Source organism: Falco punctatus, assembly GCF_963210335.1.
Source record: "Falco punctatus genome assembly, chromosome: 1".
NCBI classification, from domain to species: Eukaryota; Metazoa; Chordata; class Aves; order Falconiformes; family Falconidae; genus Falco; species Falco punctatus.
In genome coordinates this window covers 113,719,083-113,769,638 of record NC_137580.1, presented here as the reverse complement: position 1 = coordinate 113,769,638, position 50,556 = coordinate 113,719,083, and the positions used below count along the sequence as shown (strand labels likewise).

The window sequence follows — 50,556 nt, the reverse complement described above, 5'->3', positions numbered from 1 at the left end:
TGCTGGCTGGTAACCTCCTTGAGTTACAAGGGAGGCTGCTTGTCAAAAGCTGACTTGAGCTGGATTTAATTGAAAGCCAGTCACTGGCAGTGGGAGCAAGATGCAAAAGGGCACCTTGGGGATGCTCCGCAGGGAGCAGCCAGGGCAGGAGCATCGGGAGTGGTGCAAGCAGAGCGCACCCTCTGCAGCTGTGCCGAGGAGAGCCAAACCCTGGCTTTGGAGCGTGGGTTCTTCAGGTTTGGGTTCCAGAGCCCTGGGCTCCTGCCCGTTAAATCACATCCAGGCTGTTTGCTTTGCACTGTGCACCAAGCCTTCCGCAGGGGACATCGGAGGGACAAGTGCCACTCGCATACAGACCCCGCGCTGGGACCCAGTGCCAAGGCAGCAGGAACAGAAGGTCTGGCTCACGGCCCCTGCACGCAGAAGCCCATTTCAAGGTGTTTCTCCGCAGAGGTTTTCCCACAGCGCTGCCAAACACTGAGCAGATCCAGCGCATTTCTCTCTGCTCCCCCAAGCCGCACAGCTTCCTCTGCTCGGGCTGAATGCCCACCCTTTTCTTTCCATCAACAGTCAGGCCAGCAAAACCAGGATGAGCCAGGGGTGGACGAGCCCGTGTCTCCCCCAGGATCTGCTGCTGCAGGTCCTCGAACAGCTTCACACAGCAGGGAGTTCCTCAAGTGCTCACAGCCCGCCTCTCTTCATCATCCTCCCGCCTCCCCACCCTCAGACAGGAAAGCTTGTGTTAAATTTTTGGACAGTATTTTAGATCTGGGGGCCTGGAAGAGCTGTTTACAGCTGCCGGCATCTCCCCGAGCGGCAGTGGTGCCTGGGCATCTGCAAACTGGATTAGCTGGGAGCAACCAGCTGCTAATCCCAGCTCCACCCCTGAGGATACCTGTTGCCCTGGGCATACCACTTGATTTTCACTTGAAACTCACACAAGGAGAGTTTCAAAATTCTCCTGTTTTGCAATATTTATCTCCTGCATGAAGTTTCTGGGGCAAGGAATTTATTAATAGAGGAAAAACAAATCGAGTATTCACAGCAACACTTCACAGTAGAAAATACTGAGCAGTCTCCACATCTAAATATTATCGATATCCGAAGCCTTTAATTCCACCAGAGACAAACTGAGTTCATTTGAGAGTTTCAGTCAGTGACCCAGGAACATTATAATTTCTGCTAAATATAGCCTCTCATGAAAATATTGATCATCAAACTGCACTTTCAGCTGCTTAGAACTTACCAGGGTATTCCCGCTCCTTTTCTCTGCACCCGCCACCTTATGACTTCATCACCATCTGAAAAGAAGTTTAATTTTTAATGGTGTAACATGACCCTTCATTCCCGTCAAAACCAAGTGACACATGGACACACACAGAGAGTAAAGTCAAGCCACACCATGGCAAGCTGCAAATCAAAAAGCCTGTGCAGAGGGACACAGAGCAGGCTTTCTGTGCTCTGCCCCAGCCTGGCTTCTAACGGACAGGCAGAACCTGTGCTTTGCTGATCCCTTGTTATCACTATTTACCCACACATCACCATTTTATAACTCCTGGTTGCTTAAATGTGAAAAATAATCCTCTTGTTTTCCTTCTATGTATTTAAGCAGTCACCTCTGCTTTTTCTTTTACCTGTCCTGTTACCGACCTCGCCTGGCCATGTGGAGCTGCAACAGCCTTCGGCTCCCACACAAACTGAAATCTTTTGCTTTGATCCTGCAGTGAATCCAGACTCACAGTGTGGGTGAAATGGTGCTGGAAAGCAGATTGAGGCCCATATTTTTTTTTCTTTTTTCCAGAGTTTCAACTGGAGTGTGTGAAACTGTCCAAGCAGAACCAGCTTAAGCCCTAGGAACCCTTTCCCAGCCTGATCATGAATGCCAAGCATACTTCACTTGTCTGGTGAAAAAATTGCTCGTGGTGGGTAAAAGCAAGGTCGGATTGTCCATAGCCTTGGGACACCTCCAGGAACGCACCCATCAGCCCCGGGCTCCATCCACAGCAGAGCCACCAGGTTCCCTGAGCACACACAGTTATCAGGGCAGGTTGAGCTGCTCAGCACCCCAGAGCAGCAGAAGTGACAGCTTTGCAAGGCAAGCCAGGAGACGGCCACCACCAGCAAGGGCACAGGCCCACCGCACCCAAACAAGAAGCAGCAACGGCAGCCCCAGCCAGCAATCCACAGACAAGGCAGGGCTGAACAAGTCACACCAGTAAGACCTGGTCAGGATCAACACAGTAGAAGGCCAGGCATGGGCATGCACCTACTTTATATCTCAAACAAGGATGACAGCAAGGACCTGAGCTCAGACACAGCGGAGCAAGAGGTTGGAGCAAAGTGGCCAGGTGGGCTGTGGAGCCAGGGGAATGGCCACGTGCAACTATTCATAGCTGGCCCGCAGCAGGGGGAGTCCCAGTGGGCATCTTGGGGCTATCCACAGCTGCTGGCCCTCCACTGGAGTCCAGCAGGCGCTTTCCTCAACTAACAGCATTACACAACATGCCTGGATTCCCCTCAGTACAAAGGCTCTTATCTAGGAAGCATGTCTTGAACAAAAAGCCATGAAGCTGCCAGTGTTGCAGCATTCCAAGTCATCCTCCCCTCCCAATCCCAGTTTGGGATAAACCAACCAGGGACCAGAGGTTTATTTGTTTGCTGCAGAACATCATAAATATTTTCACCAACAACCAAACTTTTAAATCCAATTGCTTCTGCACGAAATGAAACCCAGTGTGCATAATGCCCTTTCCTTCCCCTACAGTCATTTTTTATGTGTATATCAAATCACAGCGGTGCTAGCATGAAAGCACAAAGCGTAGGCAAGTGCCGTGCCAGGCTGATCCTGACAAACACCCGCAGGGGTGCTGAGCACTGCCCTCTGCCACTGACTGTGAAAGGGCAGCACTCCATGTCTTACCGACACGTCTGAAAATTTGCAGAATTCAGTTTTTATGAAGCATAATTATTATAATTATTCATAAATGTCATTGAGATCTGCCTGTGATTGCTGCTCAGTTTCACTCTGCAAGGAGGGGAGCGAGGCCTGTGAATGTGATCCCTGTGACACTCGTTTTCCAGACAGTCTCACACCCTGTTCTCTCCAGTTCGTAATTCTCTCCAGTCACAGCACCAGTTTCCCCAGTGACTTCAGCACTGCCTGGTGTCTGCCTGCTGCGTGCCCCAACACACCCAGGGAGAGCACCAGCCCCCTGCCAGCACCGTTTGCCTGCTGCCTCTGAAGGCGGAGAAGTCATCCTGGCCCTGCGGGGAGGAAAAGCAACTCCTTTTAGCTGCAGTGGGTCACCTAACAGAGAAAACACCTAAATGGAAGTGGCAGCTGATGAACGAGTTGGTTTTACCCCGTGTCAAGCTTGGAAGTGGCAGCTGATGGACTCGTCGGTTTTACCCCCCGTCAAGCTGAGCACAGGAGTACCTGACAGATGTCATTTGTATCCTTATAGCTAATAGGAATATGTATAACAGGAAGGAAGGTAGCTTAGAAATGTAGCCTGCAAATTTTAGATGAGCATTTAGAGAAATTTCAGCAAGGGAAAAGGATGAGTACTCACCACTATCCTCCACCTGTGCTTTCCTCCATCAGTCACGCTGCCTGAACAGGACAGAGGCACTCTGGCAGCTTGCAATTCTTCACGCTGCCTTTCACCACCAGCCACTCCATCCCATGGCAAAGGGGCCCAGCACGCAGCCCGGAGCATCCTCCGCTGTCCTGCTGCCACAGAGGAAACACTTCACCTCCTTAACACGATCATTCAGCACCGGAGCTGTTAAAACAAATGCTCTGTACTACAGTTATACTTTTGCAAGCATTAAAAAAAAAATGATGTATGGTGGCGAGGCTCTTTTAAACAGGTTATTATCTATGTAATTGGCTAGTTGTTCTGTTTGCTTTTTTTTTTTTTTTTTTTACAAAGATTAATAATCATAAACTCTGCAGGTCAGGCATTATCACAAGATGAGAGGCTCTGACAATAAGCAGTCACCACTGCATTTAGTAAGGATGCTTAATTGAAGCTAATTTCACTAAGTGACCTTAACAAATAGCAATTTCCCTTTAATATGACAGAATGAATGTTTTTTTTTCATTTAAGGCACAAAGTTTCTCAGGGTTTTTTTACCCCTTCATGATCTAGCTTTGAAGTGCAAACTCCTAAATGTCCTTTTATCCAAAGATTCAAAGGGCTGCACACAGCAAAAGCTAACCTGCAAGGTTCTTTTCTACTTGTTCACATAAAGAATTTTACAGTCAGCTATTGAATACAGATTCCTTCTCTCAGAAATCAGAATACCAAGGCCATCCAAAGACCACACTAGTGGAACCACAGTGGATTTTGATGAATGCGCAAATGACTGAATCTTGAAGGAAAAATGCAACAAGCAAAATTTGTCTGTACTGGCCTCCTTGCCTAAGGCACTTCTTACCTTCCCTCAGCATCTTCATCTCTGCAATTGTATTTTTTCACATACAACCCAGCCAAACAACAGCCAGCAAAGCTGTTTCCAGTTGCTCCCCCTGTGCCTGCTAACTCCAGGACTGACTCCTGCCTTTTAGCTGAGCAGTTTCTGACTGGAGAACAGCCCTCCACATCTGCATTTAATTTTAGATAAAGAGAACCCAAATACTCCACAATCCTGATGAATTTTGTGGAGTCTTTCAGACATACAACACTTGAGTTAGGAGAACAACATCTGAAGTCGTCGGAAAGCATACCGGGAAGAGGAACCCACAAAACCCCCACAACATTAGACATGTTCTCATCTCAATAATGGCATCAGTTTTCTTAAGATGGGCTCTCAAACAGGACAGGGAAAGAAAATGGGAGGCCAGGACTGACGCAGCCACCCTGCTTTCCCCAAGACATTTCACTAGTCTACACTACGACTAGAACGAAGCGGTTCAAAGCTTGGCAGCACTAAACCAAGCATTTTCATTTTCCTAAGCAGGCCCTCACAGGTGCCACAAAGCACTTCTGAGACCCGTCAGCTAAGACTGCATCCCCCTTTTCCAAAGCCCGCGGCACAACTGTTTAGTGACACAAGAAATTCTGACAACCAGCATATTAACAAAAACATTGTCTGTAATTCACTTTTATTTACGTGGCTGTGTCCATGAAAAGAAATACACGAAGGGTAAGTACACTCGAAATCAGCATTTTCATTAGGATAAATCACTGTGTGAGCCTGTTCCCAATTATCATCAGTTCTAACCCAAAGACACCTTTTATTAAGGTAAAAAGGTTTCAATCATTCAAACTTCTGCACAGTGTCAAAATGTAAACAAAAGAGAGGCGCCAGCTTGGAGAAGGACATGTCAACAGCTGAAATAACTAAGATAAGAGAGAAAGTATGAAACTAATAGAGCCAATGCCAGCAGCAGCTAAATGCCCAAACTCCACTGAACAAAGCACCCCCTTCATGTGCCCACTGAGAATTCTTCTCAGTTCCAGCTTTGATCACTCTTGCACTCTAAGGGTGTTTCCTCCACTCTCACATTACTTCTCTGTGGTACTAGCACAACCTCTAAAATTAAGCTTATCAAAGCATAGTTTTGAATTTATCCATGAAAACAACAACAGTCTCAATCAACCTTGCTTCTGAACCAGTGTGGTTGTATCAGCATGGCAAGTATCTTGCTAAGCAGCTAACTTCTTAACTTCATCTCTATCTAAATTCCCCCATTTATTAATATTTCTGCCAGCATGTTAGAAGACCCAGCAGGGAACAAGGAAAATACGGTATTAACTACTGCTGCTATTCAATCAGCATAAGTGGGGCTACAAAACTTGCAAGGAAAACAGTGATATGGATAAAGGTTTTGAAAATGCATTTCACTAGAAAAATGAATGATTGTGATTGTAAAGCCCTGTCATAACTAACATACTTGCAAAATTCCAGTTAAAGTTGAGTACTGTGTCTAGTAGCACGATGTTGAACATAGTGGTTCCTAATTATACTGACAGCAAAGAATTAATCAGTGCCTTAAAAGAATCCTTGGGGTTCTCTGCATACACGCCCACTCTTCAGAGGCACGCTGCTAGGCCACCTCCGTAGTGTTAATCACTGGCACTAAGGCTGGTGTCCAGGGAATCACATTCCCCAGCCGAAGTAAACTTGTGGAATTCAATTAAAGTCAAGTGGAACTTTGTCTGGTTCACTGACACACAGTCCTGAATTTATGGTTTTCCACACTTAACCTCCTGCTGGAATTTGCTGGTATAACGTTATAGAAAAATAATTTCTTTCCAGTATAAAGTGGTCACAAAAATTGACAGAACTATACCAGTAGAACACTTCTTGTTTTTAGTAACTATACCACAGGAGAGACCTTGGAAAATGTTATGAGGTTTCCTAGTGGGTTTTGGTTTAGTTTCATGGTTTTTTGTTGTTTTGGGGTGGGGTTTTTTACTTTTTTTGTATCATTTATGAGTCTAACTGTATTTCCAGCAATTTATAGATTAGAATTATTTATAAAGAACATTTTATAAATGGTTATTTTCCTTATCTCTAACACAGATTGCACCTAATGAAATTAACACAACAGAAGTAAAATCACACGACTTAATTATGAACAAGGTCAACAGTTGTAGAAGTTTTCTTTTTCCATACATTCATGTATCAAAAGGCAAACCAAATGGCAAGACAAAAATATAGATATGCTTATATGATATGCATTAACCACTAATTTGTAGCAGTTTCTTTGGCACTCAAATGTCACGAATATCAGGTTTTACTTTCTCTTTAGCATTTGTTTGAAAACCAGATGGGGACGTGATATGTCAAGATATTAAACTTTAGGGTAAGAGACACCTTGAAAGGATTAAAAAAAAACACCCACAAATGAAAGAAAGACTTCTTTTCAATAAACTCAAGCAACTTAATGTGTATTTCACTTACAAAGATAAAACCCCTGATATAAAATAAAGCCACAGTACCACAAATACAGCAAAAGCTTTTTCTCAAATCCCACTTAATTTAACAGCAATCTCCCAATTCAGATTAACACAAAATTGTTCAAAGGCCAAGGAGGCAAAATGAATGGGGGGCTGGTAAATGCTGATAAAAAGATCAAGAGATGGAATCATAAATGGATGTCAGCATTAACTATTCTTAATATTGCTGTACAAAAAAAATTGACCAAACTAACAATTGTCTGTAGCTGGGTAGATTTTTCCACCTCCTGACAAATCAAAGACAAATAAACAGGTGAAAACCAATCACATCATGATCAGCTTGACTAACTGAGAACTGCCTCTTCAGATCAAGTGTCAAAATCAATAATTACATAGTTAATAGTTAAAAAAATGGCTATTCATGATGCAGTTTTGAGAATTTCATGAGTTCTTGTAAAACTTGTCACAGAGCAGTAATACTTTGCTTTAATGACCCCATAAATAGCTCTGAACAGCCTTCTAACATTATCTGATACTGAGTCAGACCAAGCAGAACAGAGAAAAAAGGAGAAAAAAAAAAGCATCAAGATTCACAGAGGTACTGAAAATCCCCAAGTCCTAGTTCATCAGTATCCCTGAAAGTCAGTCTCAAAATGCTTTTGAAACTACATAAACTTAGCAATTTTCTTTAATTTCTAATAAAATAGTTCATATAACTCTTGTATGGCAGATGAACATCACAGAAGTTCATCACTAAAAAGGGGTCAATTTAAGAAGTAACCTCTTGAGAGCCGTAATCTAGCTACAATTAAATGGCATTACTTTAAAAGCATTTATAACTTACTTCATCATCACAAGACCTGAGAATAATTTTTTTTTTGCCCCATAAGGGGAGGGACTGTAAGACAAAAATTATTCCTCGTGAACTTTCAAGTCTTCCTTCTCTCGTTGATATGTAGGGGAAAACAGGTTCCAGGAAAAGTTCGGAGACAAAAGTCAGTAATTCCCCATCTTAAAAAAATCTTTTTATCCCTTTTGGTACTTGGTAGAAAATACAAATGTGTAGCAACAAAAGAATTCTAATCACTAACAGCATCCTATCGTTTATACTTTTTATGGTGCTCAGTATATAAAAATAGTATGCTTCAACTTACAAGATAACAGGAGTGCATAAGAGAGAGGCATTAGAGCTGCTAGTCACATTAATCATACATATTGATTGAATACTGAATGCTTTTTCAGTTTGTCTGACAAATTGGAATGGCTTCAGTAGCCCCTCACTCAAGTGTGTGTTATATCTGATTCTCTTTTACATCATTCATTAAATCTCCTGGGAATACATAAAGGCTTTCTCTCCTGTCTGTCCTCATGGATTTCTTTGCTTGCCAAATGTTCAGGTGCCCTCTCATCCTCCCATTAACACTTCACTGATCTCACAGCAAAAACCTGCAGTGAATTTCAAAATCTCTTTCTATATGCCTTTAAAATAATCCCTCTCTGCTGTTTCCCTGTGCATGAAGAGGGCTGTGCTTCGTGGGAATTGTGTTACATGTCCTTTGAGAGCCAAAGTGACAGCATCTGTCACAGAAGATCCCATAGTCCCTTCACCAAGTTTAACCTTGGGTACACCTGTGTAGTTACAATGTGCAGGAGCTACTAACACATACTGAGGTGACTTTTTTTTAATTGTCTTTAAAGATAGACATTTAACATTCTGACTGTGCATAAAGAAAGGTTGGTGAATGGTACTTTACTAAAAATAGCTACACGGAGTGTCTAGAAACACCTTCTCAGCGTTCTATACCTACTCTCGGTTGCATCTTGTTTGCCTGCTAGACAGAAATACAACTGCAAGTACTACGGAGTCATGTAGACAGATAAAATCAAGGTGAGTTGCACTCACTGCCTGTATTCTATCATCTATAACAGTTTTTGCATTAAAACACAGTTACTATGCTAGTAACCTCAGGTTTATATTTGGCAGAATAAGATTACAGTACAGTTTTCCCAAAACATACTGAAGGAACAGCTTAAGTCAAGCATTTCAGGTATTTTTACACTATGCAGTAGAAGAAACACCGCAGGATTATTCTTAGAGTTCACATTCTGAGTCTATTTGTACTTAGTTGTCTTAGACAATGCTTCCATCACAGAATATGATGAAAATGTCATCAAACTCAAAAGAACTATTTGGGAGTCTGGGAGGGAAGTCATGTTTTATGGTCCTTCACATAGCGTTACCCTGAGAAAGTTTCAGCAGCTATCCCAACACAGTTGGATTCTGAGATGCTGAACCAAGAGACTGTTTTCAATTAACAATACTTCACAGATTTCAGGATCACATCCTGAAGATGGCTAAGGGTAACTTGTAAAAATCTTTCGTGTCACACTACAACCTGATCCACTTTCTTAAAAACAAACAAACGAACAAACAAACCCACCCATAGATCCGATAAAATTTAAGCACATGAAATAGATTAATAAACAAATGACTTGGAAGCAAGGATCTGTGTGATACAGAATAAGAAGGCAACACTTCCCACAGAAATACTTCTGCGTATCTAACTGATGAACAAGTCAATAACAAATTGATTTCAGTTGTGCAGGCACATTCTGCAATATAATGTACCTTATAAAAATATCACTCATTCAAGACTAGAATTCAACTGTCTGTAGAACTAGAACAGAAGAAAAATAATGTAATAGAAAAGGGAAAAAGCAAAACTGTAATTCTGTAGTGCATGGTAGAGTGAAATTAGGCAATTACATTCTGAAAGGTACATCTCAGAACAGACTTGTTCAATACACAGATCTCTACATTTCCTTCCATTTCTAATACTGGATTTTTAAGAACACGCACAGCACACTCAGTTGATTAAAGCATGAAAAAAAGCCTTTCAAATTTGGCATTTTTTTTCTCCCATGTTTCACATTCAATTAGACTGATGGTGATTTAGTAGTAGCTTCCTCCATCTTAACCTCCACAGCAACCTGATCTTTTCACCTTCTCACATCACTTCACTATAAATGTGCCTGTGTTTTTCCTTACGTTGGACTAGGCATGGTATCCAGATCAAATGCTGCTGTAGTCTGAGCCACGGGCAACAAGAGCTGCTGCTGCTTTCCACTCCACTGTAAAGAAGGTCATTGTTCCAAAGAAGCCTACAATCACCATGATCAGGAGTTGCCACTGCAGAAGGAAGTAGTTGCTGTAGAAATATGCAACTGCAGCACAGATAGACTGAGAGAAAAAACACAATGTAAAAAGATTATCAGTGGAGATACCCAGGTTAGTATTTGCAACTCTCAGCAGTATGCTTCTGTAGAAGACTTCATTATATCTCAACATATGTCTTGATGATATACAACAGATTTAGTTTTGACTTGTTATTTAAAGAGTGTTCACTGTAGAAAACGAACACCAAATCCAAAAGTGTTTGTAACATTACAAGTGCAGTTCTCCAGTATTTCAAAACAGTTCGTCTAGAAACAACACAGCCCAAGGCTTCAAGATAACAGTCTAGAAAACTATTTCCAGTTTTACAGCATCACAAACTATACCAAAAGCCAGACGAAATTCTCTGCAAAAACAACATTTTTCTCAGCTCATTAAAATACTCAACCCAGTATTTCAATAACATTCTAACAGTCATACTTCCAAAAGGCTGTGTTATGTAATACCTGAACAAACTTAAAGATGGCAAAGGCAGGAGCACTGTCTTCTGAATACAGGAATCCTAAAATGCTGAGGAGCTGGGTGTTAAAGCAGCTGTCCCCCAGGCCCAACAGAAAGCTGCAGAATATGGCCACCTCTTTGCTGAAGGAGAAAGTGAATCAAATTTAAAAGCCATTCATTCAGGAGCTTACACATCTATAAATTATTTTTGGCAGACTTATTTGGAAACTGAGAATGGAAGAAATTTATCAAACTTTAAATTTCCCTGGAAAAAGAACTGGAAATAACCTGGCTTGGCAAAAAGAATAGTTTCATCAGATTTTAATTGCTTGAATGCTAAGACTTCTGTTACTGTTACCTGCAGTCAATTCTACACTGAATTAGCACCACTAAAAGAACTCACATTGGTGCTTGGAGCCACACAACTGCCAAGGCTGTGATTAAAAGCTGTGACACACACACGGTGAGTTCATAAAAGCTGCAAGAATATTAGAGAAATACTAATTCATCTTACAGAAAAATACTCCAGTTAAATATATAATACTCACCTGTGCAGGCACAAATGCTGAGAATTGCAAGTAGCAGCTGTGTCTGTACAAACTGACAACGCTGCATTTTCAAACAAACTGGCAAAAATGCAACCCCAAAAGAAAGTTGCAGTGATGAGGTAAGAAAGCTCCCTATATTCCTCCTCTAACACTGAGCAGTCTAAGAGACAGGCATAGCAAGGCTCCAGCTACACCAAGTGGACCCTGACAATGAGCACTGAAAGACTTTGGAAACCAGCGCAAGGCTGGTGCTGCCTACTGTAGCAAAACTGAGCCCAACACTGTTTTAAAATAAACTGAATTCCTAATATCTAGTACAATAGCTGTTGGTCTTGCTATTGTACTAGATGTCAGGAATGTCAGTTCTCAAGTGACAGAATTGCTACCAAACACCCTCATGCTTTTTATTCTCATACCATTTAAGTTCCAAAATTGGGTGCACGCTGGTAGAATATCTACCTTTAATAAAAATAGAATTCCTGAAAGCTTTTTCTACGGAGTTAGCCACTATGCAGAAAAGAGGTTTCAAGGAATTGTCTGTTAGAGGAACAAGCTGTTTATACACATCTTGAGTTATACTAGCCAAAGGAGGAAGTTTACATACCTTGGAATCATATAAGCAACATCATTTGTTCCTTCCATAGGAGCAATAGGGGCATCATTTGGCATGTTGAAAAAAATTAAATAAAAGGCTATGAAATGAACAACAATCCCTAGCATCACAACAGGGTTCCTGCCGAAGCGATTATTCTTGCTCAGTAAACCAAAGATTCCTCCACCTGTAGCAGTGGAAAAAACTGGATAATTAGAACTGAAGACGTAAAGAACAGAACCAAATTTAAATACTGAAAAAAAATACTTTAAACTTCCCCATATTGGTTAACTGAAAAATCAACAGACATGAAAACAGCCCCAAGGAGTTTGCCAGATCTGCCAGCCCCATTTGCCAGATGACACAAAACTCTGGGTTGCGAGAAGTGTCTGATAAATGAGGGCAGATTTATCAGATGATTGCCAATGAAGACACTTAACCTTTTTGCAAGTATTTTGCCAGCAGCCACTGTTTCCTCCAGTACTGCAATAGCATTAAGTGAAAGTGGATGGCCTTGTGCTTAGCTCTTAATTGCAAAAGCATGCATCTCTCTATGGATCCAAGTTGCTAGTGAACAAAGGCTATGCTTTTTTGTTAAACACTGTAAAATTTGAGTTTAAGCAAACAAATATATTTACTTAATGAATATTACCCCAATTTAATCTTACCCAAATATCAGATCTCACTTAACACAAACTATCTTTTTAAAAGAAATCTTTAGGGTACCAATTTATTAAAATATTTAAAATAGTTACAGTACCACTTAAGAAATAATACAATGTAAATATAATACTATTTTAAAAGAGAATATCAAAATGCTGGTAATTCCCTAATAACATTGTAGCCTAAATGTTTCTCTCATTCCAAGTCTTATGTATTTCTTTGCACTAATCCAAAAAGAATGCAAAATCTTAGAATTCATAGTCATCAGTATTTCACATACTAGTCCATATCCACTTTATGCAGTATAACTCACAGTGCAGTAAGGAACCACATTGCCAATTTTATTTCCAGTATTTCTTTTATTGTTCACATAATCATTCCTGTAAGCTTGACAGATACTATTCAGTTAAACCGAAATAGAATTTTTATTAACTGTATCATCTTAATCTTTTTTTTCGTCTACAAGATAGTAAATCTAGACTCACCCAAAATTTCTCCAACACCAATAAAAATACCAGAGAGACCAATAAGGCTTTTCTCTTCACTGCCAAACCTATTCACAGCACCAATACATGTTCCATATACTCCAGAAAAGAATGTTAATTCCAAACCTTTGAAGGAAACCAAACAAAATTGATAGATGAACCATTATGAAAGTTATGAAAAAAATCTTCATGTCTAAAGGCTGTTTCCCCCTAAGGTATCTTTCAAATACATATATTTAAATGCTCTATGTGTAACAGAAGCAAACAGGGAATTTAAAACTATGTGATTATAATATTGTGCTATGCCAAGTTACAAAAACTGTATTAGAAAAAACAGTGTCACTAAGCGTGCACTTAGGTTCAGTACTGCTGCTGTTGCCACAATCCCTATATATTGTTTATACTTCTACTTCTCAAGAACTTTGGAATTTCATCCAAATGAAAACTGTCATGTGAAATAATACTTACAGTAATTGAAGAAATAAAACACCACTGCAGTGTAATATTTTTCTCCACAAGTTATGGCATTCCTAAGAAAGTCCCTGCATCCCCAAATACCAATAAGGAACCAAGACTCCTAAAATGGACTGCTACTTTTCTATACATACATAATGAATTAAAACTGAGAAAGAATGATTGCTATTTAAAACACTTCTTTCTTTCTATTGCCATTACTGTGAAGAAAGGTGACATAGCTGAGTCCAACTAGCATGACTATAAGCAGCCATCAGTATAAAAATAATAGCTCCTTAACAGAAAGTATATTTAAAACTATGCAAAGTGATACGCCTAAACAAAGAAAAACAGTTCAAAAATAAAACTGTTTCTAATTTACCTCCTTTACCTTTTGTTACTGCAAAAATACAGTACACCATATCCTGGTGTACATGTAGCAGGCTACCTAACATGGTATATGAACTGCATAGCTTCAAAAAGGGATAAACTTTGAGCAGTCTTAATAATCTGACCATCAATTTTGAAAATAAAATCTTTCCTTGGCCTTAGAGGATTTTGTATTTTCCTACATAAAGAGGCAATATTGACCAAGAGCCACCAGATGGCAGCAGCTATTTTTTCAAAGCTGGCCTCATTTTTTTTCTACTACCTGTAAAACTAAATTTCAGATTAATCAGGCAAAACCTGATTGACTCCCTTCCCTTGTTCTCTTGCTTCATATTCCCATTGCACTAAACATCTACGAAGAATTCAAGTTAGTTAATCGGGGTTAACACAACACTGGAGATACTGTGAGGTAAGTTGTAACTCAGACTAGTGGCTGGTGCAAGCTGACTGCATAGCTACTATTGAGATTTCTCTACCAGCAGCTGACTGTACCCTTCGGTAGATGCTATGGCACTCCCTATAGTTTGTTCACATGTAAGTTTTTCTTTTCACCTACAAGAGCTAACAACAATTTTTCATAACGGTGACTCAGAGCTGAGGTACTGAAAATGCATCTGTTCTTCCTAAAACTTAATTTGATCATAAGCAGAACTAAGGACCAAAAATCCCCTTTAAATCCATTAAAGGCTCCTGCCACAGCAAATACTAATGAGAAAAAGTTGGAACATTCCTAAACTTTTTCCCAATAGAACAAAGACTAAAATGAGGACTGTTAGAAATCTCCCACACGTTAATCAAGATGACATTGCAAATGTAATGTACAAAGCTTTTTTTTTTTTATTATTTTTATTTTTATTTTATTTATTATTTTATATATATATATAAATTTAAATATAAAAATATATTTAGTATTTTAATTCAAATGCAATGAAATTGCATTAAACATGATCTAAAACCTATTGATAGTGTCATGCCAAATCACATAAAAGCCAGCTATATAAGTTTTGCCTCCCTCAATTTGGGACCCAGAAGTATACTAAACCATTAGTACATCTGTCAGTACTTGCAAATTTAGGTGCACCCTTCCTCCCATACAGAAATGCTTTCCAGCACACAGAAATGTCATAAGTGAGTAATCAAAGTTAATTAAAATATTCAAGTAATGTTTGCAGAGATACGGGATTGCAATTCTGCTCTGGGGTTAAAATTCAATGTCCTGACACTGCTACATGATTTTACAGTCTGCTTGCTTCATACCTGTGTAGGCTGTTGTAACACTGAGAAGCATGATCTCTTTGGTGAAGCTCAGCTTTATAGATTTCTCTGTAAAGACATAATAATGCAAATTAATATAACTTCTGACAACACTACTAAGATAACTTGCACTTTCTTTTGCTCTCAGCTTAAGGCAAAAATAGGCTAAAACGATGCAAACTGTGATTTTATTATAGTAAACAGTGCTAAACAAACCCACCCTGACCTGCCATTTAAATGAAATGCAGTGATCTGAAATTCTTTTTTGTAAGAAATGCAAGTGGGCACTATTAAAGAGGGTATACACAGTTTTCAATTAGCAGATAATTTTCTGCTCATTGTATTTTTGTATTCTCTCTCAGTTCATTGCAGTTGTCTCCTAAAAGGATAAATGAATTCTCAGTGAAGATCCCTGTGTTCTCAAAACACACTTAACAGTCACAAGCAGACCACATCAAAACTGCAAAGGAAACTGCAGATGCCACAATTCAAAGTTGTTGCTAACTGATATAATTTAGTGACAAAATAAAACAGTATGAGTGAATTTTGTAATTTAAAAAAAAAAACAAAACCAAACAACTTTCATGCACTAGCTTTCCCAAACAGTGACCTGCTCTTTTTGTGCTTCTCTATATAAGGATGCTGATGTAAAATAGCTTGGATTTGAAACTACATCAAGCAACTAACCTTCCACACCTCTCCTAGTCTACACTAGTATGTAATGAAGTCTACTTCACTTACTTTACCTGCAGTCAAGCTTTGTTTGTATTACAGTGTCACCTGAAAGGAGCACTTCTGAAATGCAAATAGCCAGCTCACACCAATCACACATCAACAGTAATTTGCCCACACTTTAGTTCAGGGGTTCCCAAGCTTTTCCAATTGAAAGCCCCATTTTGGCTAGGATCAAAACTGCAAATTCTCACACAGACAACTGAATTCCTGTTCAGGCTCAAAACTCATTCATCTCTGGTCTGAAAACCACTGTCATCTGGCAGTCATTTTTCTAAGCAGGCCACCCCTAAAGTGGAATAACTGAAATGCATTTTAAAACCTTATTTGTTCAGAAGTTTTTGTTCCAAGTGATTTGTACATAAACACATTTTCAGCAGAACCATGGAGAGCTGCAAAGGCTATGTCAGTATTTTTTGAAGCAACTCTTAGGTGACACAGTACTTACTGAAGGCAGCCACTGCTCTCGTCACTTTGTTTCGTGCAGACCTGGGAAAATAAATTACTTGGTCAAAATGGAAAAAGAATAATCACACTGTATTGCTGTGCTGGAAGGCAGCTTAATTTCTCAAATTTTCTGTACATTTTCTAGCCCATCACTATATGCTAGAATATGCTAGTGTATTATTAAAAGTTTCTGAGAATCTGAACTACCAACTACAAAATTTATTTGCCTTCTGCAGTAGTGAATGCCATTCAAAAATTAACCTGCTTAACTGAACCTTTCTTCTGAGCATTTTTAGCTTTAAATATTTTTTCATGGGCATACTTACTGACATTTTTCTAATATTTTCATTGTTCTTTAAACAAAGCAAAAATATATGAACTGATGTCTCAGGCAAAACTGCACTGACTATCTGTGTACCTAAGGAATTGTGATGTAAATATCAGGGTGGCATATATGTATTTAGAGATGATATGAAAAACATGTTTCAGTACGTAAAAGTTAACCTATAGAAAGGAATTTATTTCTGCTTATTCCAGCCTTTAAACTGGTCTGATGAAGGCAAGTCAGACTATGAAAGGCAGACACCTGTTTAATAATAATCAGTGGAGAACAGAGGTAAAAGATATCTCTCCAAAGGCACTTACTTGAAGTGGATAAAATGGGCAGTACTACACTCCACTCTTGAGAATGTCATATAAAGAACATCAATTCGCACTTTAGTTAAAGTACAGACACTTTTCTACTAAATCTATAAATTGTACAGGTGGTTCATAACATTCATGTTTCCAGAGTAGAGAGGAAAGTAAATGCACGATGTTCAGTTGAGGAACAGGAGCACAAATGAGTGTATGTGACAACATGTTATTGCCAGGAGCACTTACAAGCTGTCCCCCAGGATTTCGTTAGTAGAATTTTCCTCCCCTGGGGCTTTTGTGTCTTCTTGTTTCCTAATCAGAAAGAACAGAACTGTGCCCACAAGACTGATAACAGTCAGAGCAATGAAGACAGTTCTGCGATCACTCTCTGTGGAAAAACAAACAAGAGTCATAACTAGATGTGCAAAAGCAGTTCAAACCAACTCAGCCACCTTCAAAGAACTAATACAAACGTACTACATATCGGTATTTAAAATGCATACTAATTTTATAACTTACCTTCCACATGGAGTAAAAGGTACCCGGCTGCTGGCAAATTCCTGTCTCAGTTTTATGATGCTAATAAAATATCAGCATATTAAAGACTGCCACTCACATTTTCTGCCATGCAAAGGCTATGACCAAGGAGGAACCAATTAACAAAGAAAGTGCCTAGCTTATTAGCAAAAGAAAACACATCTTTCAAGGCTTACATAATTCAGAGCGGACATAGCAAGCTACCCCAAACCCCTTCAGATTTCTAAGAAAAGCCTTTACCAGCACCAGAAATACTAGCACTGTATCATCATCAACTGGTAAGCTTGTAAAATACAAAGGCCTTAAAACCACTGAAACCTCAGTAACCGACACAGCACACAATGTGCACCTGGAGAAAGGTAACCACTGCCCTACGCGCACCAGCTCTGCTGCACCAACCAACTTGTTTAGCATGGACAAGTCTAACACAGAAGTCACACTCATTTACAAATATTAAGCAGGGGGTGGGGGGGAAGCCAAGAAACAGCTAAGAGTTCTGATTGAACTAGCACATGATTCTGAAGATATTGCCTATGCTCGTATTTATTTCCACTTTAACTTAAAGGTAAACCTAAAATTGTTCTAAAAATAACCCATGTATAATGATTACAGATCAAAACCAGAATATGTGCTTCACCTTGAAATACCTGTACTATTTTTATATAGGTAGTAAAAGGAAGCAGGAACTGATTTTTAAATACTGCTAAATTTTCTGATAACAACATTTTTTATAAAGTGCAGTTTCAAGCCAGGTTGGATGAGCTTTGAGCAACCTGGTCTAGTGGAAAGCGTCCCTGCCCATGGCAGCAGGGTTGGAACTAGATGATCTTTAAGGTCCCTTCCAACTCAAACCATTCTATGATTCTATGAAGACATTTAAAGATGGAGGAAAATATAACAGCAGAACTCCCTCACCGTTAATTGCTCTATTCTGTGATTAGCAAGAGCAATGAAATTTAAAATGCACAAAAATTCAGGCCCACCAGGTTCTAAGTGTCTCCAATACTTTCAATAACATTTAAACCCTTGTATTAAAGGTGAGGTAATGTGGAAGATGATCTTTAAAAATTAACCTATGCTGTGCTACCAAGCCTGTGTTTGTGGAGAACCTGAAAAGAGAGATCTAACAGAAGCATGAAGTGGACTATTCACCTCAACAGGGCAGTATTTCTGAAGCCTGATACTTACCATTTAAAAGTCAACATCTTATTCCGACTTGACTAAAGCAGAAGTATGCTTATCTTTTAAATGTTAAAAGAATTGACCATGCTAGTAGATACTTTACTTTAAGACTACTACAATAAGAAAAACTCTCACAGTCACTATAGAACAGGACGATCAAACCTATTTGTTTACAAAACGTTGTTTTTTCCAGCAATGCTCAGTTTTTATAATCAAATCTTTGATTTTGTTCTATTTTCACCATTGCAGTTTTCTTAGTTCACTCTCCCCACCTACCTTTCCTTGCTTAAAGTTGCCAGAAATCTCTGCCTTAAAACCACTGAGTTTTAACCACTATGCAGCTTCTTAAGAATATTAGCAAAGACTACTGTTCTTTAATTCCTGCTCTTTACCAGTGTAGCATGATGTCAAACGAAAAAACTACAGTATTAATTACAATGCCATCAGGAAATTAGTCTTCATAAACTATGCCAAGAATGGAAGACTGAGTTCTTTACACAGCCTGCCAGCAATGCTGCCAGTTCAAGCAGCAGCAGCAGCCTGCTCTCAGTCCAGCTGCACGTCTCAACCTCTGTCTTCCTGCACTACTTTATGCCAGCGCAATGATTAGTGCAGCCATGAAGTGAACAGATATGGTTTTCTTTTTCTTTATTTTATAAGTTAATCTCCATTCTGATCCAAAAGGACAGTCTACAACACAAACTTCCTTTGGAACGGGATAGTGGTATATTAAAGGTACAGCCATTCCAGAATATCTTTTCCCCAAAATATGTGTAATTTTGGCATAAGCGTGTCTGCACAGAGAAAAATCCCAGAATAACTATTGAGGAAAACCTTATCCTAAACTAGCATTCTGAAGGATTTCATAGACAATGTCCTAAAGGAAGGTACTCAAAGTGCATTGCATGCTGGAAAACACCACACATAATACAGGGGCTGTGAGTACCATGGAACACTGAGTCAAAAACATACTCCAAAAATTGTCTAACAATAAATTGAGAAAAAATTGTCTGTTATTGTGTAAGTTTCTTGCCACTTTCCCATTCGTTACTTCATATGTTTTTTCATGCTACATATTTTAAAGAATGGCTTCACATATAAAGAAGCAATACCCACCTGATATGTAAGTTTTTCCTTGCCAAGCAAAGTATATATAGAGGTTTCCAAAAAACAAGCTGTAAAAAAAAAAAAAGACAACAAAAGTGAACAGCACTTTTTGAAGTAAGATTAATGTTGTAGCACCACAGTAATACTAATCTATGCACAAAAAAGTACTGTACCATTGTGAAAGAAATAAAAGACACTAGTCACTCCCCATGCAAACTGTATAAAACTTCAAACACAGTAGAGGATTCTTCCCCATAATTCTGGCTATTCATTTTCAGCAATCAAGACACAAGGTAGTACTAAAATGAGGCAATCTGCACCTAAGTTACCTCTAATTTTGGAATGGTGTAGGTTAGAAACCCAACATATTTATGGAGATGATTTTGTAATAGTTAGACGAGTCATGTGTCTTGTCTGAAGTATTGCTCCAGCAATGCTGAATTGGTTAACAGGTGAAGGAAAATTCTGCGTTCCTGCCTACAGTTTCCTGAAATACAGTAATTCTGAATAGTGATTCAAAACAGCATTGAAGTCAACTTTCCTCATACAAAGCCATTCATTTTACTTACTATAAAACACACATTAGTTGGGTTTGTGGAAATTGTTACTCCAATAACATATTGATATGTTAATCTGGAACCTGAAACTTAAGAAACACAAGAAGTAGCCACTGGTTCAGACTGATGTTCTGCTAATCCAGGTTTCTGTCCCCACAACAGCATTAGCAATGCCATCTAGTGCAAGCTCACCAGCTTAAACACTTTCTTCAATTCATTCCCTTCACCATCTCCCAATATCCAGAACTGCAGTATTAGGGATGGTAAAACGCATCTCTCTTCAGGAACCATTTGTGGACCCTGTTGCCAACAAATTTGTTTGATCCCTTCCTGATCTTGCAGAAACTGTCCAACCCCATACCCTCCAGTGGCAGCAAGCTTCAAAAATTTATCGCCTAATGTATAAAAAACCACTTCATCTGTTTCAAACCAATCCTCTTCCAGTCCCACCAAGTGACCTAAGTTCTAGTAAAGCAGCATTTGGTGAGCAACAGTTCTAAATTCAGCTCTCCTGTGGGCTTCATGTTTTGGTAACTCACCAGTATAATCCTCCTCACCTGATTTTTCTCCAAAGAAAAGAGTCCCAACCTTTTTAGTCTCTCCAAGTCAGCAGCTCCATCTTCTTGCATAATTTCATTATTTTCCCCTATAATCTAATTACATTACATTCTCCTGAGAGGCATAACTGTATCTGCACAAAATACTCAATGGCAACAACCACATCCACTACCTTTCTCGATGCCAAGCATTTTCTTGACTTCTTTGGTTGATGCGGCACTCAAACCTTAATATCAGAGAATGATTAACAGCAAGCACAAGAGTGCTCTTCTTACTTTTGACTGCCAGGCCCAGCTCCATCACCTTCACTTCAGTTTGTCAGTGAGCAGCAAGGTCTGGCTGCTCCCTTAGGGAAGGGGGGCTACGAGTGAAGGGGGAATAACACATCCAGCAGAGGAGATGCCTCATCAGCTAAAGCCCAGCCCTGCAGTACTCAAGCAGGGCAGATCCAAACATTGTAGGCAGGGTCAACCAAGAGTCCAGACCACCATACAAGTTTGTGTTGACAAGGCAGGTCTGAGATCAAGCCAGGAAGCCATCCCACAGGCCAGACTCAGTCCAAGATAAGAAATCAGTCTGTGGACTTGTAGACTGGGATTTAGACCATCAGGATCCATAGCTAAACACGTGTACGGCTGTGGCTGAGCTGGAGACCCATACTCCTCCAATGCAGCACTAGAAGAACTGAAGCTCCACGGCTGGGTTTAAACGGGGCTCCTGAGCCCGTGGGCAGATGGGAAGGGTGTGGTGGAGGTGCTAGGTGAGGTTGTTCACGACCATTAGGGCTTGTTAGTGCACTCAACATCCTGACACAAATCAGCACAGCCCTCAACAATCAGCAAAATTTTTGTTGTATATCAAACACTCCCCTAACAAAAATGTATCTTTCTAGCATGTTGAGAGCAGAGGCTTGCAGTATGTAACTTTTGTTCTTTAATGCACAATAGCAATAAAAATGTTGCTTCCAGCTCTCCCTCCCACTCCATTGACTGCAAGGTACCAGTGAAGTATTTCTTGATGCAGTCTCCCACTTCTCAAAAAATGTAAAAAGTAGAATGTGTACACAACCAAAGAAAAGATTAACAGATAAAGCTTACCTGGACTGTAAAAGTGCCCAAAATACTCCACTGTTCCTTCCAATGGTGTTTTCATCAGAATTTACAGTCAAGCAATTTCCCTGTGCTGTCCAGAGTACTGAAATATACCAAATATATTGCTCAGGAAATAAAAATGTTTTAGAGGTATATTCAAATATAGCAAAGAATAATAAGCAAGGTAAGAACAATGCTTACCAGCAGCTGCAATGCCAATAAACACAGAAGCAGTGTAGAAAGCCCATGTAGTAGGTTGGATAAAAACTGCAATGTACAGGCTAGAATAGAACACATCAGTTTATTGAATATAGACTTAAAGTGGACAATGCTCTTTAACAATCGGATAGCTCACTTAGCTTCTTCTAAATCAGCTACTCCCTCCTAAGTAACATGGAAAAAGTTCAGGTCATAAGTCATATGTGAAATAAGGTAATCTTTTTACTCCACTAAGTATGTAATTTTTTCTTAATATATATAATCATTAATCTGAGACCACAACCTGAACTCCACAGTCAGCAAAGTCTGGAAATGTTGTGGAAAAAATACACTGTTTCCAGTAGGCTGAAGTACTCTGCAGTTACACATCTACTGATACACACAGTATCTCTGCAAGATGCCTGCTTAGCTAGTACAATTTCATGCATGACATGGTAGCCTTAAGTATGAAAAAATGAAAGATAGATTTCAAAGGAAGCAGACAAAAATTCAGAATTAATACTTACCTATAAAATATGCCACTAACAACCATGGCGAGCTGAGGTTCTACTATTGCAACCACTGAAGGTGATACAAGATTTGATGCAGAGAATACTCCATAAATAATAGACATGCTACATAAATAAACAACAAAAATGATTAAGTACTTAAAATAAAATATCAGTTGTAAGTGCAGCTGATTTAAGAACGTTCAGTTGATTCCAAAATAATTAAGTTAAGTACATACATAACTTAAGTAACTGCGTAACTTTCATGGTCAAACATTTCCTTCCTTTCTTCTGCTACCTTCACTTACTGCACTCCATATGGGAATACAGGACTGTACAAGTGGGTTTCTTGGACTGCTGAATAGTCCCAAACTACTGCAGGCAAGCACATCTTGTAAATTATAACACGCATTTGTCAAACTGTGCCACAACAATAGTTAATTGTATTTTGTGTCTCATACTTCTAGAGAATGTTCCAGAGCCTCATTTGTCTATCAGTGAGGTATTCATTTTCTGCCAATACACCACTGAAATTTTATAGGTATGTATTGTGCCAGTTGTATTTTTAGTTTAAATTAAGACAGTAAACCTTTCAAAGCAGCAACCAGGTTTTCCTATATGACAGATTAATTGGCATACAAAAGGTCCCTGATCATGCCTGGCGAGTTCAGCTACACCAGTGCAATAAACAAACAGAACGGCTTTTTGTGGCTTTGCTTCTCATCTTTCTGACTGCTCCTTTCACACTTATGTTGCAGTATTTCCTGGAAGCTGATCCACACCACCCATCCTATGCATACACACAGAAGGGCAAACAACCAACAGCTTAGTTAGCAGTTTTATTTATTTTAAAACTTCCACATTTGCCATCTCCTAAGATAAAATGCTGAGGATGTGCTGACTATGTATGTATGGTGGGTTTTCTCCCTACAAAGAAAACATACAAAACAGATAATGTAGTTCAACTAGAAAGAATTCAGAGTAAAACTAGAGAGAAGTGAGAAGCCAATGTTTTAAACTGCTTTTAAGTACATTATTAAATTGTGAAGTCAGCAGAACACTACAATCTCGTGAGAGTGTATCTCTATCAGATGGAATTAGAACTAGCTTCACCCTGCAATGAGCAAAGTAATAAGATCTGTGTAAATTACCTTGTGTAGCCACTGCCATGAAAATCCGTGTTGTTTAAATTTGTGATAACAGTTTGCTGTGAGGAGAAAATCATACATTGTAATACATTAGAATGTATCTTGTAGTTTGAGAACACTTGCATCGGTTTGAAGTCAGTATCAAACGTTAGAACTAATCATTAATAGACTCTACAAAGTACTTAAAATAAAGTGTTAATTACAACTCACAACACCTCCACAATGAAAGTGAAGGAGACATTTGGCAGGGAAACATCTGTGTTTGAAGCAGTAATTAGTACTTTAGGATTATATCATGATTTCATCAGAGACCTTAAAATATTTCACAAAACTTTTGCTTCACTAAAAACCTCTCTTAGGTAGGTATGTATGATCATCTTAATTTAAAATGTAGGGGGGAAAGGAGAAGTTTCAAAATACTCTTAATTTGACCTAACTATGAGCTTCTGGTAAGAGTTTCCATCCTTTTTGTCTTCCCGTTATTCCCTTGTTCCTTTTTTTCCCCCTTGAATCAGCTTCAGTGATCATGAGACCATGTAATTAGTTGGACTGGAGGGCAGATCTGATTGAAAGCCACTTCTAATGACTTTAATGACAATAAATTACATGATTGCATGATTACTAGGTTCAATTCAGTGAGGTGCTGTGAATCATTGCAGAACTCTAAGATCACTGGGCTGTACTTATGTACTCATGTACAATATCACGCTGCACTATGACTTTTACAAAAACTATCCTAAGTAGTTATTTCTATAATGCAGTGAAGAACATTTGTCTGTCTGAACCCAGAAAGGATTCTTGCATGCAAGAAAAGAAAAGCTGCAAGACCTGTAGGCTCAAGAGGTATGTTGAAATCCATGCTTCAGGCGTGTAACTAATACTGAAAGCAATGTCAACAACCCAGTAAGTTAGAGGATCTGGGCTAAGTCTGCCAGTAGCAGGATTCTAAGAATTTAAGTAGTAAGAGGGTAATCTTCTTTTAAAAATAAATTTGGTTTATGTTATGCTCAGTTTTGCTTCAGCACTCGAATAGATACATGATACTAAAGCAGTAAATTACGTATTCAGATGGAAGGTGACTTGGCAGTTTTGGCAATTGTGGAAGTCTGAGTGCTTCTCAGACTTCCCCCTCAATGCCTAGTTAGTTAGAACAGAAAATTATGTTAGATTAAGAAAAACACTCTAGGAAAAACTAGGTTCATGGTTAATAATAACAACATAGGCAAGTGTTTTGAAAGGGACTATACAGAATAATTACAAATGTGGAAGGTCCAATGTAATTCAACTGTTAAATATTGCAAGTGTCAAAACAGACACTATTTTAGAGTGCAAACATTTTATAAGATTAATTTCCTACTTTCTAAGCAATCAGGCACAGTTACAGGTGTAGCTATGCTATCTTAAACAAAATAAACTGCTTAATTATCCAGTTAATGAACTTAATCTAGTTAACACTAAACCAAAAGCAAGAAGACAAAATGTCAAGGTGTCTTGCACATTAAAAAGATCCCAAATAAAACAATTCTTACATTAGAGTACACAAAAGACAAGAAAGGATTCATAACTGTGATACAAATGCGGCATGTTTTAAAATTCACACCTACCGCAATATTTCCACATGTTTGGAAAGCAGTGAATATAAACATAAATGAGACTCCCAAAATAATTATGTTGAAAAGTTTTTTTGATTCAGGAGACATTTTATGGGGTTTTGCCAAGTCCTCAGCTTCAGTTTGGAAAAATTCTTATTTTCTTCTAAAAAGTTCCTCTTAACCTCTGTCAAAAACAAACAAGCAAAAAGAATAAAACAAAAAAAAAAAAGCAAGCTTCAAGAATGAGTTATTTAGGGCTACTGATTAGCTGCTAGGACATAACCATCAACTAATCAAGAAATCTGGTAACTCTTAAACAACATACAGTAAAATCAGTAACTCAAAAACAAACTCAAAACAACAAAGAAAGGTTTGGTACAAAAGGTACAGACCAAGATTCTCTCTACCTTTTCCCATGAAGTTAACAGAGCAGACTGCAGTAGGTTACTTCATGACATCACTTTCACAAACGAAGCAGTTTTCCAAATATCAAGCTAGTTCATCGGCTCAGTTTCCTGCCATTGTTCTAAATCAGAATTCTGGTCCACAGCCTCTAAATCACCTGACGAAGGAAAGATGAGACATTTGTACACACAAGTCATTTCCATGCACGTTGGACAGGAAATAAGGACCATTTCACAATCTAAATCAGCTGACCCAGCCTAGAAAGCCCTTGTGCACTATGGGAAATGAAGTTTTAGGAAAGTACACTTTTTTCTACTTAAAAAGGTAGAAATCTCCTAATCCTTAAAATAAAAAGAGCTGTACTAGTTCTTAAGAACTATAATCTCTATCCACTAAATAACACCTGGCAAGATAAAAAAAAAAAAAAAAAAAAGTCTTAGAAAGTCATCTAAGTTAACTGCTTAATTAGCTGAATTCAAACACACAGAGTCATTCCAAAGAGAAAATCATTCCCACCACAGAAAAACTACGTATCTCGGTGCCACCACTGAGGCTCTGCGCAGTGCTTCTGCCTTTCATTGTTTCAGTGACTCAGGAAAGGGTCTTCATTATCTTTCACTGCTTAGTCTCGAGGAGCAACATTAGTTTTTAGCAACTACCTACCCTTAATATTTTATTTCACAGTACTTCTAAATAATACATTTAAGACAACTGATCTATAACTTGTGACGGTCTCTGTTAAAACGTCAGCAAAACTAAACATCAGCTGAACGGCTGGGTTTTACTGTTACTGTCTTCTGTCTGTTCTATTGGGCCTCCAAGTCAGGATTAGAGCATTCAGCTAAACCATCTCCACTTAACTGCCGCCAAAGAGGAAAGGAAGGAAATCCAGAACTGATTGAAGTAAACGATAAACCACCAAATTTTACTATCTACATTAGAGGACTTCAGTAAAATCTGCATCGCAACTGTTGTTACATATTTAATATTCTTTTGATTCCCAAGCTGTATTTTCTAAAAAATGTAGTAGAATATCAAGGTGTGTTTTTTAACACAAGCAAAGCTCTCTTCTTCCTTTTTTATATTATGAATTTGTAGTAAGAGATTTTTAAGATCCCCTAGGCACTGTGTCTCACTCATACCTTCTTCCTGTGGTGCCAGCACAAGCATTCATCTCGCTGCATGGCAAACTGGGCTGATGCGCTGGACCAATTCTTTTGGCAAGAGCAGCAGCTTGTATTGAAGTGACTGACATTTGGGAGGAAGGGACACAGTCAGGTCTTTTAGGGAACTCATTGTAAAGATAAACTTCACGTTCCTCCTTAAAGCATTTCAGCAGACAAATCACAAAATTTTGAATCAAAATACTGAGGGGGAAAAGAATAAACCATACAGCATAAAGAAATACAAACTAAATAAAAATAAAATAAAAGTAAATAAAAATAAAATTTAAAAAAATTAAAAAAAAGATAAGAACTAGCACTAGTTTATTTGATTTCTTATGTCTTTTGTGGCAGGAAACAAACTGTTGCTTCTGAGTTTATATTGATGTCACTGTTTATTTTCAGACTTCTTCAGTGAAAAAAATATTAAATACAATTACAGTAAGAATAAGGATTTAAATTCTAATAGCGAATTTTCTTCTCATATTGATACTGTCCCTGCATTAAAATGATCAGTTGAGAATTGTCTCTTCACTTCTACTTTCTTTTTTCAACATAGCCTTGGGAAACAAGATGGCTAGAAACATTTGTGGCTTATGAGAACTAGGTACTGTAGTTCACCACCGGGACTTTGGGCACTTTATTCAGGACCTGAAGCGACAAGGCCACAACTTTTGGGGCTGGGCGAGCAGCTTTCACTGAATTCCCTAGGCAAAACTCCGGGAATCTGCCGCTCGTCCCGACCCGAGGGCTGTGTTGATCCCCCCCGGTCCCACACCGCCGCGCGTGCTGCCGCGGCACCAACCGGCCGGGCGCGCCCTGCGGAAAATCCGGTTCCGAACGTTCCCCAGCGCGCCCCGCGGCTCCCGCAGGCAGCGGTGCGGCCGGTACCGTAGCCTGCGCCACCACTGCGCGCGTCCCGCCGCGTCCCCGGCGGCTGCGCCGGGCAGCGCCGGCAGCAGCAGCGCCCCCCCCGCCCGCCAGGCCCCTCACAGCAGCGGCTGCAGCGAGAGCGGGCAGCGCACAGCGGGCACGGCAGCCGCCCGAGCGACGGGCCCGGCCCGGCCCACCACCCCTCGCAGCGCTCTCGCCCCCTCGCAGCACTCTTGCCCCCTCGGCCGCCGCCATTTTAAACCGTCACCTCCCTGCCCACGCGAGAGGCGATTCCCTTCGTTAACAGTTGTTGGTTTTTTTTTCACGCGGCGGGGCTTTCCCGCCCCTCCTCCCCCTGCCAGGGGTTGGCCTCGCCTTATTTCCGTTTTTTTACCGTTTTCGGCACACATTGTTCAAAATTTCCCCGCCTCCGCCGAGTCCTTCCGGGTCACGGCGGAGCCCCCTCAACGGTCACCGCTAACGGCGGCTGCGTTATTAATTGAGAGGACGGTTTTCTGCGCGCCCTCCCAAGCCGCTTCCGGGATCCCCGGCCGGTGAGGAGAAAAAAGCCAGCGGCTGCGGAGCGCGAGGCGGGCGGGGCAGAGCGCGCGCCGCGCGGCACTTTCACTTCCGGGTCGCCGTCGGCCATTTTGTGGCGTTAAGTAGGCGCGCGCGGGCGGCGCCCCGCTCATTTCCTCGCGGCAGCGGGCAGGGGCGGCTGTTGCTGGCGCTTCGTCTCCGCTCCGGCCTTAGGCCGCTTCCCGCCCGGATCCCAGAGGTGGGTGCCCGCTCCTCCCTCTCCGCTGAGGACCCCGCGGCGCTTCCCCTATGCCCTGCAGCTCTCCTCCTTGCTGGACTCTGCTGGGCCGCCGCTCCGGCGCCCCCCCTCCGGTGTGAGGCGCCACCCCTCAGGGCCGCGCCGTCTCCTGACTCGCCCCCCTTCCCTCGGGTTTCTTCTCCTCAGCCGCCGCCGCCCCTCGGGGGCTGTTGCCCGCCATGAGCTACGGGCGCCCTCCGCCGGACGTGGAGGGCATGACGTCCCTCAAGGTGGACAACCTGACCTACCGTACGTCCCCGGACACGCTCCGGAGGGTCTTCGAGAAGTACGGCCGTGTGGGCGACGTCTACATCCCCCGGGACCGCTACACCAAGGAGAGCCGCGGTTTCGCCTTCGTCCGTTTCCACGACAAACGCGACGCCGAGGACGCGATGGACGCGATGGACGGGGCCGTGCTGGATGGCCGCGAGCTGCGCGTGCAGATGGCCCGCTACGGCCGCCCCCCCGACTCGCACCATAGCCGGCGGGGGCCGCCGCCGCGCCGCTACGGGAGCAGTGGCTACGGCCGCCGCAGCCGCAGGTAAGCGTCGGGCAGGCTGCGAGGGGGAGTGGAGCTTCAGTAATAAAGCAGGGAACACAGGGCTTAGGCACGCACCCGCTCGGCGGGGCCGCTTGGTTTTGTTTCCTTTTCCGAGGGAGTTTAGTGGTGGGGTCGGAGGGGAGAGTAGGCCGTTAGTAGCAAAGGCACGTGGAGTTCCCTCGGAGCGGAAGGGTTTCGCCCTGTAGTACGTTTAGCCCCCGGCCACTCACTCTGAACAATGGCGCCCTCTTAACACTCATATTCTTGCCCACGTGGGTCCCGTTCCGCCTTCTCTGTCCCAAAGTAGTCGTTGAAGTGTTCAACTTCTAACGTCCTTTTTTATTTTACTTCTTCCTGGTGTGTTCTAGCCCTAGAAGACGCCGTCGCAGCCGGTCTAGAAGCAGGAGCCGCTCTAGATCCCGCAGTCGGTCCCGCTACAGTCGATCCAAATCCCGGTCTCGCACACGCTCTCGGTCTCGCTCCACCTCGAAGTCCAGGTCTGCCAGGAGATCCAAGTCAAAGTCCTCATCTGTCTCCAGATCCCGGTCCAGGTCTAGATCCCGGTCCAGATCTAGAAGCCCTCCCCCTGCCTCAAAGAGGGAATCCAACTCTAGATCCAGGTCTAAGAGCCCTCCCAAGTCTCCAGAAGAAGAAGGAGCTGTATCCTCCTAGGAACATGGTAATGTACCTCGGGATCAGCACATGTTGCATGTTACTTTATTATAGCACTTAGATGGGGTGTTGGGTAGTTCTTAGAGTATTAATAGCCTGAAGCAAGTGAATCCTAATGGGGCACATTGTTAGCTGTTTTTTTTTTCTTGAGCAGTGTTTTTTGGTTATTGGTTTAGGGAAATTAATACCGAAGGGCTTTCTACGGAGAAATTTCTTTTTTTTTTACAGAGAAAATGTTTTATTGAAAAATTAATGGCTTGGTTTTAGTAAAATATTGTATGAGACGCAACCTATGATGAAAATGACTATTTCTTACTGTATTTATCCAACATCTGCATTTTCCCCTTTAAAGCTGCGGTCTCCTGTTTGATAAAAGAATATTGGCCAGTATTGCAGATTTTAACTGATTTGGCTGATCCTCCAGGGACCAGTTTCTGTGGGCGTGTATTGGAGCAGGTTTGTCTTTAAATGTTAAAGATACACTATCCTTTTATAATGGAAGATCGGTTCAGTGGCCGTTGTACTGACTGGAGGTAATTGTTCTAGAAAAGTGGCAAATTCCTTGCAACGAGACAACCATGGAAACTAGTTTTTCCTCAAGTCGACACCTTGAAGAGGCATCTAAGGATACACCGGGTGGGGAAAGGATAGTGTGTCTTTAACCCTTCAAACTGTTTGGTCCTATTTTTAAAAGGAAAGGGCCTAAGCTAGGTGTGGAGTTAGATAATTGTAGCAAAATTAGTCACATTTTCTGTTTTGAATGCTAATTAGAGTTTAATTATTTATGAAGTATTAGTTTTAAAACTTTTATATAACTTTTAATAATCTGTTGTTGAACAGGCTGAAGTTAATGGTGGTTTGATCTACAGCCTGATGTTTATTCTTTAAATATTTTGACAGAACCTTGTATTTGGCCTCTGAAGTAAAGCAACACATGGGGGGAGGTGGAACATAATGGAAATTCCTAAAACTTAATTAAATTAGGCAAAGCCAGTTGAAACACAACTAGAATTATACCTGAAGTCATCCACACACCCAAAAGAGACAAGGTAGAAACCTGGCTGAACTTTTTTTTCTTCAAACCTAGATGCATCAGCTAAATGAGAGTCTACATAAAGGACGCCTTTGGGGGGAAAAGATCGCTTGAGTCTTCAGTCCATTGGAGAGACCCCTGGCGAGCAACCAGCTGTTGAAAAGGTTATTTTGTAACATTTTGTCTAACTTTTTACTTGTTTAAGTTGCGCCTCAAGTGGCAGATTTTACATTTTATGTGCCATTTTGTTGCTGTTATTCAAATTTCTTGTAATTTAGTGAAGTGAACGACTACAGATTTCATTATTGGCTTGGATATTTGAGGTAAAACTTCATTTTTGTTTATATAGTGCTGACTTTTATTTGAAATTAAAACTGATGATAACTTGCTGCTTCCAGTTTCATACTGAGGAAACATGCAGCCACTATATGCCGAGTAGCTAACTCTGTCAAAGTATCCTCAATTTTGTTTTCATTCCTTAAATAAAATTTTGCAAAACTTCAATTTGAAACTTAACTGTAAATGCTTTTTTTTACTTTGAATTCAAATAGTATCTTCAAATTCAAATTGGTAGAAATCTTTTCAGGTGACAGTTGATATTTGAAAGGATTGTTTTATCAGACTCAATTCTAATCTCTTCTCTTATGTATTTTTGTGCACTAGGCGCAGTTGTGTAGCAGTTGAGTAATGCTGGTTAGCTGTTAAGGTGGCGTGTTGCAGTGCAGAGTGCTTGGCTGTTTCCTGTTTTCTCCTGATTGCTCCTGTGTAACGATGCCTTGTCGTGCAGAAACAAATGGCTGTCCAGTTAATTAAAATGCCTGACAACTGCACTTCCAGTCACCCGGGCCTTGCGTAAAAATAATGGAGCATACAGTGAGCACATCTAGCTGATGATATACACACCTTATTTTTTCCAGAATGGTAAAACTTACCAACCTACATATATGAACTTACATAGAGAAATGTAATGTTAAGAAAAGAAATGGTTCATTCCTTTGTAAGTACTGATTGGTGTATCTTTTGCTTAAGACATTCTGTACTATACCCACTGTCTCTGTAGTTAAAATTAAACATTTTTCTGTGTTAACTTTTCTCAACTTAATGTCCGAGTCAGCTTATTTTTGGCTTGAAAAGATTTCTGCAATTTTATTGTCAATGTTTAACTTCTGTATAGTAACTGAATGCATTCTACTGCTTATGAATTTTATCCACTGGGGTTGCTTTTAAATTTCTATGGGCAAACTTGTGTTGCGACTAACCCAAATCTTGTATGGAGAGTATTGCACACCAGACTAAACAGATTCAGACAGGTCCGCTGGATGTTATGGAAGATATACACTGAGTAGTATGAATTGTTTGCTGTGTGCTTGCCCTGATTCAACAGGCCTGCTGCTTGATGGTAGCTAATCTTACAGTGATGATTTTTTTTCCTTGATTTGGATACCAAATGAAATGTATACTTCAACCATCATGTGTCAAGGGTTACTGTATTGCTTTGTTAACTTTATGCATGTATGTTAAATGGGAATGGAAACATCTGACTACTTGCAATCTGGCTTGATTGAGGATTAAAAGTACTTTTCTATAAATTGAGAAAACAGTTTGTATGTTCCAGGACTGCATGGTCAGTGGCAGTCTATGCAGATTCCTTCAAAAACGAAGGGGCTGGCTTTTGTATATGAATCTTTGGGAAAGAGCCTCAGTCCTGGGAAACAGATTTTTATGGGGATATTTTTTTATCTTGAAAGAGTGCAGTTAACTTTTCTTCATAGCTGAAGTTGTGTATTTTAAGTTGGATCTTGTGGATTGTCAGGTTCTTAAGCTATGTTGTGTAGTGGCTTACATAATGGAATTGAGTCTTTGAACTACTTACTACATGGTCTTTGGGGAGGAGCACAAATTTCTCAAAAGCCATAGCTGAACAATCAAACAGCTTTATTTTTACAATGCATGTTTCAAGAATTATTGCTAAGGCGATCTGCTTCCCAAAAAATTATGCATGAGGTTTGCTGTAAACAGGATTGTTTTCTGCAGATCCATGCAACAGTAAACAGTTAAGTATCATCTTGTATTGGAACCAACAAGTGGAATAAACTTAAGTACCATCTGATTGTGCCAGTGAGATGATCATCATTTCAATTGTGTGTCTTCCTGGTAGAGAAGAGCTTGCCAAGTGCTCTTTGTCTGCACTGAATGAATGTAAGGGAACGTGGGTGTTCTTCAGTTTCCATTTGCAGAGCAAGGCTTCGATAGACCAGTCAGCACTGGGGGAGGAAATACCAGTGTGTGAACACAAGTTTGTAACTTCTGCAGTAATTACAGGAGATTGTCACCAAACTTAAATGCAACAGTTCACAAGACTGAGTTTGTAACAGTTTTCTAGCCAACAGTAAACTGGTGGTTCTTGGATTATTTTCTGGTCTGGTTGCTTCTGTCTGCTCCCCCTAGGATTTACTCTACTAATCACAATCTGCAATGAATGTTTCTGGAATGCAGTGGTGCCTCCCAAGAAGTTAATGCTCTTTTAAGAGCTAAGATGGGGAGACAGGACTTAAGATTCAGGTCTTAAATATGCAAAAGTTTACCTCCGGACTTGATAAGTAGTCCAGAATTGAGCTTGTGGATTCTTTCCCAGCAAGAAGTAAACTGTAGTTAAAATATCTTCAAAATCTGTAGTTTGGGGGAAATGAAGCAGTCTTGGTTAGTCTCTAGATACCAGGTATAGTTAAATATGCCTGGTGATATGAAACACTAAAAATCAATACAAGACTTGACCGCTTATGAGAGATGTGAGAAGCATGGCCTTCAGGGGTTAGCTGGTTAGTCCATTTTCTACATGTACCCTCTGGTGGTGTTTATAGCTGTTACCCCAAGAATTGCAAGTTCGATAGCACAGTACTGCCACAAAGGCTGTCACCTGGTATCTTGACAGTGTTCCCTGTACTGCTTGGATGTGAAGTCCTTCTAGTTTGTCACAAATCGAAGATAGCTGAGAGTATTAACATACCTTTTGGGTCAAAGAAGACATCCGATCCTAAGATAATGTCTACAGGAGCAAGTGAGAGCAGCTGGGGTGACAGCCGCCCCCACGTGAGCCCTATGACAGGTACGTGGGGCAAGTCGTTCATCAGGCAGCTGCGCCGGCAGCTCTGCAGGCAGCAAGGCAGCTCCTCGTTGTCGGACAGGATCACCTCGGCCCCACACTTGGCAGCCACCACACCGGGGAGGCTCACGCCTGCACCGACCTGAAACCACAGCCCGGTGAAAGGGACCGAAGCGGGGATGCGTCCCCTGCGGCTAGAGACAGGGCGTGCCGCGGGGTACCTCTAGCACTCGCTTGCCGGGCAGGCTCCTCCTGTGGGCCCAGAGGTACTGGGCCAGCACCACGGCGCAGGGCCACACGTACATCCCGTACTGCGAGTCCAGCACCTGAAACACACCGGGCGCCGCGCTGGGAAGGTGGGTCCTGCTCTGCCACTGAGACGGGTGCACCGCCGGCCCGGTGCTCCAGGGATGGGGTGCCCGGGGGATGGGGTGCCCAGGAAAGGCGGTGCCGCGGGGAATCGGGTGCCCCGCAGGATGGGGTGCCCGGGGGAGGCGGTACCTGGGGGATGCGCAGCGCCAGCACCTCCGGCCCCTCCGCGAAGCGGTAGCACCGCACGCTGCCCCGCCGCTGCCGCCGCGCCTCCCCCATGGCCGCGCCGCCGCCCAATCGCTGGCGGCCACGTACCCAACCAGGCCGCGCGGGCCAATCGGCGCCCTGGCCGGCCGTGGCGTCACGCGGCGCGCCGCTGTGGGGGCTGATGGCGGCGGCCCAGAGGCTCACCGCGCGGCCTGGCCCGCCGCTCCCAGCCGTCTCCGCCCAGTGCCGTGGTTAAACCGGGCCCTTCCCGCCCGCGCTGGTGCCCTGGCGAGGCAGTGGCAGTACGGGCGGTTCGGTGCCGTGAGGGGCACCGCGTCAGCCCCGCACGAAAACTGGCTGGCACGCGGTCGGTTCGCCGTCTTCAGGGCAGCGGCGGGGGCGGAGCGCGGGCCCGCTGGGGGAAGGGGAGAAGCGGCGGGGAGTTCCCGGGGCTACTCCAGCAGCGAGCGAGCGCGGGGCAGCGCGGCCGAGGGCGACCAGCACTAGCGCTCCCTCCCTCTCACCCTCAGCACCCTTCCTCCCAACATGGCGGCGCAGCCGCCCCTCTTCCTCGCCTCGACCAATCAGCGCCGGAGGTTGGGCGAGGCGCGGCAGAAGACGGCGGAGCAGCGAGCCAATAGGAGGGCGGCGGGGGCAGAGCCGCGGCGACAGCGGCGGCAAGGGGGTGAAATTTCTCGAAGGTGCGGCGGGTGCGCCGGGGCCGGGCCGGGCGCGGGGCGAGGTCTGGGGAGCGCCGGGGGCAGCGGTGGCGGATGGTGACGGTCCCCAACGCTGCCGCCGACACCGCCGCCATGAATCATAAGAGCAAGAAGCGGATCCGTGAGGCGAAGCGCAGCGCCCGGCCCGAGCTGAAGGACTCGCTGGATTGGACCCGCCACAACTACTGCGAGACCTTCCCCCTCAGCCCTGCCGCCTGCAAGGTGCGCCCCGGGCGCCGCCCCGCCGCGCCTGAGGGGGAGTGGGGGACGGGTGAGGGGCTGAGGGGAGTGGGGCGGACCTGAGGGGAATGGGGGGGGGGTGTGCCTGAGTGGGTCCTGAGGGAAAGGGAGAGGCCTGAGGGGAAGTGGAGGGGAGAGGGGCGACTGAGGGGGTCGTGAGGGGAATGGGGGTGGTGACTGACGGGGACCTGAGGGGAAGAAGGAGGGAGGAGTCTCGAGGGGAATCGGAGGGTGCCTGAGGGGAAGGAGGAGGCTTGAAGGGAATGGAGGTGGTGACTGAGGGGTTTCAGAGGGGAAGGGGGAGGCCTGAGGGGAATCGGGGTGCTGACTAGGGGGTTCCTGAGGGGAAGGGGGAAAAGGCCGCTTTCTTGTGGCCGGGATTGCCGCAGGGCTGGCAGGGCTCCCTGGGGTTGCTGGGGTGGAGACCCCGAAGGAGAGGATTAGGGCGGGGAGGGGGAGGCCAAGCAGCATCCGCGGTTTTTCCTTCTCCGGTGCAGGGCCCCGCCAGGGTGGGATGGGCACCCTCAGTGCCGGAGTGCCCACGTAATTCCCAGGCACCTTCTCCGGGGTTGGCGAGGGGGGTGAGATGCAGTAGGGGGTGTGTAGCCGAAAGGGCAGGGCGGGTGGCCTCGCCGTCTGGAGAATTAACTCGGTGGGGAGTGCCCAGCTGCTGATGTTGATGGTGTGCACAAGGAGCGGGGCATGCGAAATAGAACTGCAGCCTCGGGGAGCTTAAAATAATATGTAGGCTGCTTAATACCCTCGTGGGGTATTGCAAAGTACGAGTGCAAAGCTTCTCCACACAAACTTAGAAAGCACTGTTCTAGGCCGTTAGTCTGTCCTAATATCTGTTCTGTATTCTGCTCTTGGTTTCACAGGATAACGTGGAGAGGGCAGATGCACTCCAGTTAACAGTGGATGAATTTGTTGAGCGTTATGAAAAACCTTACAAGCCTGTAGTCCTGCTGAATGCTCAGGCTGGCTGGTCTGCCCAGGAGAAGTGGACTCTGGAACGGCTGAAGCGCAAGTATAGGAACCAGAAGTTCAAATGTGGGGAGGACAATGACGGTTATTCTGTGAAGATGAAGATGAAATACTACATAGAGTATATGGAAACCACACGTGATGACAGCCCACTCTACATCTTTGACAGCAGTTATGGAGAGCATCCCAAGCGCAGGAAACTCCTGGAGGACTACAAAGTACCCAAATTCTTCACTGATGATCTCTTCCAGTATGCAGGGGAGAAACGAAGGCCACCTTACAGGTACAGTACAGCGACACCAAGATAAGACTAGGTATTTTCCATCTCATTAGCTATTCCTAAATAGGTACGATTGTCTTATATAAAACAAAGTGCTAGTTTTACATCCGCTCTTTCAAAATGAGTGTACATCCATAACCCCGAGAGGGGGAAGGGCAGATTTGTGTATCACAATTTCTGATTTTGTCACCAGCATTGCTATGGGTTTATGGTTTGGTGGTTGGGGTTATTTTTATTTTTTGCGTTTTGTTAAGTCAGTTTACCGTATTTCTTAGATTTAAAAATAACTTAGTTACTGAAAGTTATGAAGATTAATTTCTTGCTCTGTATGCCTTCTGGCTTTCAAATCTTAAGTACCTGAGGACTAGCTCCTGGGTTGTACACCAGTGGCTTATGTACAGTCTGGAATTTTGTTTAATTATAAGTCAGTTCTTGTAAGGTAAATATCTTAAGCTAGATTAGTATGAAGTGTGGAGACTAGTTATTAACTCCCCTTCAGATGATTTTGAGAGAAAATGATATTTCACCTCTGTGTAGTCTTTTGAACTCCTTTTTTGCGTCTGATTGGAAAAAGGTTGAGATGACACTTCACCCCTGAGTCCATATGCAACAACTTTGTATTTGCGCTGTTAGAGACAAAACAATTTTCTGCCTGTGTTAATGTAACACTTAATAGCAGTACACGCATAACGTGAGCCCTCCAAAGTAATTAAAATCTTTACAGTGACATTATAATTGTCAGAGAATGCCTTGCCCTTCAAGTGGCATGAGGCTGTGATGGGGGGGAAGTTAAAATGAAATAGAACAAGTGATGAATAATGGTGCTCTTCTCTGTGCTCTCTCGCATGTCTGTAGTCCAGTTGTGCTTTAGCAGGAGTGAAGCAGGAAACTAATCTGTTAAAAGACCACTGAAGTAGGTGGTGTTAACACTGTTACAGTGTTGTAACAGACCCTTTTTATAATTCATTTCTAGGAAGAATGTACAATATTGTGATAAAATGCAAAAGCACACCAGGTGTAGCCTCTAGTAGAAACTGAATACACTTAGAGAACTGGGAATCATTTATCTTTATAGATAAACCAGATAATCTGGTTGTGACTCACTTATATTGCTGTCTACCCCACACCCTCCCCACCTACAGGCACATGCTGAGCTCCTTACTTGTGATCTTGCTATTCGAAGTTCTTGTAGTTTGAGAGATGAGTGATGCAAGAGAGCACACTGATGCCTCCTAGAGTTAGGGATTTCATCTAGATACAGAAACTGATGAAGACTATCCAGTAGTTTAAGAGCATAATGGAAAATCCATCAGGAAGTGGTGCTTTCTAATCACATGATCAGGATATGAACTGTACAGATTGACCTCTGGATTGAAAGGTCTGTGACAGCATGTAGATCTTAAAATAAGAACACAAGCTGTTTAGAGCATCTTTATTTGATTTGTTCCTTTTTAAATAAAGGCGGTAATTTTTTGAAGCTATTTACTGAACCAACTATTGGGGGGGTGTATTTTAAATTGAAGTTACAGGTTGTGAGGTTTTTAATGGTAAATTTGATGTCTTGTGGCAAACTAGGTTATGTTCATTGTAAATTAAGCACCTGGAGGAAGATGCTGGTAAATGATAGCCTTGCTAAATAAGGGTTTTTAAATCTTCTGCATGTGTAATTCAGGTTATAGTTAGAAAAAATGGTATTGAACAGTGCATCCGTCTGTGTACCAGACAGATCTTTATGTGTGTAATTTCTTCTGACTTCTTAGTGAAAGCTTTGGCTGTTCTGTTTGTGGTTTAATTAGCTTTCTAAGGCTAATATGAATCTAAAGACTGAATTGACAATGGAAGTGACAGACACCTGCTTATTTACGTTTATATGGCTCCTTTGTGAAGTAGGAAGAGCACAGCTTGGTAACCAGACTTAAAGGCCTACAATTGGTGCTAGCAAATGATACTTGAAAACAGCTTAATTTGCACCTGCATTGGAAAGGGGTGATGGAGAGCTTGCAATGTTTCCTGAACCTTTGAACTCCTTGCTCGGTATCCCCTGCCTGTCAGCCATGCAGTTAAAGTCTGTTGTTAAGCATGTATAGTAGATAAAGTTCTCCACTGGGAGAAGTAAACCTTGCAAACAGGGAATGAGAATATACACACCAAATCCTGAATGGTCACTGGAGAATAAGCTCCATCTAGTTAAATGTTAAAATGAAAAGCCTGTTTAAGTGAACAGAAGGCACAGAGAGAGGCCACAGTTGCATAACTTTGCTCAATTCCTTACTTGTATTGGTGTTTGTTAGTTTCTCATTGTTCTGTGGTTCTGGATCTCTTTGAGTAGCAAATTTTAGAAAACCATAGGATTAGGAGAATCCTCCTGCATAGTAAGAATCTTAATGCAGGCTGTTGTGTTTCAATCATTCATAAACTTTAAAATCACTATATATTTTATTGACAAGCTGTTTAAAACAAAATACAACTGTGAAATATAAAAAGCTATCTTTGCTTTCTTGTCCCAGAGTCATTCCTGTCCCAGTTCATGTTGTTTTTTAGGTTAAGCACATGTTGCATCTTTTTGCTATAGTGTGAGCCTAACAATCTCAAGAAGGTAAATGAATGAACAGTAACTACCTTGATTTCTAACTGTATGTAAAATTAACTGTATGTAAAATTAACAGCTGTAATTTTCTGTCTAATAGGAAGAAAAGAGAAGGTAGCTACTTGCTTGCTCTGACTAAAAGATTATTTTATTCCCCCCACCCCCCATGCAGATGGTTTGTGATGGGCCCACCTCGTTCTGGAACAGGAATTCACATCGATCCCTTGGGAACTAGTGCGTGGAATGCCTTAGTCCAGGGACATAAGCGCTGGTGCCTGTTCCCTACCAGCACTCCCAGAGAGCTGATCAAAGTGACGCGAGAAGAGGGAGGGAACCAGCAGGATGAGGCTATCACTTGGTTCAGTGTTATCTACCCTAGGACACAGCTCCCCACCTGGCCCCCTGAATTCAAACCCCTGGAAATTTTACAGAAACCAGGCGAGACAGTCTTCGTGCCGGGTATGTACGGATCTCTCCAGTACGGAAATCTGGGAGGGAGAAGCATTTTTTTAACATTTGTGTGTGGTAGAGATGAAGAGAATATTTCAGCTTTGTTATCTGGTCCGTCTCTTACAAAAGAAAGTATTCTGACCTGTTTCAAAAGGAATATATATATTGTGATATGCGTTTCGAGACTATTCAGTTATTTTCTGAATGGCTTGTAGCATAGGATTGCAGGTTGTATGGATGACAAAACAAATGGGACCTGAGTTGCAGCATTGCAGGAATGTGATCCTGAACTAAATTGCATAATAGGAAACTGTCAAGGCATAAAATAATAAGTATTTGAGCACTAGTTACTCTTAGACAAAAACGTTTTGAATTTATATATGCTGAAGCAAATTCATGACTGAATTTTGTAGCCTGGGTAGTCTGACTGCATATTAATTTGTCTTAGTTGTGGGAAAAGAACTACTTAAAAGCACCAACACCTTCCACCCACCTCTCTGTGGTTATGCTTCATCTTGCATTTGAAAGCAAAAGCTAAAGAAAGATCTGATGAAGATGCCATTCTCTTTGGGTGGCTACGCACTGTGCGTCCATTGTAACTGAGAGGTGAGATGGCTGGTGGATAAAGCAGGTGAGTTCAGTGGCAAATTGTAACTTCTAAATGTTGCATCGTTTTTGTGCAGCATGGCCCATAGCTTCTGTCCATATGGCTGATCTCATACATACATACAGCTGACATCATGTTTGAAGAGTGCCTTGTGATTGTCTTGGCACTTACTAGTGACTCCTCAGTTACCTTCTGTTAAGATTTTTAGCTGTTGGGTTTCATTATACCGTTTCCTTAGTCTTTTTATGAGGTTATAAGTGGGTAGTAAGAACACCACTGTCTATTTTTATACTGTGTGGGGAAACAATTTTATATCTATTTTTAAATGAAAGGTTAGTCTGTAGTCATAAGAACCTTACTAAATCAGCATGGAAAGGGCTCTCCAGCTTAACAGAAAGGGTCTCTGTGCAGTCTGGGTTACAATGGCTCTTGCTATTAAATGAGCTGTCAGTAGCCAGTGTGCTGCTGTCAAGTCAGATCTCGTTACTGTTTGTGAGCTGGATAATTTGGTCAGAGCATTGAGTAGCAGTCTTTTGTAACAAGAACCTGTAAAGCATTGGAGCAAATGCCAAAATAAGACTGAGGAAAGATGACATGGTGGCATCCTCACCTGGCTTTGGACAAAAAGGTCCAATTTCCACCTGTGCTATGGGAAAAGTGTTCACAACTGTTCTTGAACTTGCTTTCTGCTGTGTAGACAGAAACGGTCATTGGTGTTGTATGTTTATAGGTGGCTGGTGGCATGTAGTTCTCAATCTTGACACAACCATTGCCATCACGCAAAACTTTGCCAGCTGTACCAACTTCCCTGTGGTGTGGCACAAGACAGTAAGAGGGAGACCCAAATTGTCACGGAAGTGGTACAGGTGAGAGATTTAGTAGCTTTCTTTTCATATTCTCTATTTAAAACAAAAATACCCTGTTCATTTATGTGTAGTGTTACTGTTCAAAGGCTGACTCTGAAATTTCAACTGTATTCAGGATCCTAAAGCAGGAACATCCTGACCTGGCAGCCTTGGCTGATTCAGTTGACCTGCAAGAATCTACTGGTATTGCTTCCGATAGTTCTAGTGATTCTTCGAGTTCCTCAAGTTCCAGCTCCTCAGACTCTGATTCAGAGGTAATGCTTTTTACTACAGTAGGTCATCCATATCCTGCATTTGGATCGTTTTTTTTCCATACCTGATCATGGTCCTCATCCTAATATTCTTGTCTTAAGGAAAAAATTGATAGAAAGCAACTAAACAGATCCACATGGCGGAGGAACCTTTGGTTCTGTTTGGTGAAGCCCCTCTTTGTATTTTTAAATGAATTCAGTTTGTCTGATCTTTATATGTATTGTAATAAATCTGTCACTCAGCTAAGCCATGCTTGTGTAAAATGGCTGCAAAATTAATGTTTTTAAAAATGGGGAGGGGGAACAAGATCCAAAACAGACTGTCAATTATGACAGTGGACTTTTCTAGGCACCCAAGTCCTTCAGAAGGTATGGATTCTGCTCTCGGAAAATTAAGTCCTTCTAGGAGCCAGAAGGAACACACTCATTGTCTTGCCCCGAGCCAACTTAGTAATGAAATCGAAGAATGTACCTGTTCCTGATTTTTAAACACTTAATTTTAAATTGATTTCATGTGTCTTATCTAAAATAGCACATGCTTTGAATGTTGATTATTCAGGGTTGCTGAGGTAGCTCTTACGGTGAATTACACAGCACAAACAGTTTACTTAAGTTTCTCTGAATTATGGTTTCATCTCTTCATGTTTCAGTGTGACTCTGGCTCTGAGACGGAGGGGATGATGCACCGGAGGAAAAAAAGGAGAACATGCAGCATGATGGGTAATGGTGATACAACTTCCCAGGACGACTGTGTGAGCAAAGAGCGAAGCTCCTCCAGGTGACCTAATGGCAACTGTTGTTTTTAAACAAGCAAAAGGCAATACAAGGCAGAGCTGGCTGACTTCAGATAGGGTGATACATCAGGACAGAGGGATGGCGAGTGAGAGATTCCTTACAAAGCGTAAAGCAGTTGGCCAGTGGTGATATCTTCCCTCCATGAATTATTTTAATTGCTCCACACTGGAAACTAAGATTCTTGATTATTTTTTTAATTAAGTTTTTTATTTATTAAATAAACAGTTTTATTACTTTTCCTAGTTGTCTCTTTTAATAGAGGGAAGTATTTGGTTTTAGTTCTGTTTAATGGGAGAGGTGGGATATTTTAACTGCGCTCTTCAGAGAGCACAAGTGAACAGTAAACAGTTAAAGATGAGGAATGATCAGGCAAGACTCAGGTTTCAATGCTTTGTTGTCCAAATGGAAAACCTTCAAGTAGTTGTAGGGTTTCTCACTGTTGCCTGGATTATTTCAGTTTGGTCCACTGTTTATTTGTTACGGGCAAAATTCATCCCAAACTTCTGTTCACCTTTGGTTTTGGGTGTTTGGGTATTTTTAGGAAGAAAAAAAAAAAAAGCAAGTTGCTAGTCAATCTGGAGGGAGGGAATATTAACGTTTCAGAACCAGCATTAGATACTACTTAGGGTGAAGTTGCCGAGGGAGCCAGTTCTCTGGCCTTGTGAGATTAAAAGCAGTGAAACACTGGGAGTCTGGGAGTATACTGCATGGCGGGACTTAGAAATTCTTTGGTAAATGAAGCATTTTCCTCAGATAGCAGAGACTTGCCAAAAATCTTAAGCAAGCTTCTTGCAGTTTGGTTAACCGATGCTGCTGTATTAGCTGCCTGCCTGCATTCAGCTGCTGTCTAGTTACTGCGCTGTTGGATGCTCCAGGTCTGGCACAGATGCAAGTGCTGTGGTGGCTTACTCTGTGGTCTGCTAAGGAACTACTTGGGGAAGTCCAGATTCCCAGTAACAGGCCTGACTTCCTGGTGTAGGGCACTGCCTGAAGGCCTGTTTGCTCCTGTGTTACCATTTATCTTGCTCTCTTGTTTTCAGGAGTTGCTCATAGCTGAGTACAATTGAATTACAAGTACAGAGCATCATTAAAAAGTGGGAGAGAACCATACTGACTCTTATTTTGCTCTGGAGGCTTTAACAATTTGTTTGTTACAACATTCTCAAATTCTATTTCAGCAGCCAGTGTGACTTCAGGCAGGCAATGAGCAGCAGATCGTAACAAACCTTATTGCAGACCTTGTTTGTTTTGTTGGTTGGTTGGGTTTTTTTTTAAAAGCTGTAAAATGCAGAGCACACATGCAAATGTTCTTCTGAAAATCCCATGTATTTTGTTTGCACTTCAAACTTTGAAATTTATACCTTAAATATTAAAAATTAGCACATTGCTTAGATCACTTGCTTTCCAGGTTTCACTGTTCTTCCTCCTGTACCTTGGTTGTTTCACTCTGTGAGGATGGGTGGCTTTCTGTGATGGATAAATGGATAGAAACAGTTCCAAATGTAAAATGTTACCTAGCTTGTACAATTCTGTAGGAGGTATAAGCATGCAGTTATGCTGTGATCTTGTGTCCCGATATGAGAAGAGTGCTATAGTTGTTGACAGACAGTTGTACTTTTTTTGACAGGATTAGGGAATCCTGTGGAGGCCGCAGCTACCCCTGAGAGATGACATCACTCGCCTAGAGGCAGCTGCCGATCGAAGCTCCATTAGCAGCCAGCCAGCTCTGTTCTGCCCCCTTCTGCTTCTGTTTCTCACAGTCCTTAACTTTTTGTCACTCTTCCTTGATCCAGACCTCCATCTTCATTATGTGCTGTCAAAGGTTGGCTCCTTAATAACTTCTAGGGGAATGCCCCGACTCTACATTATTGTGCAATGCTTTGTCCCCTCTGCGCCCCAAGTGAGTGCACTAATAACCCAGCTCTGGGTAAGGACATGCCAAGTATTTAATGGTTCACGTAACTGGCAAGGAAGACGACGGTCAGTTTTTAAAGAACTCTTTTTAAAACCAGCAGGTAAATGTAAAAACCTGCCTTGCTTTGACACTGTCATATGTTTACATGTTGTCCTGTACACTTGAGGAAAGGAACACCAGCCCTTTTGGCCTGTCTGAACGTCCAGCGGATCTTGCACCAGAACTTCAGGAAGGGAAAGTGGTATGAATGCTCCAGACACTGAAGCAACTTCAGTGGAGGTGACCGCATCTTTCATGGTCTTAATCTACATGCATACATCTAAGGTGCAACACCTTAACCAGCAACAGTCCATTTACTTTTGCTCTGTGTTTGTTATGATGACTGGTAACAAAGATGCACTAGCACCTTGCGATCGGAAACTTGATGGGGCGGGAGAATCCTGGATTTCTTGCACAGCAAAAACTGTGGGGGGAAAAGCCAGCATTTGCCAGTAATTACGATCCTTTAGGTGCAGGCATGATGTTTAGCACGAGGCAACGACTGACAATGTCTGGCTCTGATATAACAGTTGCTGGGCTTTAAATACCGAGCAGTTACAGGGCTGTGGGCTCATTCAGGCCAGTGTGGTTCACATACCTAAATGGCTTTTCTTTGAAGCTGTGAGTTCAGATGTTTCCAGAACTTGCAGTGCCAATTTTAAAGGACTGGGAGGGGGACATATTGTTGTTTTATGCTTTTTAAAAATGCGCTGTGTTGCTTAAGTCTGTGTAGATGCATTTGTGTTATGCTGGGTAAAGCTCTCATCCCCAAGGGATCTGTTGGAGCTGCTGGGTTTTTTTAGCAGGGGCTTGTGCTGGTAGTGTCAGCGAAAGAGGTCTGGCTGGCTGAAGGCGTGCTGCAAGGAAGTGATCCTTCTCTAGCTGAACAGCACAGCCAGAAGCTAGCTGTGTTGGGGTGCTTCCTTGGGTGCTCTCCTGAGACCTAGGAGATAGGTATTCCATCTCACTTCTTTCTTTGGGAGAGAAACCTTGAAAACAGAAGTGGTGTGTGTGCAGTCAACATGCAATAATGCCCAGGCACAGGTAGCAGAATTAAAAAGCAGATTGCAGCCTTAACTGTGACTTTCTTATACATGTTGTGTTTGATGGACCCCAGAACATTTGTTTGTCTGGGTTTTCTGACCTTTATTTTTTAACCTTGTCTCTTCCTATTTAAACACTCTCTTCTTGGAGACCAGGCCATATCCTGTTGTACAAGGGAATCCTAAATATGTTTGTCAGGATTTCTGTTTCTGAATCTTCTGTGCCAGTCACTTTGTGTAGGAGCAGCATGGTGGTGGAAGAATGGAGAGAGGGAAGGTTTTTTGGTACATTATTCAGCTGTCCAGACTCCTGGATTCCCTGTGATAGCCAGGCATAAATGAACACACTTGCTCTGTAGAGTGCTGTAGATTCTTCTGCAGGATTACTTCTTTTTTTCTAAAAAAAAAAAACCAAAAAAGCAACAAACAACAAAAAACTAAACAAAACAAAAACAACTTCTCGAACTCCTGGCATTTCTGGCCAAGGTTGCCTTTTTTCCTGCCCAGTTGAACAGCCTGGGAGCCTGCACAATCTGTATGTCTTCTCAAACAGAGCAGGCTGCAGCTGCTGCCTTTTGGAAGAACATGGGGGCCTGGAGAGGTGTGAAGGCTTAGAGGTCTCAGCTCTGTCATGATGAGAGGTTCCCTCAAAGAACTGTCCACTACCCTCTTCGGTGGCTTGACAGCATGCCAGTAAGATGGCTTATGCTGTAGCTTGCAGTTGCATTTAGCGTGCGTGGTTCGGTTTTTGCAGTCTTAAAATCTTAGATGTGTGTGAAAGCCTGATTGCTGTACTCGGAAAGCTGCACCTCTACCACCAGAAGCACAGTGGGAAGATCCAGAGCAGAGTATTCTTCCGTGCCTATGAGCTCTTCCATGGTGTGAAATAAAACACTTTCAGGTTGAAGCCTGCTTGTTTGACATCCCTTGCAGAAAAGTGGTGTGTTTGAAATGGACTGCAGGCATCATGATACCAGCAATGCTGTACTGACTTCTTCACAAGGCACTTTCTGATCTGAAACAAAGGTGTATCTGTTTAGCTACCTGGGAATCGTGACTCCTAGGATCTCTGGTTCTTCCACTTATGGGCTCTTGCCTCAGCCGAATTGGTGAGCTTCTGTCTTTGTTTTAGTAGATGAGGAAAATACCTACCTCACAGGGGTGTTGTGAGGCTGAAATGTAATTACTGTGTGAGATGCTTTGAAGTCGTCCTCCCACAAAAAGTGTTCCAGACATCCTAAGCAAACTGAGACTTCCTAACCTGGTGTTAGCTTTTTGTAGCAGAAAACATTGGGGATGTTGTTCAGCACCCTTGGCCACATGGTGGTCTTTGGTGGCCCTTCCAGAATTGCTGTGTGGTACATAAATGGTAGCAAAACAAGGCATTTTGTTTTCACCAGAGTTTAACTATTGGCATTTCATGGTCTGCTCTAAACAGGGTGTCCTGCTAGATCAGGATGCTTAAGAACAGGACTAGATTAAATTATCCCTTATCAGGGGGTCAGCTTCACTGGCCTTGACAGAAGGGGGAGAGCTGGTGCTTCCCAGGCCCTCGTTCCAGGCTGGGGGAATGAGGAAGTTAAAAACTGTGCCTGCCTTGTGCCTAGGTGCACGTTTGTGGGAGGCTGAATGGGGAGGGGAGTGGGTTTTGTGCTCTCACTTCTCAGGCTTGTGCTTCTTGGGGCATCCGTGTCTCTTGTCCCATCCCCACCGCTTTTGTGTACTGTAGAGCCCCTGGATGTAGCAGGCCGCTGTGGTCCAGAGCCGATGAGCCCCTCATTTCCTTGAGCCCCAAAGCAGCAGCACTGCCTTGCCTCGGGCCCCGCCAACACTTAGTCAGCCTGCTGGTGTTTTGTGGGCTGCCCTTTTCCCCAGGGACAGGCTTAGAGCCGCGTGCTGGGCTTGGACCATGAGCTTCCTGATTGTACTGTGCATATCTGTGTCAATTGTCCTGCCTGCTCTGGTGAAAGGTAGAGAGATTTGTGAGCTCTGGCCATGCTTTTGAGTCTAGTAACCAATACAGGCTTGTCTGCTGTGACAGTTCAGGAGTAAACAAATAAATACGCCGTCAGAACTGTAGATGTGAACAACAGTGCCAGTCTCTGCACCTGTTCTCTGCACAAGTGCTGGGGGAGCAGGTGATGCTGAGGAAGCGCTGGCATACCTTCCTCCCCTTTCCAGCTCGGCTATGTTGGCTCCAGTTTGTCTTCTCAGTTACATGAAGCTTCTCCAAATGCTTAGGAGAAGGACAGCAACCTCTTTCATAATTAACCTAGACCCTTTTTCTCCCTGAATCCCCAGCCATCGTGGGGCAGGAAGCAAGAGTGTTGACTGAATATGAAATGCCTGTGTGGGCTAATTGTAATGGGAGGGTTTTGGCATCCCCCCTTGCAAAGGGGGGAAGGAAAGAGCTTAACTGATGGATTTGACAGTCACACTGTCGGCTCCAAGCCCTGCCACTGCCGTTAGCTGCTTTTATCACCCCATCCAGCAGAGCTGGGATACTCCTAATTGTCTTGTTCAGATGATTGTGGTTTTGCTTTTTATTTTAAATAAAATCAATTATTTTGCATTATCCTGTTGGCTAGCCACTTTTTTTTTTTTTTTTTTCATATCGTGACCTGGGGAAAGAACCAAACTAAAACTAGAGGTGTATGCCTCTTTCACCAAGTACTGCAGTGTGCTAAATGGGGTTTAGGTAATAGCTATGGGGGTGCTTTGGGGACTTTCTCTAGCTCTTTCTCACACGCTGTGATTAGTATGTCTGTATGGTGGGGTGTGTATTGGAAGCTGCTGGGGCTGTAGTGGCTTTGGGAAAAGGTTTGTGTCAGTAGCTTTTGTTACCAGATTGCTTTTTGCCCCTTCCCTGTCCTCTCCGTGCTGTATTACAAGAAGCGTGTTGTATTTCTCTTGCCACCTCATACTGGTGAGAGGGGTTTTCATCTTCCAGGGGTTGCCTGCTGCTTTCAGCTTAGCTTCTAGATAAGGCGCCCAGTGCAGAGGATTGCTGTGGAAGGGCTGGACTCCGAGCAGGTTGCTGAGCAACCATCCTCCCATACCTGGGAGCTCAGAGAGAGCATCACCTCCAAGGGTGCTCTGGGGTGTCTGGAGCTGCCTCTTAAGGAGTTTGGCTGTGTGGTGGAATGAGGATTGAGAAAGTGGGAAAACTTGTGTATTTTGTTAGTGAGCTTTGTTGAAACGGGTAACTGTAGGTAGATAAGCTGAGTATGGAACAGCAGCCTGGAAGCTTTTGAAATACTTATATTAATATTTTGTAAAAGAAACACCTCAGAGTAAATGGTTTTATGGCAACAGACAGCAAGTTTGCTCGTTTCTGCATAAACCTCTGTCCTTCCCAAACTGATGTAAACACTCTTCTGGTGTCACCTATAAAAATTAAAGGGATTTTTTCCCTCCTTTCCAGTGGCTCTCCAGAAGATCTGCCCCCGTGCCCTGTTTGTGCCTTCTGCTAGGTGCTGTCTAGCTGGATGCAGCCAAGCAGTCACAATTAGCAAACGAGCCCCTGTTCTCTGTGGGTGCTCTGGGCATGTCGATGCTTGGCATTTAAGAAGACCCAAATCCAGAAAACGGTATGAATTGTGGTGGCTGAAAGCTATGTGGAGCCATTGTTTAAATACTTTTATAACATATATCTTCTGCTTTTAATTCCCAAGAGAGGCGATTTTGCATGCTCCCAGCTTCAAGATAATCCAGTTTTTCTTCCTAATTTGCAGGTACCGCTGGTACCTCCTTCAGTGCTGCTGTGGCCTTGCAATCTGGACTTGACTTATTTGTATTCCTCTGATTTATCTACCTATCTTTCTTTTTGTGACAGTTGCAACCTAATACCTCAACTCAACAAGGACAGCATACTGATTTTTATTTTTTTTTAATTGCTACTGGGGAGCCAATGGATGAGGTTACCTGAGCGGGATTGTGGAGGTCGGGTTGGCTGTGCTGCACCCTTGCTGATGTTCTTGCTCCTTCCCTCCAGTTTGATGCGAAAGCAAGTAACTGCCATTTCTGTTGTGGCACTTGGAAAGCAAGTGACAAGAGAGCAGGGCTGCATTCCTACTTGAGCATTAGGTGCAGCACTAAGTAGCTACATGCTGTAAGACTGGTTTGGGATTGAACTAACAAGCTTGTAGCATCTCTTTTCCCCAAGGCATATAAAAGACTCCTGTGCAGGACTGCGCTTCCTCTGGGTCTGGAGAAGTACAAACTGAGGCAGGTAGAGCTGATTGGGAATGTGTTCAAAAGGAAATAATTGCTCCATGTCCCTTGTGGTTTGAGAGCTGGCAGCTCCCAGCTGTAGGTGATGTCTGTAACCATTGTGTGTCCTCTTGTTCAACAGAAAGGCCTGAAACTGGGGGGCTGCCGCCGTCTGCGCTGCCTGCCAGCAAGAGGAGGAGGAGGGTGGCTGGCAGAGCAGCAGCTGGTCCAGCCATGTCCCAGCTGTGCTAGCCGGGAAGGCGTACGGGGGCGGGAGGAGCATTTCAGAATTGCTTTTCTAATGCAGCGCTGCCTGGTGTGGACACAAGGCTGTGCCTTTCTTCAGCTGTCCTGCTGCAGTCAGGACGGGACTGGCCGCCAGTGTCCATGAGCTTTTGGTTCACTGTTAAGACTATCAGCTTGCCTTCAAGGGCAAGGTCAATCATCCAGCTGCTTCAGAACTTTGAAGATCAACAACAACTTGGAGCCTGCCCTGGCTCAGGGATTAGGTTGGAAAATGAGTTTTAATGTGATGGAAGAAGAGCTGTAGGGGTGAGACCAGAGACGTAGCGAGCAGAGGGGCTGGTAACGGGAGCTTAGGGAGAAGGTATAGAAACAAGCACTCGCAGGAGAGCTGCTTGGTAGGGTCACTCCTTTGGCAGGGCCTCTCCGAGGGAGCAAGGTACAGCCACCCTTCGCCCTTGTGCTGGCTCAGACCTCTGGGTGAGCTGAACTCTTCTTGCGATGTTTTGTTTGCTGCCACTTGTGAATTGAACCAGCTCTCTGAGCATCACTGCAGCACCAGAGCTGGCACATCACCAGGTGCGACAAAACACAGGAACAGCAGATCGTTTGGTGTCTTCCAAGCCTGTGTTGGCTGAAGAACAGGGCAAGTACAGGGACATTTCCTGGGATAGCTCCTCATTTTCTGTCATCAACACGGAGAGGATGTTGCCGTCCTTGGCAAGAAAAAAGCAGTACTGGTGACTGGGAGCGTGACTGGGGGTTGCAGAAATAATTTGAGTTTGGAGCAGTTACAAAGACCAGTTTGTGCTGGAGCTTTACGTGAGGGGAATTGGGTTCTTGGAGGGCCTGGGAACAGAGAACCGTGTACGGATCAGGCGCTGCCTGAAGTCGCTAAGGTCTGTGCAGACCAGCAGCTGCTGCTTTCCCTGC

The 50,556-nt window shown here is 42.8% G+C and overlaps 4 protein-coding genes across 22 annotated transcripts; 2 read left to right on the top strand and 2 right to left on the bottom strand.

The window, feature by feature from the left end:
• Positions 1–947: 947 nt before the first annotated feature.
• Positions 948–28,238, bottom strand: MFSD11 (major facilitator superfamily domain containing 11). Of its 11 annotated transcripts, none has more exons than XR_013929403.1 (16): positions 25,674–26,762; positions 25,279–25,450; positions 23,678–23,733; positions 22,545–22,652; positions 22,021–22,100; positions 21,826–21,922; positions 19,623–19,681; positions 17,034–17,175; positions 16,153–16,193; positions 14,976–15,041; positions 12,876–13,001; positions 11,740–11,914; positions 10,593–10,728; positions 9,961–10,152; positions 1,635–3,785; positions 948–1,301 (listed from the first exon to the last, which is right to left on the bottom strand). XR_013929403.1 is itself a non-coding variant. In XM_080395126.1 (16 exons), the coding sequence occupies exons 4-16, from the start codon at positions 25,372–25,374 to the stop codon at positions 9,985–9,987; spliced, it is 1,350 nt and encodes a 449-aa protein (XP_080251252.1). In that variant the 5' UTR covers positions 25,375–25,450; positions 25,674–25,828; positions 26,814–27,038; positions 28,102–28,238; the 3' UTR covers positions 5,080–9,984. The 11 variants fall into 11 exon arrangements, 7 of the variants coding, with proteins under 7 accessions (XP_080251256.1, XP_080251257.1, XP_080251258.1 ...); XR_013929404.1 differs by having other exon boundaries at positions 2,921–3,785; XR_013929405.1 differs by having other exon boundaries at positions 948–3,264; positions 3,573–3,785.
• A 97-nt stretch (positions 28,239–28,335) lies between these two features.
• On the top strand, positions 28,336–31,867 carry SRSF2 (serine and arginine rich splicing factor 2). Of its 9 annotated transcripts, none has more exons than XR_013929433.1 (5): positions 28,336–28,485; positions 28,672–29,065; positions 29,434–29,744; positions 30,825–30,934; positions 31,434–31,867. XR_013929433.1 is itself a non-coding variant. In XM_080395277.1 (4 exons), exons 2-3 carry the CDS (start codon positions 28,704–28,706, stop codon positions 29,735–29,737), a joined length of 666 nt encoding a protein of 221 aa, XP_080251403.1. In that variant the 5' UTR covers positions 28,336–28,485; positions 28,672–28,703; the 3' UTR covers positions 29,738–29,744; positions 30,825–31,867. The 9 variants fall into 9 exon arrangements, 4 of the variants coding, with proteins under 4 accessions (XP_080251403.1, XP_080251404.1, XP_080251401.1 ...); XR_013929434.1 differs by adding an exon at positions 30,090–30,193 and having other exon boundaries at positions 30,825–31,867; XR_013929435.1 differs by having other exon boundaries at positions 29,434–30,193.
• Positions 31,868–32,688: 821 nt separating this feature from the next.
• METTL23 (methyltransferase 23, arginine) lies at positions 32,689–34,933 on the bottom strand. The gene is made up of 5 exons (XM_080395266.1): positions 34,375–34,933; positions 34,095–34,199; positions 33,778–34,015; positions 33,356–33,440; positions 32,689–33,034 (listed from the first exon to the last, which is right to left on the bottom strand). Exons 1-5 carry the CDS (start codon positions 34,462–34,464, stop codon positions 32,866–32,868), a joined length of 687 nt encoding a protein of 228 aa, XP_080251392.1. The 5' UTR covers positions 34,465–34,933; the 3' UTR covers positions 32,689–32,865.
• Positions 34,934–35,038: 105 nt separating this feature from the next.
• On the top strand, positions 35,039–47,743 carry JMJD6 (jumonji domain containing 6, arginine demethylase and lysine hydroxylase). Its single transcript, XM_080395206.1, has 7 exons — positions 35,039–35,333; positions 36,230–36,618; positions 39,375–39,661; positions 40,990–41,125; positions 41,241–41,379; positions 42,027–42,154; positions 43,799–47,743. Exons 1-7 carry the CDS (start codon positions 35,166–35,168, stop codon positions 43,833–43,835), a joined length of 1,284 nt encoding a protein of 427 aa, XP_080251332.1. The 5' UTR covers positions 35,039–35,165; the 3' UTR covers positions 43,836–47,743.
• The last annotated feature ends 2,813 nt before the right edge of the window (positions 47,744–50,556 follow it).

What these genes read in the sequence shown, in the direction of transcription:
- MFSD11 (XM_080395126.1), bottom strand. Translation starts at nt 25,374, where the DNA reads ATGTCTCCTGAATCAAAAAAACTTTTCAACATAATTATTTTGGGAGTC. An exon ending in GTTAGTGGCATATTTTATAG is followed by an intron (nt 22,101 to 22,544) that starts GTAAGTATTAAT and finishes GTTCTATTCTAG; the next exon opens with CCTGTACATTGCAGTTTTTA. An exon ending in TGGGCACTTTTACAGTCCAG is followed by an intron (nt 19,682 to 21,825) that starts GTAAGCTTTATC and finishes TTTTTTTTACAG; the next exon opens with CTTGTTTTTTGGAAACCTCT.
- SRSF2 (XM_080395277.1), top strand. Translation starts at nt 28,704, where the DNA reads ATGAGCTACGGGCGCCCTCCGCCGGACGTGGAGGGCATGACGTCCCTC. An exon ending in TACGGCCGCCGCAGCCGCAG is followed by an intron (nt 29,066 to 29,433) that starts GTAAGCGTCGGG and finishes GGTGTGTTCTAG; the next exon opens with CCCTAGAAGACGCCGTCGCA.
- METTL23 (XM_080395266.1), bottom strand. Translation starts at nt 34,464, where the DNA reads ATGGGGGAGGCGCGGCGGCAGCGGCGGGGCAGCGTGCGGTGCTACCGC. An exon ending in CCGGCAAGCGAGTGCTAGAG is followed by an intron (nt 34,016 to 34,094) that starts GTACCCCGCGGC and finishes CTGTGGTTTCAG; the next exon opens with GTCGGTGCAGGCGTGAGCCT. An exon ending in ACTACTTATCAAGTCCGGAG is followed by an intron (nt 33,035 to 33,355) that starts GTAAACTTTTGC and finishes TTCCTCCCCCAG; the next exon opens with TGCTGACTGGTCTATCGAAG.
- JMJD6 (XM_080395206.1), top strand. Translation starts at nt 35,166, where the DNA reads ATGGTGACGGTCCCCAACGCTGCCGCCGACACCGCCGCCATGAATCAT. An exon ending in AAACGAAGGCCACCTTACAG is followed by an intron (nt 36,619 to 39,374) that starts GTACAGTACAGC and finishes CCCCCCATGCAG; the next exon opens with ATGGTTTGTGATGGGCCCAC. An exon ending in CCTCAGACTCTGATTCAGAG is followed by an intron (nt 41,380 to 42,026) that starts GTAATGCTTTTT and finishes TTCATGTTTCAG; the next exon opens with TGTGACTCTGGCTCTGAGAC.